The 68,629-nt window shown below is 38.1% G+C and overlaps 3 protein-coding genes across 3 annotated transcripts; all 3 read left to right on the forward strand.

Annotated features, from left to right (window-relative positions):
• The first annotated feature begins 39,010 nt into the window (after positions 1–39,010).
• Positions 39,011–39,865, forward strand: LOC116144811 (putative disease resistance protein RGA3). The gene has a single exon (XM_031430238.1). It carries the CDS (start codon positions 39,011–39,013, stop codon positions 39,863–39,865), a length of 855 nt encoding a protein of 284 aa, XP_031286098.1.
• A 424-nt stretch (positions 39,866–40,289) lies between these two features.
• LOC116144812 (putative disease resistance protein RGA3) lies at positions 40,290–41,884 on the forward strand. The gene is made up of 3 exons (XM_031430239.1): positions 40,290–40,514; positions 40,991–41,340; positions 41,458–41,884. Exons 1-3 carry the CDS (start codon positions 40,290–40,292, stop codon positions 41,882–41,884), a joined length of 1,002 nt encoding a protein of 333 aa, XP_031286099.1.
• An 11,118-nt stretch (positions 41,885–53,002) lies between these two features.
• LOC116144813 lies at positions 53,003–54,130 on the forward strand. The gene is made up of 2 exons (XM_031430240.1): positions 53,003–53,530; positions 53,648–54,130. Exons 1-2 carry the CDS (start codon positions 53,003–53,005, stop codon positions 54,128–54,130), a joined length of 1,011 nt encoding a protein of 336 aa, XP_031286100.1.
• The last annotated feature ends 14,499 nt before the right edge of the window (positions 54,131–68,629 follow it).

Consider the following 68,629-nt stretch of genomic DNA (forward strand, 5'->3'; position numbering starts at 1 on the left):
TCATTTGAAAACATTTGAGAGTATTGTTCTTGTTGTGTGTTCAAGCCTAGTTTAAGAGGCAATCCTTCACTTACTTTTATTCAAGCATCTTGTAGGTGAAATCCTGTAAATCTAGAGGGGAAATCTTGTCAAACTAGTGTATTTGGCATAGTCCGATTCTAGTGGAACTTCAAAGAGGTTGCCTTGAAGAAGTGGATGTAGGAGGCTTGTGGATAGAGCTCTAAACCACAATAAATCTCTAAACATTTCTTCTGTCTCAACCCATTTATCATTCCTTGCATATTTACTTGAAGCATCATTGTCATTTGCACTCGTTCATTGCTTACATTTATTACTTAACATTGCTTATCCTTATTGTTTAGCATCATTCTTATTTATTGTCTATCTTTGTTGGTGCTTGATGTTCATAACTTGTTTGGGTTGATGGAAGTTTTATAGATTCATATTCACCCTCCCTCTAGGAATAGTTTGCCATATAGGGTTTTACAATTGGTATAAGAGCTTGGGCTCTTGTGTAGAAAACCTAACGGTTTCAAGAGTTAATCAATCTAGATATGGCTAGTACATCAACATCTCTCTTTAATGAAGGTCATTGTACTACAAGACCCCCATTGTTTTGTGGTGTAAACTACGCACAATGGAGAATTAGAAAGAGACTTCATATTAAGTCCATTGATTACAATTTATGGAAAATAGTAGAACAAGGGAATTAAGTTCCCATGGACCCTAATACAGGTCATCCAAAAAGAGAAGAAAATAATACGACTAATGATGAAAAGAAATTAAGTTTAAATGATAAAACACTTAACATTATTTTTGTTCTCTTGATGCTACAGAGTTTGGAAGAGTTCTGATATGTGAAACAACCAAAGATGCATGGGAAATTCTTCAAACAACTCACGAAGGAACAAGTCAAATGAAGGAATCAAAGATTGAGATGCTATTCTGCAACTATGAGCATTTTGAGATGAATCCGGAGAAAGCATCACCAACATGTACAAAAGATTTTCCAACTTGATAAATGACCTCAAAGGTCTTGGAAAGAGTTTTAAAACTCTTGAGCTTGTAAAGAAAATCCTTCATTCATTGCCGGAGAGTTGGACAATGAAGGTGATCGCGATTGAAGAATCCAACGATCTCACCAAGATGAAAATGGATAAGCTCATTGGTAGCTTGTTAACTTTTAAGATGAAGAGAAAGCCAAAGGAGGATGAAAGCCAATAAAAGAGGGAGATTGCTCTCAAGACGATAAATGAAGAAGAGGAAGGTGATTCCTTTATAGAGAATATGAAATCAACTTCTTGGCAAGAAGATTCACTAAGTTTCTTGGAAAGAACAAACATTTCAAAGGAATAAATTTCCAAACGTTCAAACCAAGAAACACGAGGAACAAACAACAAATGAGAAGGAACTCACCCTCAAAAACATCGACGAGAGTGCGTGTAACTTCTCCAAAAGAGACATCTACTCCATCTCTTCGAACATATCCAAGGTGACCGTCTCATATAACATAGTCACCTTGGGAGAAATATGGGAGGGGATCCCTACAGCATTTAACTCCTCGCCATCATCGGATGACGAGGAAGGGGCCTTCGCGTTGCCCAATCTTGCTTTTTTATAAGGGATCGAGGCAAGAGCAGTTTCCTCAATATCTTCCTCTCCCCTTTTCAAAACTACAACGGTAGGTTTCTTCTTCGGCCTGCTGGATTATTGGCACTTGAGGATCGTTTTCCTTGGAATAGGCCCTTTAGGAGTTTGATCCGGTTTCCAGGGGTGCATCCCTGCATAAACGAACACGAAGTTAGCATGCATACCACCTCATATGAGACAAGAAGCCAAGCAAGCCTGCTTACTAGTCTTTTTTGGCCTTAGAGAATATGGTCTAAAACTTTGTAGACATAGGGGTAGAAGCCAGAATTGATCAGATTCTCAAGCATAATCGATTCCCCACGTGGCATTCGTCCTAAAAGAGCCCAGAGAATTACGGGATCCAATGCTTGAAATTTTTAGAGACCTTAGGCTAGACATGACTAGTTGTCCTAACAACCCATGAATGGAAGGGACATTCCCACTCCATCGGAAAAAGAAATAATCAGAGTCCCAACCATTGATCTTGCTAAGGATCCCCACCATCCCATAAAGACTAGGCTAGTTCGCCTTGGAAAGTTAGTAGGCCCCTCATTTGCTCTTCTTCAGACTATAGACATAGATGAACTCACTCACCATGAGCTCTCCCAAACTGGCCTTCTGGAAGGTGATGTACATGCTCACCAAATAAAGATAGGAGTTGGCCGTCATCTATAGTGAAGCGATCCTGATCCGTTGCAAAACCTGAGAGATAAAGCAGTGAGGTGGGACTGACATGCCACACCTCAAGAGGACATTCGACATCGCCACCCAGCCATCAGGTGGATTCTCAAGCGAATGACTATTTGTTACCTATAGCTCGATGGGCAGCCCATAATCCTCAAGGACATGGATTAGTTTGTCCTCGGGCAGGGGGAAGGAGAGTGGTCAGTCAGCACACACACCGTTGTTAGGACAATACCCTCATTAGAGTTGGTGTCTTCGACCCTCACCATCGTACCCCCGACGTCACTAGGGCGGTCCCCTTCAAATCCTCTGACCTTTAGAACGTCTCTCTCCTCTAACCAGTAACTTGGTTGCTACTGCTGGCCATCTAGTGAAACCGCCTTCAGGTGACCTAACACATTTTTGTCAAAAAGTATTGACAACAAAAATGGGAAAGAGAAAAGGAAGGGAACGACTTACTTTGGGAGATTTTCGTAGAAATATTGGTGGAACCTACGCAAATTTGTCGCGCTTTCAAACCCTGAGAGAAAAGATTAGTTTGAGAAGGAAGCTTTCAAAACTCAAAAGTAAGAAAGCCTGGGTGTGACATGCTTTTTATAGTACGCCCAAACAAGGAATAATCAAAACCTTCCATCCAATCCACATGGCATCATCTGGGATGAGAAAAACAACTGTCATTTCGGTAATCGAGGTGCCAACCTATCAGATGAAATGGAAAAAGCTTGACATTAGCGTCAACATGACCATTGATGAACAAATTTACTTCTTCGCAAGTGCAAGAATTGCTATTGTAGTATAGATGCAAATGCAAGGGTCGATCCCATAGAGATTTGTAAGCTAACCAATAACCCTAATAACAATGCCTTAATTTAAATAACAAACTAAAATTAAGGGATAAGATTGATGAAATTATAAATTAAAGTAAAATGACTAAAACTATCAACTAAAAGTTTTCATAACAAACTAAAATTAAGTGACATAGAATTGATTATCATAGTTCTTGGATAGAAAATTTTCATTACACCCTAGATTTATATTATATGAGGGTATAATGGGAATTCTATTTTAAGAAAATATAATGGGTTGGATTTAACTATCTTAGGGTACCAAGATTTCTATTATATGAGGTATCCGAAACTAGAGACAGGGAAATGAATCATAGCTTAAATGGTGATATAAGAAGAAATAGTTTCCTACTTATTGAATTTAATGGGCCAAGATTTCTATTATGTGAGGTTTATTAAATTTGATAAGAATTTGATTTGACCACTAGAAATTTATGCGAGAGATGTCCGATAACAATGCTAAACTTTCCCAAGACCTCCTCATCCATGAGGCACATTCAAAGACTAGCACCATCGTCACAACAGAGGCCATAGTGAAACGAACTAGTCCAGACGCCTCTTGATGGTTACGATGATCTCAAGAACATCATTATATGAAAAAACCAATGTTTTTCTCCACATGACCACTGGTGGACAACATCTTTAGAGCAGGGAACAGAAAGCACAGAATAAGAAAACCCAAAAAACTAAAATCGCTCACAAATCTCAGAGCAAGTGATTTGATAGCAGATGATGAAACTCTAACCCACCAACACTTGTATTTATAGGGAGAAAAAGCGCTACAGTGTTGCTTCGATATCCTCAAAACGCCTATAGCCCTTGACGCTTTGAAAAGTGAGATGGCAAGTCAATTGTATCCCGTTAAATATAGCACCTAACAATGCATGATATCCACCGAACAGCTAAAAAGATGAAGACAGATGAAAAAATTGCAAGCAACAAGACTAGACAGAACAACATTAATGAGATTTGACCGTAGAAGACTTAGTTTTTTAGGCTCGCCTCGACCTTAGAAAACTAGGGGGTAATTGTTGTATGGGAAAAATTCTCAGCCCAGACTGAGCAAAGAAGCCTAGACTAAGTAGAGGAGGCTAGGACGCCTTTTAGCTTGAAGCGAGCATCAAGCTCGAAAAGAAAGATTGTTCGGTGAAGAAACGCAAGCACTCAACATGAAAGTGTGGATGCAAGGTGTGACGAGATCAAAAAGGGGCCCACACAAGGAAAATATCTGTACCCTTGGATCAATTAGCTCAGCTCACCATGTACAAGTTGCATACTCTGGTTGAACAGCATGCAGCCATACAAGCTCCATGTGCTCTCCATGTAGCCCAATCAAGAGGATACCTATAAAGGAACCTACTGTTAGAGGGAACATCCATCATTAGCTATGGCATTGGGGCATGTGAGCTTCCAGCCACTGTGTGACATTGGACAATGTGGCTGACGCATTTGACATCACGACATTCTAAAACTCTCTCTCCATATAAAAGGGCAGTAGCCATTGGAGAAGAAGGGGGACACACATAGATACACAAGGAGGTGAACAACAACAAAAAGACACACAAACACATCAAACATAGAAAAAGAAGTAATAGAGCATCACTTGCTCTCTAATCCCAAACCTCAAGGCTAATTAGAAGGATTTTTCCAATCACCAAATAATTCATCCTTTGTATCCCCAACACCACACAAAGAAATAATATATCAATGAATGTAGACCTTATTCGCTTTCTCAACCAAACCACTTTAAAAACATCTAGTTTATCCATCGCCTATTGGGAGGCACATAACCACCTTCAGCACCGCTGCATGTGACACATGTCCCTTACGCTAATTCCCAAGAATAACGCACCTATCTCACTCGATTCTCCCAGGAGTCAACCGAGTATCTCTAGTTGGCGCGTGTTTATGTTCGGTGATTTAGTCAGTATGGAAATTTGTATCAACAGGAATGAAAGAGGAAGACAAGACACGAAAACCCTATTTAATAAAATAAATTACAACCATACATTCCAAATAAATAAAACATAAAACATATGCCATAGGTCTAAGGCTCATGTATCAGGCACCATATAATTTCAAATAAGAATATTGCAATCAATCAAAATAGGAAAAAGCAGATTTAAAACATATTTTAATTTGTTTTTGGTTAGTTACCAATTACCCCTTTTAATTTTGTAGGATTCCATGTTGGTCCTAAACTTTTAACATTTTTAGTTTAGTCCCTATTCTAGGAAAACGCAAACTTGGCAGATCATAATATCTTTTACCTTTCCAAAAACTTTGTGATATCTTACGAAAGTCTAAACATCATTAGAATACCAAAATTCTCAAGTTTCTAGCAATCTGCTCACTTTCGTGCAACAATTTGTTAGTTCGCCAACGATTCGTAAATTCGGGAGAAGTGACCACTCTCAACACTGTAAAACCATACAAGTAGCTCCCACTCAAAAACTCATTCGCAACAATGTATGAGCAACTTCCCAAAGAAATCCCAACGCGACAAGGGCTCGCAAAAGAAACGCGGGCTGCTAGCTCGTTGTTATGAGCAGCAACCTAATAGCTCACAAAAACGAGCTGCTACAACAAGGCTACACGTGCTAACGTGCAGCAAGGCTACGTGTGCTAACGCTAGCCACAACCTACACACAACCTAGCCACCTGCGCACAACTCAAGCAATAGTTGTGCACACAAGTGCATAGCTTTAGCAGTGGTTGTGTGCAAACACACACGGCCTTGGTAGTGGTTGTGCACATTCATGCACAACCGCTGGCATCTGTTGTGCACAAAAGCGCATAGCCTAGGCAGGTTGGGCAACTGCACGCAGTTGCCCGTCGCCTCAAACTAGTTGATCAGGCCTAGGCACGCCACAACGTATAACCAAAGGCTCCGGATAAGGCTGCGCGCAGCCCCAAGGGGAGCCATGCGCAACAATGTGCGACCTTCATAGGCTGTGCGCAGCCATGCAGAACCTGTTGTTGCGCATAGTAATGCACAGCCAGGGGACTGTCACGCTTATCAGTGCACTACAAGGAAGCCACCAACATTATATATATAACTTTTTCATATCTATGATATGAAATTCAATTCAGTTGGAAATTTGCCATTGTCAAATAACTAGTTATGACTAATAATGGGAAGTTTAATTTCTCTTAATTAAAAAGGTAATAAAAAAATAATTTGAGATATTAAATTTGAGATATTATCAATTTAGTTATAATGTTTTGCCAAAATGATAAAAGAGGGTGGGGGGGGGGGGGGGGGGGGGGGGGGGGTGGGGGGGGGGGGGGGGGGTGGGGTGTGCTGCGGGAGGGGGGGGGGGTTCGTTGCCGGGCTCTAAAGACTTAGAAAAGGTGAATATTTTATATTCAGATATTCATTGGTTGTTTGGATTTACCACTTAAGACTAAGAATCAGTTATATTCATCTCAATGGAAACATCTACATATTTTGGCTTTTTACTTATTTTGTCTTAAATGACTTCTCCAGAAATATCCCTATTATAATTTTTAAATTCCAGTCATACCCCTTAAAACTTTAATCTTTATTAACCTATTTTATTTATGTAGTCATTTTTCTTTTATTAACAAAAGTTTAGTTGACTGTATTTGATTTGAAAAATTTTACTAAAATGAAAAAAACACTCCAACAGAAATCTTACTAACCTCAACTACACTTATTTCAAATACTAGCATTTTCATTCTTCAGTTAAAAAAAATTTAGTTGATAAGAACTTATCAAAATATCCTTGCTTAGTTGATTGTTAGAGCATCTCCAAATGACTCTTTATATGATCCAAACTCTTTTATTATAAAGAGTTTGTTGATAAAAACAAGAGTTCAATAGACTCTTTATTCTTTAAATATGTTAGGGTCAAAAATCATCTTGAGCCTGATGAGGCTCAATAACGAAATAAACATGTCATGGCCCAAGGCCTCAGCCCAATCCCAATTGGGCCTACGCTTAAAACCACCTTGTAAACTACACACTCTATGAGTTGGACTATCTTATAAGTTAGGCTAAACTGGGTTTTAGCCCATTAGCTTGCAATAGTCCATAAATAGGAATTCAAAGTCTCATTCTATTTCCTCTTCTACTAAGATTCCAAATCTTACTCAAACTATTAAACTTAATCTGATAAAGTCAAGAAATCATATTTCTTTCCTGATATAGATTATCTCCCAAAATAGGACTCAGTGTCTTACTAGGATTCCAACCCCTTGGGTTCAATATAAAAACAAAGGTATGCCCTCTCATTAAAGGAGAATCTTCCATAGTCAATCTACACTACTCAAAACCATCTATTTGCTCTTAAAGTTCTTGCTCTCAAGAACCCAATGCCTCCTCCGTAGTCCTAGCCTTCGACAAGACTCATTGTAATTCATCATCTCCTTAATTCTTATCAAATAATTTTTTTCAGCCTTGCTAACTTGAGCATCTGAGTGCCTACGGCAAACACCACCCCGGTGTTTTTCGTAAGCTTCATGCTTGTCCTTTCATGTGTGCAAGCCTAGCGGATTGTCAGTTGCCTCAACCTCACGAGATCAGACCCTATTTTCATGACGGTAGATTTTTTGCATCTACAGTTTGGTGCTTACCGTGGGGCTTTGACAATTATCTGCCAACGGCAACTTGCAACATGAAAGGAGGCACAAAAATCCCTTCTACTGATGTCGTTGATCAGATCACTACTCCTCCAGTCATCCGAGTCAAGTCTTGGACAATCACTTTCAATCAGATTCATTCAACTCTACAATCTATTCAAAACCCATCAAGCCGAATGAAGGTGTTGCATATCTTGAAGCCCCCTTACAGAAACAATTTTTGCTTCTTTCCAAACACCAAAAAGAAAAAAAAAAAAAAACCGGTCAGAGAATGTCAAAATTGCCTTCAAAAAATCCAAAACCCGTATGCCAGAGAAGCCCATACTTTTCTCCTTCGAAAATCACCAAAACTGCCTCGGTGTCTTCCAAAAACAGTCTAGAACGTGTTCAGAGCACAAAAAGAATAGAGAAGGAAGTAAGAGAATTACCGTGAAATCGCTGGAAAAATCACCTACTCCCTCAATTATAAAAAAAATTAATTAATTAAAAAAAAAAAAAGCTTCTTTTTCAAAGAAAAAAGGGATGAAGGGAAGATAATGTCGGAGTTTCAGTGGAATGGATGCCAAAACATGTTTTATTATCTTTCAGTGCACATTATTTTTAAAAAAAAAAAAAAAGGCCATATATCGAACAATGGTGAGACTTTGAAAAAATGAGCTTTTTCCACCTCCTGCACAAGCAATCCATGTTTCATGTGTTTTGTTCACATGCTTTGATACTCCTTTGGTGAAAAAAAGCCGAATAGATCAAAGTTTTATTTGAAAATCTTTTTGCTTGCCGAATGGACATCCACAAAAGACACCTTCAAAGGCTGCATCCTCCAGATGAACCTAACAAGTGAGCAACAATAGCAGCAGCAAATGTTGGCTCAGCAAACCTCTCAAGTATGTATCATCAACAATTGGGCCCACAAAATAATATTTCAAGATTACAGTCGCAGCAGCAGCAACAGTTACTTGGAAATTAGTCTGGAAACTCAAGCATGCAAACTAGTCAAGACTCAGTCCATATGCTAAAACAATCCAAGGTTCCATTGCAGAAACAAAGCCAGCAAAGTGCACCTTCATTACTGAATCAAGGGCAACAGTCATAGTTTCAACAGCCACATCAGCAATTAAGGTTTATGTTGGATCTCTACAACAAAATTATGTGGGTACTTCTCAACAAGCAAACAGGAATAGTTTGTCATCACAAAGTGGAGTTAATATGCTGCCGTCAAATATTAATCCCCTCTAGTCAAATTCAAATACGATACAACACCAGCATACGAAATAGGAGCACCAACAAATGTTGCAGTCCCCACAACTCAAACAACAAATGCAACAACGCTAGAGGCAGAGTCAAGTGATGCAGATGCCAATGCAACAGTAGTGACAATTGCGTTAGCAGCACCTACCGGGGCATGCGTAAACGCATCGTTCACTTAAATGATCCTCCATTCAACACCACTCTGGCACATTTGGCATGCGCACCATTTTTTCCTAGTACGTTTTACGTAAAACTTCATTTTGCTCTGCTTTTGCCAATCACATAGTAGAAGCATTCACCGCCATTTGTCTTTTTCTTTCTCCATTTGGCTTATTATTCATTTGGTTTATTACACGTGCACACCATGCTGCCATGCGTATTACTTCACCTCTTAACTTACACTCAATTTGGTTTATCTTTTCTACATTCGACTTATTACTTGAACACATGCAGCCCATGCATTTTACATTTCCATTTAGCTCACTCTTCATTCGGTCCATAACACATGTACATCATGCATATTGACTCTCTATTCAACTCTTTGCTTAAAACATGCATGTCACTTCTCCAACTTCAATCAATTTACATCGACTCGGACGCAGGACCCAAATTACATCGACAGTCGGTCACGCCGATAGGGCCTTGGTACTCAGCATCTACAGTTTTTTCAACTACAATAATTTATATCGACTTGGCCACAAGGCCCAATACATTGATTTTCAACTATAAGTCGGTCATGCTGACTCGACCATAAGCTCCATACAAGCTCCACTTCGCATACACCTTCAATCGGCCCAGACCGATTTATGGATTTATACCTTCAATCGGCCTAAACCAATTTATGGATTTATACCTTCAATAAATTTACACTTTCAATCGGCCCACACCGATTTATAAATTTACACCTTCAATCAGTCCAGACCGATTTATAGATTTACACCTTCAATCAGCTCAGACCGATTTATAAATTTATACCTTCAATCGATCCGGACCGATTTGTTGATTTACATCTTCAATCGACCTAGACCGATTTGTATATTTACACCTTCAATCCGCCCATACCAATTTATAGTTTACACCTTCAATCGGCCTAGACCAATTTATAGATTTACACCTTCAATCGGCCCAGACCGATTTATAAATTTACACCTTCAATCGGCCCAAACCGATTTATTGATTTACACCTTTAATCGGCCCAGACCGATTTATAAATTCACACTTTCAATCGGCCCAGACCGATTTATAGATTTACACCTTCAATCGGCCCAGACGAATTTATTGATTCGGATTTATTGATTCACACCTTCAATCGGCCCAAGCCAATTTATTGATTCACACCTTCAATCGGCCCAAACCGATTTATTGATTCACACCTTCGATCGGCCCAGACCAATTTATTGATTTACACATTCAATCGGCCCAAACCAATTGAAGGACTTGCACCTCAAATCAACAAGTCATCGACCCAATCCACACAACGATCCATCCGACCTAACGAGCTGCTATCACTAATTCACTCAGTCTGCACTCATTCGATTAAATATACTCTGTAAGCTAAATACTCTTTAACTTAGAGAGTGGGGGGCTAACTGTTAGGGCCAAAAATCGTTGTTGAGCCTGACGAGGCCCAATAACGAAATAAACATGTCACGACCCAAGGCCTCAGCCCAATCCCTATTGGGTCTACACTTAAAACCACCTTGTAAACTACCCACTCTATGAGTGAGGCTATCTTATAAGTTAGGTTAAACTAGGTTTTAGCCCATTAGCCTGCTACAGTCCATAAATAGGAAATCAGAATCTCATTCTATTTCATCTTCTACTAAGATTCCAAATCTTACTCAAATTATTAAACTTAATCTAATAAAGTCAAGCAATCATATTTCTTTCCTGATAGGGATTATCTCCCAAAATAGGACTCAGTGTCTTACTAGGATTCCAACCCCCCTTGGGTTTACTATAAAAACAAAGGTATGCCCTCTCATTAAAGGAGAATCTTCCATAGTCAATCTACACTACTCAAAACCATCTATTTGCTCTTAAAGTTCTTGCTTTCAAGAACCCAACGCCTCCGCCGTAGTCTTAGCCTCCGACAAGACTCATGGTAATTCTTCATCTCTTTAATTCTTATCTAATAATTTCTTCAGCCTTACTGACTTGAGCGTCTGAGTGCCTATAACAAACACTACCCCGGTGTTTTTCATAAGCTTCATGCTTGTACTTTCATGTGTGCAGGCCTAGCGGATTGTCAGTAGCCTCAACCTTACGGGATCAGACTCTATTTTGATGACGGTATATTTTTTGCATCTACTAAATGTAAATTAAATAGTAAGTTTGACTCTCTAGATCTAGAGAGTTAAATTTCACTCTCTATCCCAATATTATTTAATAAATTACAAATTTTTATGCATTTTATTATTAATTCTCTCTCCTATTAAGTATCTTTCTTATTTATTAAGTTTAATTTAAAGAATCCATTAGATTTGAATACAAAATTTGTTCTTTATATTTAGAAATTAATGAACATATTCTTTATTGATGTGAAATATGTTTTTTAAAATAAAGAGTCACATTGGAGATTTCTTAGTTAACCACTTTAAAAATTATGAAATGATGAAAATACCACTTAAAAAAAATGAAAAACCAATTACTACTTCCACATTCCTAAAAGACAAAAATAACCTTATATATAAACCAAAAACTAAAGCTGAAGATTTTAGCAAAGAGCAGAGAAAAAAAGAGAAACAGAAGTTGATTTTTGTAAATGAGATTTTTCATTAATTCTGAAATGTATTTTATACATGCAAAAGTTGACACGTTGGCAAACCACGTGATGTGACAGGTCAACAAACGCAAAACATAATAGGAAGCACAAAAACACACGACGAAAACTATGGCTCTGTTTGGTTCACAATTTTGTGTTTTTGGGAAAAGTTTTTTGAAAAAAGTTAAAAAAAAAGTTGAATTGGGCGGGTATTACGATGTAGGATTTACAAATTAATAAAATACCCCCTATGTTTGTTTTTTTACAAAACACCCCTTATAATAAAACATTAAAAGTTAACAAAAACACCCCCAATCCACCCTCAAATACTGACAGCCGGCCACCACCGCCGGAGGGTGGTCGGAGTCGCCGTAACAAAAATATTAAAAATATTTAGGGGTATTTAATTGAATTAACAAATTTAGGAGGTTTAAAAAATGTTGAATAAAGTTGAATAATATTGTGAGTTTTTGAGTGTTTTACTATTTAACTTTTTTGGGAATACTAAAAGTAGTATTCCCAAAATCCAACCAAACGAAGCCTATATGCTTTGATCTGTAGCTTGTTCATTAGTACTTGAGATAAACCCTCTGCTTCGAGTCCAAGTTCTTCTGAAGCTTGAATTATCTAGACAACGGGTTCATACCCGTGGGTGGACCGTACCCGTCAAAATAATATAGCATATGGGTCTCTGATTTTGAACCAGCTTCTTGACCCGTACCCAGCTCGGTCCATTTTTAACGAGTGGGCCGGGTCAGGTATATCCACGGATACCCGTGAAACAAAAAATTAACCTCAATGGACAACCACCACCACAGGCACAGCCACTAGAAAACCGAGTTGTTCGAACTCAAAATTCCATGAACAAAAGCCCCATAAAAATCCAAATTTCTTCTCTTCATCTTGTTCTTCTTCTCCTATAACTCTGAGAAGATTGCCTTCAAGCCCACTTCAGTTTCAGCCCCTACAAGACTTTGTTCATATTGATTTCCATGAAAATCTTGAAAATTCAACGAATTTTATTGTGCCTCCCAATGAAAGCCACGAGATTGTGCAACAGAGAGGTGAAAAGACTGAAACTTTTAATAATTTAAGAGTGCCCAGAATTGAAGGTCAGCAGCTTGTGTGTTTGGAGCCTCGTAGGAGAGTCTTAATTCAGGACCCACCTTGGATTTCTCCTCTGCGTTTGGAGGGTCTAACAACAAATAGAGTAGAAAGAGAGTCACCGCCGCCCGTGACAATCCATCACCGCCTCAAAAAGTTTAAACAAAAAATGTCAATCTTATTTTACAACCCTCCACCGCTATCAACAACCATAGATATAAAAAAAAATACAATAAAACACACACATCCAGCATCCTCCACATTCAAAAATAACAAAAAGAAATCAAAATCCCTAGTCCACCATCACCGATAATAACTAATAGCATCATTCAAATCAAGATAACCCAAATAAATCAAGATCATCACAGTTGCCACTTATCGTCACCGTTAACCACCACAGAAACCCGACCACCGCCTTTCTCCATTAGAAACCCAATCTTGTCACCATTCCAATAAACGAAGAAAATATCATAAATAAGTGCATTTGATAGAGAAGAGACGGGAATCAAGAACTGAAGCAAAAAACTTCTTTTTCTTCATAGAGACAGATACGAAAGAAACTGTAGATATAGAGAATAAACAGATAGTGACAAAGAAGAAAGAAAGAGTGTAGAGAGAGGGTGAAAACTACAGGAACAAGGAGGGAGCCACATTGAAGGAAAAGAGTGTATAGATTAGAGAGACGGAGAAAAAAGAAAAGTTTTTTACTTAAATAGTTGTGGAGGAGTTGATTGTGGGGGTGTGATTGTAACAAATGAAAAGTGCAGAAATTGTGGGGTGTGATTGTGACAAATGAAAACGGCAAAGAATAGTAACGGATACCCATGGATCCACCCATACCCGTATAGGGTACGGATTCAATATTTTGGACCTATTTAGAATCAATCCTTTTGGGTTGTACCCGTTGGGCCTAACTCGTACCCACCCAACCCATCTGTTTTGCTAGGTCTACCTGTATTGAAGCACAACGCACCATTTAGCTTAAGAAACTGATGACTGTAGATGGAACAACTTGGTTTTGTTAATGAGAAACGAACTTTAACGACATGTTGTTGTAACGTCTGTGAATAATAACCCTTTGAAGCTAAAAACAGAATTTTGAACTTCAACAAACTTAGATGCTACAGTCTTCAGAAGCTTCACAGCTTGAATTCTTTTGTGTATTCCCAGTTTTAGCTACCTCTGTTTCTTCTCTTCTTATCACAACATTCCCCTGCAAGCTAGACAACGTAGTTAGTTGCAGCTTGTTTCGAAGAGTGAGAAACTAAGCAGCAGCCAAATCTTGATAAGGAGATCAACTATTTGATACTCAATGGCTATGTACTGAAAATCTAATTGTTTACATGTGACTAATTCTTGCACAAGATGCACATCTATTACAATGTATTTGATATGAGCATCAAAGACATGATTTGAAGCTAGAGAGTCAGCACTAAGGTTATAACCAAAAACAAGCCCATTTTTTAAGAGTAGTTTTTTTAGGGATGGGAACGAGGCTAGGTTTTTCATTCCCTGTCCCCGTCCTGCTCTGGAATACAGCCCACGGGGATTTCCCCCCACCTCATTCCCCGCACTTGGCATTTCACCTTAACTCATGCCACACAAATCTCCACCCTTCAAAATTCAATAAAGATAGGCTGACAAATCCTTCTCATTAACTTTCTCTCACAAACGCAATGTGACAGCTCGCAATTGGTCAAGCGAGACCCATTGTTGAACAGGTGGGACCAATTGCGAGCTATCATATCGCTTTTGTGAGAGAAAGTTAGTGAGAAGGGTTTGTGAGCGTAGTATTACCCTTCAAAATTTTCTCCTTCATTATTTCCTCAAAAGCCTCCCCTACCCTTGATTGTCTCCTCCGTCTAAACCCAACCCTTTTCACCATATCTAGTTCCTTTATTACCACCACCACCATTACCACCTCAACCAAACTATATCTATCCAGTGTTGTTAGGATCCCACATCAGGATCTCACACCCACTAAAGTGTGATACTTAAGCCTAGAGGCTCTCCTACCTATTAGGGCAGTCTTTTGGGTTGGGCTCTCCCTTAGGCTTGAGTTCTAATATTGGTATTTTCGTTGAGAGTTGGGCTATAGAGAGGGCTACCTATAGGGTAGATTAAGGTGAAGTGTGCTTTCTTTGGGAGGGAATGTTGCATTGAATAATTGATAGATGAGTGAAGCCACCCAAAGGGAGAAAGGGCTACCGTCGAGCCACCATGGACGTCGACTCTTGAAGGGGGGTGCAATGCTAGGATCCCACATCAGGATCTCACACCACCAAAGTGCGGTACTTAAACCTAAAGGCTTTCCCACCTATTAGGGCGGTCTTTTGGGTTGGGTTCTCCATTGGGCTTGAATTCTAACATTGGTGCTTTCATTGAAAACTCAAACCCAAAGGAGAGCCCAACCCAAAAGACCGGTTTGATAGGTGAGAGAGCCTCTAGACTTAAGTACCACACTTTGGTGGGTGTGGAATCCTGATGTGGAATCCTAACAAGTGTGCCTTCCGAAATCCTTTCCACACTCTCTCAACACCTCTAATATTCCGTCTGCCACTACTTCTCAAAGCCTCTCACCTTCGTTCTCCACCAAAGTAATCATAACCCACAAATCTCTGTCGCCATTTCTTTCGGAGAAGTCCCATCCCATAACAATTTCTTTTCTTTTGTATTTGTCGGATGAGTGGATGTTTTGATTTTTATTTCTTTGTATTTGTTGGATGAATGATATTGAGATTTTGATTTATATTTTCTGTTTGTTTTGATGGAGGATAGTTTGTGGATGATGGTGGATGGGTTAATTTATGATTAATTGTTGATGGTGAAGTGAAAGTGGGATGGGTTCTGCGTACGGTGGGATGAAGGAGAACTGGAGCAGTGGCGGTGAGAGGCGGCCGCGGGTATGGAGGTATAGGGTCGGATCATGGGTAAATTGCATCTTCTCCTGTATATGTTTCATGCTTTTGTTCTTTTCCCCAGCCAAAGTTTTCACAGTTTTCTGTACACAGGGAGATTGGCAAGACAATCTAAGTTGATAAGAAAATCTCAAAGTAGCGTATAACATACATGAGCTTCATTTGCTGGTGTGGAACCACGGAAGAGTACAGTTGTAACCTCCATAGCCTGCTCAGGCATGTCTCGACACAGCTTAAGTCCCACTTCTGCCATGGCAGACAAAAGAGCTACATGGTCCCCCTTCTATAAAGACAAGAATAATTACTTCTTAATTTGGAAAGAGAAATTGTTTGAAGAGATATCGACGAGAAAGACAATATCAATAAATAAATTGGTTAGAAATCGGAGTCAAAACAAGCTTGTTAAGAAATCTCTCTCCCCAAAAGTTAAAGCATTTAGGTAAAGGTCAGACAATAATGTATGGAGCAAACACAATCACAAATACAACTTATTATAATTTCATTAATACAATTCGGAGAGTCAAACAAAAGACCACTGGTCAACTTGGCTCTAATAGCAAGTTAATTAAGCAACCGCTTTATCGAAAAACATTAAGCTAGTACATAAGAATCTAACAATAGTATTTAAGCTCTAACAAAGGTATGCCAATTCAAACTCTAAAGAACTGAGATTTAAAATTCTACCCAAAAACACAGAGAGAGAGAGAGAGAGAGAGAGAGAAGAGAAAAAAGAAAAAAGTCATCTACAAAATCTTAAGCATAAAGTGGTGAAAAATATTGAAATTGAGACATCCTCGCCTATCAAATCAAGCTAATAACGTTATAATGAATACTTAACAAGCTAAGTATGTAAAATAATGAATGTCTAGCGACTTAGCTTGTAGCATTTAATCAAAATCATGAATGCTGAGAGAAAGTAAAAGATTACAGCTAAAGAATAAACGGACACGAGTCTTTCATGCCAGAGCAATTAACTCATAGACACTCACAAAATCAATACACCGAGTCATCAGATAATTTTCTAATTTCTACAATTCTTTGCAGTAGAATATTTATATTTGCCAAACTTATTACGTGTGTATAACAATTATGTGTGTATACTGGTTGTCGATCTTATGTTTTAGCTTGTTTCCTCTCTTGTGTGTTTGCACATCAGTTCTACGTGCACACTGGTTGTCAGACTTATGTCTTGGTTTGTTTCATTTTGAGTGTCTGCACAACAGTTTGTACTTACACTCTCGCTTCAAATATTACAACGCAGCACGAGTTGCATGTTTGAAAAAGTGAAAAATATATTGTTTATCTTTGTCACTATCTTTTTATGACCTTTTTAGATATGTCATATTATCCTTAAGTGGTACTAGGAAATAAAGTTTATTTTCTCAATTTGTTTTGTGGTCTAAACCAAAAGAATGAATATTTTCCTTATTTGGACACACATGGGTGTGCCCCTTGTGACACATACGTGTTGAGCAAGAAACACTACACTATATATCATCTTATCTTGCGTCTTTGAATCTAACCTTTTGATATTTTATTTTATTGTACTATGAAATTTCTTATAGTATTGTTTCTCTTAAGGTTCAAATGTTCATTTCTATTTTGCGTCAAAACCTCACCATATCATTCATTGACTTGATGGCTCTTGGAACGTGAATCATTTGCTAATGCTGGTGCATGACATCAATGCTTGAAGCTCAGTCATTCACAAGCTGTTCTAGGGTGTGTTCCCGACGTGAAGAATGTCCAAGGAGTTGTTACATGTTCAGGATTCAAAGTGTGGTGCTAATTGTAAAGTTGAACAGAGAGTTCTTTTTACTGTATCTTAGATCAACTTTGAACTATATCTTGTAATATGTTTTTAACTTAATAGATTGCTTCGATCTGGACAAGGTCCTATGGATGTAGGCTAAAAGTGGATTTTAGCCGAACCATGTATATGGTTGTGTTTTTTATTTTTCCACACTTGTGTTTGATGTGGTTAAATTAGAAATGTCTTAATCAACTTGGTAATACTTCTGCTGCACTTAAAATGGGTAACCATACACTAAAGTGAGTTAACCAACAACTTACTCTCCCAACAACAATTAACCCAAACAGCCGAACTTCTGCACAGGCCAGCAACATTTTTGCTAGTGCTTGTTTCACAGAGTTCGATAGTTTCTTTGTGAGCCCAAAGTCAAGCAAAATTGGAAATTTCCTGCATAAAAACAACCAAGAAATCTTTGGAATAGGTACTGGGAATTGATTGTTGCACAAGTGGTGTATTGTGTAATCAGAAAAAAAACCAACTTTCATTGTAGCACTAATATAATGACTAATTCCGAAGGTCAAACAAATTTTCAAGACAAGGGTAAAAATAAGAAACCAGTGAGAACAAGTACCCGGATGAGGGTCACCATTGAAAAATCCATCAACATAACTTTGGTGGCCATATGCACGTGTAATTTCTTCTACAATCTTCTGCTTGTCAACACCAAAAGCTTCCAAAGATTCAGAGTCATTTAAACGTATCCCATCCATATACTCTAGAATGAGGACAGCTTCAGTTGGCTGTCAATTTTTTTTGAAAAAAAAAAAATGCATATTTATGCATTTGAAAAACAAAAGGCAGTGTTCTTTACTCTAGGAAAGTCAACTTCCAAAGTAAATAGTAGATCAAACTAGCATTGGTACCAATTAGGTAAACCATCAATCCAAACTAAAGCACTTAAAAAATAAAAAATAAAAAGACTCCCTGCTTCCCATTGCATAACTACCCTGCTAAATGTTACATAATAGGAGGACATATATTCAACATATAAGATCGTGGGAAGTGCTTACATTGAACAATCTAATAGTTATAACCAAAAGATGTGCTCATTTGAAATTTGAAATGATAGTGAAAATCATGCCTGAATAACTTCCCGAATAAGAACTTCCACTGTACTGGCAGGCGTGTTATCTTCGCATCTGTTTTTGCAGCCAAGACTGCTATACACAGTTCTAGTAGTTTCTACAAACGCAAAACAAGCATCAATAAGAAAATTTATCCATACAATGGAAATGCAAAATCGGTGATTTTTTTTCCTGTCATTTCTCCATTATCTTATCAAAGCTCATGCGTGTATCACATTTCCTAGGGACAGAAAACAGCCAATTTTGGTTTTAAAAAAATGCGATGAATCCTCAGAAATTATCATACCAGCTTCAATATTGAAGTCAAGTTCTTTTAGCTAGAGCTTCTCTGCAGTCTAAAACAGGAGTGAAGTCATATAGCGGTTCTGCCCAAGCCATCCAGTCAATAATCAATTTCACATCCTTTAAACCCTATAAAAAAAACTGCAGGTTTTACTTTGCATCCTATATTTATAAACAAAAGCATGTAAAACCCCCAACATAATTGTCTTGATGCCCGGATGTTGAATTTTGACAACCACATGACGCCCATTAATCAGCTTGGCACGGTGGACTTGTGCAATCTGCATAGCGTAAAACATAAAAATCACATAATGTATTGACTAATTTAACAGCTCATACTGCCAATTATAGTTGGAGGATCTTACCGATGCTGTTAATGGGGCATTGGTTTACTATTGGTTTTGACAAAATCCATGAAGATATCACCCATTGGAATATCCAATTCTTTCTCCATAGTCTGACAAATCTGTACAAGCAAAACATACCACTTAGAAAAGATGTGGGAAAAAACCGCACATCTACTACAGGAGTCTTGGCCGCGGCCACATTTAGCCGCCGCGAAGCTCCCACGCGGCGACATGAGAACTCCAATGGTTGCCATGGCCACTGCACTGTCTGCAAACCAATTTTCTCTCATTTTTTTATTTCAGTTTTCTTAAGACGCGTTAAATTTGATGATTGTGGTTGGATTACGAATATGATCTTGTTTGATATAGGCTGAATGATAAGAATGTCTGTTATGAATTTTGTTTGTTGAATAAGAAAATTTGGCAACTTTTTTATTATTATTATTATTATTATTATTATAAATTTTGGGTGAATGTGAAAGATTTACCTATTATGTTGGAGGGATGTTAAAAGGGTAATACTGAATTTGTCATGCCCATAAAAGCCCAAGAATTTGCCACCATAGCTCCCATCTTCTTGGGGTTGTTTTTCAATTAAATTAGCTTGGAAGGTTATTTGAGGGAGGAAACGGAGAGTGGATTAGAGTGACCTAGTATGGTTTCATAATTCTATTCCCCGGCATGCTATGATTGTTTGGATGGCATTAAAATTGAGACTCCCCACTAAGGATAGTCTCATGAGGTATGATGTTACTTCTAATGCTAATTGTTGTTTTTGTAATATGGGGCAGGAATCCTTAGATCACCTTTTCTTTGCTTGTCCATTTATTCACTCGTATCGTGTAGTATTTTTGAGTTATCTCATTTTGGGTATTTAGTAAGACCTTGCCATGATTAGATCTTCTATCTTGCTAGAAGATGGAAGGGAAAAAAGCTTTGTTTGGGAGCTACGGTGTATTGGGTTTGGAGGGAGAGAAATAGTAGGATGTTTTGGGGCAGATGTAAGGATATCCCCCTATTTTCCATGAAATCTTACATGTTGGCATGTCTTATCCTTATAGGAAATATTCATATATTATTATTATTATTTTGCTCTTGGGTTTAATTATAATTATAATGTGTTATATGAGTTTTGACTTTTAAAACTGATATTTGTATGATGATTAAGCACATACGTAATATGCTCTTCACTTACATGTTACTTGAGATTATGCATGAGATTGTTATGGTGCTAAAACCACCCTACGAAGTACCCATCCCCCAGTTTTCAGGCTCTGCCCACGCGATGCAGGTTTCCGCTGGGTATTGAGATATTTGGTCTTCAGGCTCTACGCATGCATATTGAGATATTTAGTGCTCTGCCTGGGCGTTGAGCTTGTCCGCCAGGTATTGAGATGGTTTTCTTCAGGCTCTGCCCGCGCGATGATAGATCTTGCTGGGTATTGAGATGTTTTTCCCAGCTCTGCCTGTGTGTGGGATGCTCACCAGGTATCGAGATTTTTCCCCCAAGGTACTAGTTGCAGTGAGGGTTTTCTGTTATTAATATCATAATCAGTTTTAGAATGTTCAAAATCACATTCAGTTTTGAGTATCAGTTATGAGCGATAGTCTCAATATGAGTTTTCAAAATATTAAGAGAGCCTTCAGTATTAGCCCCGGTTTTCGAAATAAGATATTAGCTTATAGTTTTTAGTAACAGTAAAAGCTACAGTATCAGTTTACTTTTTCGAAACAGGATATCTGTTTAAAGTTTTCAGATACCAGCCTACAGTTTTCAGTATCAGTTAATAGTTTCAGTTTTCAGTATATGATGGATAGTTTACATTAGTTATATGAAACATTTGATGTTTGTAGCATGATTTATAGAAAACATTGTCTTTAGAAGCATGAGCATTTACAGCTATTCTTTAAGTTCTCATAAAAGAGTTTTCAATATTTAGTGATGAGCTAGGATTCAAAAATTGTTGTCAGTTTCATTGATCATATTATAATACTTAGAACGATTAGAAATGAGTTATGCATGCATACAGGATGATTAGCTACCACCATATCATGTTCATAGAATCATGTTGTTTTCAGGATTTCATAAGAACTATTGCATGCCATGACTATTGTTGAAGAATGTTTTGCAAACTCTCCCCAATCCCCCACTCACTGAGTATTTCAGCTCACCCCTTTTTAGACCTTTTTTCCCAGGTTCACAGGAAGAGTCGTGCTTAGGAGTGATTCCTCTCGAGGTTGGGCCCTTACGTCATTGACTCATCATGTGTGTAAAAATGTCATGCTTGTTAACGCTACCGAATTATGTTTTATCCTTATGTTTATCTCCTGTGTTGATTATAAAAGATATGAATATCTGATACCATCCGTTTTTGGATTTTATGAACGTACAAGTTAGCTTTCAGATTTTCAAATGTGTATATATATATATCTTATGTGTTTATGCTTTCAAAACGAGTCCAAGCAAATGTTTTTATGAAAACGTATTTAGAATACAGGTTTTTAGATTCCCACACGGCACGTCTCGACCGCCCGAGTCTCATAGGTGCGCCCGGAGCTTATGGGGTAGGGAGGGTCAAGGCGGGTCGTGTCAGTCTTGATGCCCGGATGTTGAATTTTGACAACCACATGACGCCCATTAATCAGCTTGGCACGTTGGACTTGTGCAATCTGCATAGTGTAAAACATAAAAATCCCATAATGTATTGACTAATTTAATAGCTCATACTGCCAATTATCGTTGGAGGATCTTACCGATGCTGTTAATGGGGCATTGGTTTACTATTGGTTTTGACAAAATCCATGAAGATATCACCCATTGGAATAACCAATTCTTTCTCCATAGTCTGACAAATCTGTACAAGCAAAACATGCCACTTAGAAAAGATGTGGGAAAAAACCGCACATCCACTACAGGAGTCTTGGCCGCGGCCACATTTAGCCGCCGCGAAGCTCCCACGCGGCGACATGAGAACTCCAATGGTTGCCATGGCCACTGCACTGTCTGCAAACAAATTTTCTATCATTTTTTTATTTCAGTTTTCTTAAGATGCTAAATTTGATGATTGTGGTTGGATTACGAATATGATCTTGTTTGATATAGGCTGAATGATAAGAATGTCTGTTATGAATTTTGTTTGTTGAATAAGAAAATTTGGCAACTTTTTTATTATTATTATTATTATTATTATTATAAATTTTGGGTGAATGTGAAAGATTTACCTATTATGTTGGAGGGATGTTAAAAGGGTAATACTGAATTTGTCATGCCCATAAAAGCCCAAGAATTTGCCACCATAGCTCCCATCTTCTTGGGGTTGTTTTTCAATTAAATTAGCTTGGAAGGTTATTAGAGAGGGGAAACGGAGAGTGGATTAGAGTGACCTAGTATGGTTTCATAATTCTATTCCCCGGCATGCTATGATTGTTTGGATGACATTACAAGCGAGACTCCCCACTAAGGATAATCTCATGAGGTATGGTGTTACTTCTAATGCTAATTGTTGTTTTTGTAATATAGGGTAGGAATCCTTAAATCACCTTTTCTTTGCTTGTCCATTTATTCACTCCGTATCGTGTAGTATTTTTGAGTTATCTCATTTTGGGTATTTAGTAAGACCTTGCCATGATTATATCTTATATCTTGCAAAACGATGGAAGGGAAAAAAACTTTGTTTAGGAGCTACAGTGTATTGGGTTTGGACGAAGAGAAATAGTACGATGTTTTGGGGGAGATGTACGGATATTCGTTCTATTATTGATTCTATCAAGTGCATTGTGAGAGAAAGAGCTACAGATCTTAAAAACTTCAAGGCCTCCTTAATTTAGTAATAGGAGATTACTGGACTCTTGGGGCCTTCCTAGGGGAGATTGTTTAAGTCTATTCCTTTGATCACACTCTTGTTGCTTGAGCTTTCCTGGATCAGCCGAAATTCTTGGATGCAGATGAGAAGTTTGGGTTGAGTTCTTTGTATTTTCCTTCTTTTTTTTTTTTTTTTTTTTTTTTTTGGCTAGCATTGTTCCTAACCTGTGGTATGTCCTGTGGTAGGATTGTTTTGTTTTTGTTTTGGATCTCAACTTTGTGTAGCTTGTTCCTTTTGGATGCTTTGTGCTCTCCTGTGGCATGTCTAGAGGTCATGTGGTTATCCTTTCTTTTGGTATTAGGTTGTGTTTGGTGTAGAGTTAGTTGGTCCCCTCTTGTTTCCAATCTTTTGTTTATAAAGATTACAAAATGTTGATGATCGATTTTGACACCAATGACTCACATGTGTAAAATGCTAAGCGGACTTAGAAGTTACAAGTGATATAGAAATGTGTAGCAAGAGAGTGAATAAAAGACGATTTTTAAAGTGGTTTGGATGCTCAAAAGCGATTCCTATGTCCATTGTGATTGTATTAATAGATGGTTACAATCAGGTCGCATGTAGCGAGCTAAGTTACAATCTAGAGAGGATATAGACACAGAGAAAGAGAGTATGTGTATGCTGTTTTAGACTAGGATAAGCCAATCACGTAAATGAGAGAGGAGTCCTCTATTTATAGTAGGAGAATTCAAGGTGATGATTACAAGTCTACAAGTGGGTAGGTGTCGTGCAAGTCCTTCCTTGCATCCCATTGGTTGTTTGCACGAGAGATATCCTCAAATTACGCAGGGCTTAGGCAGGTGGACGATCCCTAGCCACTCGCAAGCTTGGCATTCACCTACTACACTGACAAGAACCATACATCTTCCGTCATTGCACGACGTGGCAACGTCTAGATGGTACAAAGCCTCCCTGAATTCTGACTGGCTCTTGCTGATGATAGTCCATGTCAGCCCTAACTTTTTAGGCATAATAGAAGCCCCCTAGTTTTTAAGGTTTAAGGATTGAACCTGAGAACTTCATGATTATGCCACGACTTGACTTGTCCCGAATGACGTTTGGTCGAGCTTGACCGAGCTGTAAGGAGGTTGTAGCATATACCTCTAAGAATAGCACCAGCGACCTGAGGTGGCCTTCTCCCACTGGCTCAACGACTTGGGTCAAACCCCACTCAGTGCCACACTGACATGCTTTGAATCTCATCCGCAACTCGCGACCTGAGAATACTTAGCACATTTTTACCGAGAGCAAGGAATTACTTCATCTCGAAACCAATACATGGCAAAGAGTGTTTTACCCAAACGACATATTTAGATGTAATCCGTTATGCTTGACAACTAGTCTGGTCAATAAAACAATTCTTATTTTGATAGACGTGTCTATTGCGCAATAAGTGCCAGCCATGCGCATTAAATGCAGGCCATGCTGAAACAACATTCTCTTTCAGAGCATTAAATGCGGATGAGGGCGCATTTAATGTGGAGGAGATAATCAAGCTGTCGCTTGGTTGCTCTAATGGAGGGAAGCATCGATTGGCACTCTCAAAACATGGCGGTTACTTCTTCTCATAAATTAACAACACGTGGTCGTAATCAATGGTAAGAAATGTATCCCGCCCAAGCGTCACTTGCCTAGGGAAACCAATCATCGCTTTTCCCCCTATAAAACCCCAGGCTCGCCTCAAGTTTTGTCACAGAACTCATATTTTTAGAGAAAAAGCAAAACCCTCACGAAATCGATGTGCCCTTTTTCCAGTTGATGCGCACTCTCCATTATGACAGGAAGTTCATTCCCTGCAGCCAAAAGGTAAGGAGGATTTCTCCTTCATTTTCTTTTATTATTTTGCTGGTTGCTTGACTTTTGCGATAATGGCTGGTATGAACTGTCTGGTAAGCTTTTATGATGCATATTTCTGGACAGTAGTGAGAAGAGAGGTTTTGTCTTTATAAAGAGTGAGAACTCACGAATCCTTGGGGATTTATTTCCAAGGGTTTTTAAGGTTTTTCTAGGGTTTAAGGAAGGCACATTAGGGCTTCTTTTTCTCTTCTACATCATCGTACATAACACTGTACAAAGACTGAGTTATCTCTGCATGTCGCCCCTTTTTCAGACTTTAGGAGCAATGGATGCCTCAGCGACTAGAGCAGCCGAGGGGACGAGCTCGCAATGGCCACCCAAGATGAGATACAGAAGGTAGTGGACCAGTAGCGTGGATGTCTATCAGCGCATGACATATACAGCTCGAAATCCCCCAGAGGAAATGGCCGCGATCTCGGAGGCGATCTTTAAATGTGGGGCATTGATACCTTTTCACCCCTTCCTTTGATCAATCCTCGACCACTTCGAGGTCGCGCCATTGCAATTGGTGTCCAATGCATATATGATAGTTGTTGCTATGTCTAACGCATGTGGCGAGAATGGCTTTGGCAACCTGACAACGCTAGAGTTCGCATGCTCTTACTATCTAAAGAAGAGCAAGGATAAAGATTATTTTTTACCTATTGAAGCAATCTACGATTGAGGGAGGAATATTTGGTTACCCCAGTAGCGTCGGTCCCTATGAAACCAAATTTTTCTTTTTTAAGTATAATGGCGTCTGCTAGTTTTGGGAACCGAGTAGGTTTTCCTTTCTTTCAATTTGCGAACTGTTCCTTTTCCTTTAGTTTTTGTTTTCTAACGAACTTTTCCGTCCCATAGCAGGAAATAAGATGAGAAGATTAATGACTCTGACTGATTTCAATCCAATTGTGGCATTCGGTAATCTACTTGAGCAAAGTCGCGATGCGAGACTGCTCGTGACTACTACTAACTTGAGAAAATATAGTTTTTTTAACCTTGAAGCATCCCTGGAACCCTTAGTCCGTAAGCATCGTCACACTTAGAACCTCTTTCTTTTGCTTGTAGTGGCCTTTTTGCTAACATGCTTTCATGTAGTGACCATGCCACCCAGAATTCCAAGGCCAACGAGGACCAGGGGGTTTGCATTTCCCTGGGTTGCCCTGACTGAGCCAGCTAAGGCCATCCCTGGCGATACCCCCGCTGGAGGGATATAGATTGGTGCACGAACACCCTAAGAACGACAAGGGGAAGCTTCTCGGCCCACAGCTGCTCGCGTCCATAAGCAAAAAATCATAGGCCAAAAAACTAAGAAAAGGAAGCAGTTGTAGGCTAAAGAATCGAAGTCCGAGCCAGAGGGCTTAGGGGTGCAGCCTGGGAGATCGCAGCCTTACCAAGCTTTCCACTTGGGAGTGCCCTCGAGGCACGTGCCTGGCATTTTAGTAATCCTAGAGAGCTCGCGTAAAGGAGAGGGTGAGGTCACGGTTGCCCGAAGGAGTGCGGGCAAGCAACGGGCCGACGAGATACTAGTTCCTTTGGGGGCAAACATGCCTGTGCTGGACTCCATGAGGCAACTCCTGGAACACCTGCAGCCAGTGGTGTATACCCTGCTGAAGCGCCAACTGGCTGTAGCTTTTGAGGAGTTCATGGCTTCCTGACCCACGGACCTGATGGCTATAGCGCTTTAGCTGCAAAGCCAGGTAAAGTAGCTCGTTCTTGTCGAGGACTTCCCAATATAAGTTGATTTTGTTATCCTTTATGACTTTCGGAAAAATGTAGGTTAACTCTTGTTTCTTTCCTCATGTAATATCTGCTTGCCTAGCATATGGCCCAATAAAAGACCAATCTAGACTCTGTTGGGGGGTTCCACGAGCTGAGGGATGAGAATGCCAAGTTGAAAGAGGACTTCGCGGCTCTGGACATAGAGGCAAAGGCATATCACATCCAGGCGAATCAATACTTGATGGAAAGAAACTCTTCCCTCCACACAGTGGAGTTCTAGAAGGCTGAGCTCGAGAAGAGAGACCAGGAGAACAAAGAGCTCCAAATGACAATGGCCAGACTCACTAAAGAGTGTGGCGAGAAAGAGCAGGAGCTAAAGGTAAACTTTAAGCGAGCCATGAAGGTAGAGGAAGAGAGTGCTCGACTATAGGAAAATTCTGAGAAGCAAAAGAGAACATTGGAAATGGACCTCGAGTTTTTCTAAGGGCGAGTCGCTTCATTGAATGATCAAATGAAGCAACAGAACCTTGAACTCGAGAGGAAGGCCACTGACTGGGCGATTCAGGCCATCTACAGCTTGCAACCAAGGAATCCGGGGATGGACCTCTCCGACCTCCTAATCAAATATCAGGACATCTTTGCTTCCATGGCCCAAGTTGATGATGAGGCCGAAGAGGAAAAAGGACAAGAGCATTTTTCAGATGATGACCAGCCAGAGGAATACGTCCCTGAGGACCTAGTATCTGATCAGATGGTCGGCGACCAACTGGGGGATACAGAGGTCGCGCCCATAGGGCTTGGATGTGGAAACCAGTGATCGCTTCTTCTGCTTCTGCACAGCTTTTCTTTTGACTCTTTCTTTTTATTACTTATCCTTTTTGGCTGCCCACTGTACTTATTCAAATTACATGTATAAAAGAAGTATTTTTAGCTATTTGTGATAGCACTTCTAATTTTGAGTACTTCACAAGACTAATGTTACATATCCGAATAGGAAACTTGTAAAACATTGTAACGAACAAGATCATATAAGACATATTTGTTCAAGACAAAGAGGAATGATCTTATTTATAAAGGTTACAAGGAAAACTTTACAAGTAAAAGAAATGGAAAATTAAGAGCGAGTTTGGAATTATTGGTAATAGGGGTGAAGATGCTCAGCATTCCATGCTCACGGTACTTCGGAACCATCAAGCCTCTTAAGGTGATATCTTCCTATTCGTATTACCTTGGCGATGCGGTATAGACCTTCCCAATTAGGTCCCAGTACCCCCGCACTCGGTTCCCTTGTTCCAAGAAGGACTTCTTTCATAACTAGGTTACTAACCTGAAAGTCTCTTCTCTTGACCTTAGAGTCAAAGAACATTTTCACACGCTGCTGGTAGGATGTTATCCTTAACCGAGTCTTGTCATAGTTTTCTTCAACTAGGTCCAGACTTGCACGTAGAAGTGTTTCATTGTCTGTTTCATTAAATAGGTCTCTTCAAAGTGAACCAGTCCCTACTTCCACTGGGATCATAGCCTCACAGCCATATGCTAGTGAGAACAGCGTTTCTAAAGTAGAGGTTCTCGGAGTTGTTCTATATGCCCATAGAACTTCTGGGAGGTCATCGACCTAATTACCCTTGGCAACACCAAGCTTGGCCTTCAGAGTGTGCTTAATGGTTTTGTTGACAACTTTAGCCTGACCGTTGGCTTGCGGTCTTGCAATTGAAGTGAACTTTTTATGGATCCCCAGCTCATCGTAAAACTACTTGAATTCCTCATTGTCGAACTGCTTCCCATTATCAGAGATAAGTGTATGAGGAATTCCGTAGCGGCACACTATATTCTTGAAGACGAAATCTTTGAGCTTCTCGGTAGTGATCGCGACCAATGGTTCAGCCTCGACCTATTTGGTGAAGTAATCTACCACGACCACAGCATACTTGACACCCTTCTTTTCGGCTGGCATGGGCCCAATAAGATCAATTCCCCACATGGAGAATGGCCAAGGGCTGATCATTATTGTCAACTAATGGGAAGGAGCTCGCGGGATGCTCGCGAACCGCTGGCACTTGTCACACTTTTTCACAAAATTGAAAGTGTCCTCTAAAAAGTAGAGGCCAATAGTACCTTTAGCAGACAATTTTGTTAGCGAGGGATTGTACGACAGTATGATTACCACAGATCCTTTCATGTATCTCCCTCATAATATAGTATGTTTCTTTGTCGGTTACACATCGGAGGAGAGGAGCACTAAACCCTCGCTTGTACAATTGATCTCCGATGAGCATGTAACAAGTAGCTCTGGTGCGCAAGATTTTTGTCTCAGTCTTGTCACTGGGCAGAGTCTCATATCAGAGATACTAAATCATTGGAGTCATCCAAGAAATTGACTATGTTGTAGCTACGGTCTGCTCGAGTGAGCTGATACTAGGAATCTCTATGTACCAAACTGGAATCCTTTTTGACACATCTGAGTCTAACGACGAGGCTATTTTTGCCAAGGTGTCCGCCATAGAGTTACTGTCTTTGGGAATTTGCTTAATCATGAAGTGCTTGAAAGACTCGAGTGCGGCCTTAGCTTTCTTCAGATAGTTGATCATGTTCTCTTCCTCGGCCTGATATTCTCCCAAGATCTGATTAACAACCAGTTGGGAATCGATGTAAATAATAATCGCGTTTGATTCCATTTCTCTCGCTAATCACAGACCAGCGAGCAGCGCTTCATATTCGGCCTCATTGTTCATAGCTTGGAACCCAAATCGAAGAATTTCATGGATGCGAGTCCCTTCGAGACTGAGGAGGAGAAGACCTGCCCCAGCTCTTTTCCTGTTCAAGGAACCATCGACATAGAGGCTCCAAGTAGATAAGTTCTAAACAATTTCCTGGATGACTTCGTTGGCTTGCTGCTCAGATTCTTGATTCAGCTGATACAAGAATTCCGAAATGAAATTGACAACAGCTTGCCCTTTGATGGATACTTTCAATCTGTAATGCAAATCAAACTGACTCAGTTCCATTGTCCATTTAAGTAACTTACCCAAAGTTTCTGGCTTCTATAGAACTTGCCTGAGCGGGTAGTTGGTTAAAACATGGATTATGTAGGCATAGATGTAGGGTCACAACTTCTTGGAGGCGATCAACAGGGCATAAGCTTATCGCTCCATTTCAAGATACCGCATCTTGGCGTCCAGTAGTCATTTGCTCGCGTACTACACTGGACATTGAACTCTGCCCTCTTCTTGAATGAAAGCTACGCTGACCGCATGCTGAGAGATGGATAGGTACAGGAGTAAAATTTCCTTGGGAAGAGGCTTGGACAAGAGAGGTGGCTTTTCGAGATGTTCTTTTATGCTCTGAAAAGCCTGCTCACACTCTGGAGTCCACTCGATCTTTTTGTTGGCCTTACGTATATTAAAAAATGACAAGCAACGATCTGTTACTCTCGATATGAAGTGACTGAGCGCTGTTATTCTCTCATTCAAGCTTTGAACCTGTTTTCGATTGGTTAGGCTTTTCATATCAAGGAGAGCTTGGATCTTCTCAAGGTTGATTTTGATTCTCTTCTAGTTAACCATATACCTTAGAAACTTTCTTGAGGATACTCTGAAAGAACATTTAAAAGGATTGAGCTTTATCTTGTACCTTCAGAGTATATCGAACATCTCAGCGAGATGCGCTATGTGATCTGAGGCAACATGCGACTTGACCAACATGTCATCAACATAGGCTTCCATCGACTTTCTAATCTGCTCAAAAAACATACGATTAACTAGCTGCTGGTAAGTTACCCTAGTGTTTTTTAGGCCGAAAGGCATGACCTTGTAACAATACAGTCCCCGATCTGTAACAAATGAGATAAGCTCTTCGTCTGATGCGTATATTAGGATCTGATTATATCCCAAATAGGCGTCCATAAAACTCAGTAGCTCATACCTAGAGGTGGCATTGATGAGCTGGTCGATCCTTGGCAATGGAAAGTTGTCCTTCGGATAGGCTTTGTTGAGGTAGTTGAAGTCGACACAGGTTTGCCACTTGCCATAGGGCTTCTTTACCAAGAATTGATTTGCAACCCAGCTCGAGTAAAGCGCTTCTCGAATGGACCTGTTCAAAAAAATCTTATCTACCTAAGTTTTCAAGGCAACATAGAGTTTAGGGTCCATTGCTCTTCTCTTCTAGCGAACCGGCTTGACCGCACTGTCAATGTTTAGTACATGACATATGACATTCGGGCTGATCCCAATCATGTCAGTATGAGTCCATGCAAAAACATTGACATTCTCTCTGAGGAAGCTTGTTAGGTTTTTGGTGAGCTAAGGGTTGCGATTACTCCTTATTCTCAACACTCGGGTCAACTCATTTTGATCGACTGACACCTCAAACAAGTCCTCAACTAGCCCACTGTGAGGGCACTCTTGGATGCAATGATCCATGTTATCTTCTATTGGGTTGGGCTGTGGCTCAATCCTACTGATCGCCATTGCCTGCTTGGGGATGCCTATTGGCCTTCCTTTTCCCTTGCACACCATCTGCGCTCCTCCGATGTAGCAGTTGCGAGATTTGCGTTGAGATCCGTTTACTTCCCCGATCCCCGTCGGGGTGGAAAACTTCATTTTCAGACTGTAAATGGAGGTGACTGCCTTGAAATTTCTTTGTAGAGGTCATCCCAAAATGCCATTGAAGGCAGACAGATAGTCTACCACCAAAAGTTCTATTATTTTGGTCATTTCTTTCGTTTCACCCAACATGACCGAGAGTGAGATCGTTCCCTTAGGAATCAAATGATCCCCGGTAAAACCATAGAGAGGGATGGAGGCGGGTTTCAAGTCTGCCTTGTCCAGTTGCATTTTCTCAAAAGCTCACTAAAACAGGATATTCACAACGCTTCCATTGTCCACCAACATTCTGTGGACTTTGCACCGACCTATTTCATGCGCGATGACGAAGGCATCCTCATGAGGGTGATGCAATCGCACCGTGTCTTTCTCAAAGAAGGTGATCTCCTCTTCCCTGCGAACCTTAGCGGGTCACGGTGCCATGCTCATTACGCTTACGGGGTCATAACGGACTTCTCGAGCATACCTTTCCTAGGCACCTCAAAAATTCCCTACGAGGTGCGGTCCTCCAAAGATGATCCCTACACAGTAGAGACCCTTGTGACCACGCGATTCTTCCCTTGTTCCTCTTGATCCTTTTCCCGAACGGGAGCTGAACCATCAACATACTCTTTGAAATGCCCCTGCTTGATGAGATCTTCGATTGCTTGCTTGAGAGCCCAACACTCATCGATGTGATGCCCATTATCCTGATGATAGCGGCAGTATTTTTTGCTATTTCTTGCTGAGGGGGGATTCATAGGCTTTGGCTCTCCGAGCAGGCTGACCTTCTCTAACTTATCCAAAATGGTTGACACTAAGGCATTTAGAGGAGTGTATTGATTCTTGTCGCGATCGCGGCGAGGAACTGGGGCATAAGATTTCTTCGGCTCAAATCGCTGCTTCTTTCCTTTTCGCTGATCGTCATAGCCCATCTGCGATCGGCCCTTCTACTATTCTGCCCCCGATTGGAAGCACTACTCGAGGGACCAAGGTCGTGGCAATTAAGAGCAGTCACAAAATTTTCAATTCAAAGGTATTTCTTAGTGAGGTTGTAGAAACGAGTAAGGGAAACATAATCCTTGGATTGTAGTTCCTTCCATAAGTCAGTCTGCGGGTGAACCCCTGTGATAATAAGAGTCCGAACAGACTCCTCAGGAGTATGAGCCACCTTCTGGAGTTCCTTATGGAATCTATCTATGTAAGATTGGAGGGATTCGTCCCTCTCTTGCCGTATGTTGCTCAGGTAGCTCAATGGCATCAAGAACTTCCTATTCGCCTGGAAGTGTCTTGGGAATGATGAGCTCATTTGATACCATGAGCTGATTGATCCCGTAGGAAGCGACCTAAACTAGCGCTTGGCATGGGCCGTTAGCATTACTGCTCAACAGCGACATTTGACCAAGTCGGAGACTTGGTGGAGTTCCATGAGGTCATTGAACTCTTAAAGATGATCCTACGTATTTGAATTCCCATCGAATGTCTGCATGTTGGGCATTCTGAATCTCGACAAGAGAGGAGCAACTAAAATTACTGGAAAAAAAGGAGACATCTCTATGACCTTCCTACGCTCATTCTGCTGAGCCTTGAGTTGATCCAAAACTTGCTATAATTCCTCAATCTAAGGCAGCAAAGCTGCCTAGGGATCATTTTCTGCAACGTGGGTTCAACCCTCACGGTTGCAGTTAAGGAAAGATCGCAAATCGGGCTCTTCATCAACTCGATTGGAAGCTCTGGCAAACCTTGACACATGTTGGCTGGGGTCGTGTGAAGGCATTGAATGGCTCGAGAGTTTTCCTGAACTCTGTAGTAGTCCAAACCGACCCTCGGACGACAGGAGTTTCCCCCATGACGACAGTCGAGGTCATCATTTCAGCGATATTGGGAATATCCTTTTCTTGCACTTTTGTAGGAGTGCCCATGCGATGTGGCATGGGACCGCTCATGCTGTGACATGTCGCTGAGTAGCAATGCCACAGGTATTCTACCCATTGCACAACTGGTGTTCGCTAGTCCCTCAGAGCCCTTTGGTCAGTTGCTCGCCACTTGTTTTCCCCTACTTTTGGGCATTGCAGTGCGTGTGGTAAGGGCTTTTGTCCTTTTTCGCGCGATCTACAGGCATTTTTGGCGATGGCACCGCTTCATTGGACTCTGATGGCACGATCCGATCCAAATGGTCCAGCCTTTGGCTAACCATTTGGAGAGTATTATTGAACATGTCCAGGTAACTCATTACGGTGGGGTCGAGCCATGAGATTGAAGGAATATTCACCATGATACTCTGTTGGACTAGCGGCACTTCGAGAGAAATGTCATCTTGTACCTGGGGGATTTCCTCATTGTCAAAGTCGATTCGCTCAGTTTCGAAACCGCAAGCTATTTGCTGATGGGTAGGACCGATTAGTCAGAGGTTTCTGATGAAGAGCAGATACTAAATCAGGCCTTCCTTCTAGCGTCAAACTGTTAATGCTTGATTTTGACACCAACGACTCACACGTGCAAAATGCTAAGCAAGCTTAGAAGTTACACGTGATATGGAAATGTGTAGCAAATGAGTGAATAAAAGACGATTTTTAAAGTGGTTCGGACGCTCAAAAGCGATTCCTACGTCCACTATGATTGTATTAATAGATGGTTACAATCATGTCGTATGTAGCGAGCTAAGTTACAATCTAGAGAGGATATACATACATACATACATACATATATATATATATATATATTATAGCTATATTATATATATATATATAGATAGAGAGAGAGAGAGAGAGAGAGAGTGTGTGTGTGTGTGTGTGTGCTGTTTTAGACTAAGATAAGTCAATCCCCGTAAATAAGAAATGAGTCTTCTATTTATAATGGGAGAATTCAAGGTGATGATTACAAGTCTGCAAGTGGGTTGGTGTCATGCAAGTCCTTCCCTACATCTCATTGGTTGTATGCACGAGAGATATCCTCAAATTGCGCAAGGCTTGGGCAGGTGGACGATCCCTAGCCACTCGCAAGTCTGGCATTCACCTACTGCACTGACAAGAACCATACCTCTTCCGTCATTGCGCGACGTGGCAATGTCTAGATGGCACAAAGCCTCCCTGAATTCTAATTGGCTCCTGTTGACTAGAGTCCACGTCAGCCTTGACTTTTTAGGCATAAACAAAAACAAGAGAAGTGAGTGTTGTTGGGTAGCCTTGGTTGAGGTCTGCATTCCTTGTTTTCATTTTGCATTGCTGTTTTGTTTTGCTTTTGTGTTTATTTGCTTAGTTTAGCAAATAGTTAGTAGTCTTAGTGATTACTTGATTCTTTTATGTCTAACTTAGAGCTTGTCTTATGGTAGGATGGTCGTTTTATATGGTTTTTTGTAAATTCTTTTTCTTTTTTAATAAATATTTCCAAACCAACAATCTCCCCCACAAAAAAAAAAAAAAAGAGTAATACAAAGCGCCACAGTTATTTACCAATATACCCCTATCAAGGGTTTTTTTAAGTTTTTTTTAATTTTACAAGAGAATGTTTGAGTCGTATTATGATATGCTTAACGTAGTGTACACTAAAAAATAAGAGCCGTTTAATTTGTAGGAAAGTCATCTAATGATTGAATATTATTTCAACTAACAATCTAATAAAAACTTGCAACCCACAGCACAAGTTTAAGATAAGGACAAATACTTTTTAACATCTAAATCGTATAGGTTATGAATTTGGATACGAATCATACAAATACAGAGTTTGGGTATAATTCTATCAGCGAAGCTGTTGAATTAACCTCATAAAAGTTGTAAAAATTATTTATAAAAAATAATTATTAAATTAGATTGAAGACTATAAATAATTATTGTAATTTATTATAAAAATATTTTATGAATTATAATATGTCAATTTTGGTTATAATATTTGTAACAATGTAATCCAATTCACCACACATATGTAACATTTAAAAAAACATGACAATTTTAAAATTAAAGTTTATGAAATGCAATAAATTTGTTTAAAATTAATTGTAATCGTTAAAGTATCTCAAATTGGACCAAGTTAATTGATTTTCAAAAACTATATATGTAACTCCAATCCATGACATCCAAATAACCAATTGTATAATCATATGTATATTTTCTCTCTCACATTCATATGGGAGGGTTGAAACTAAAAAAATTGTATTATTTTTATTGACAAATGTTTGCTTATTTTATATATATATCATTAAATTCTAGGAATTAAAAACAACGAGAGATGGACATTTTCGTTAATTGGTGAGAAAAACTTCTATAAAATTTTTCCAGTTTATTGTTGCCAAAATATCTTGGAAATGATGTAAATGGCCATAATGTCCCCTGAATTTTTGTTTGACTGCCTAATAGTGGAGGTAACTTTTGGGCATTCTCACAATTTTACAGAATATTTTCGCAACCTAATTCCATGTATAAACTTTTCATTTATTTTAACTTTATTAAGTTTTTGACATGAAATGACCATAACGTCCCTTGACAGTTTGATTAGCAATCAATTGGTGAAGGTATTGAGGTAATAAACCAACTGTTAAGGAAAATGGTCTTAAGGTAACTGTAAATCTAGACATACTCTTTTATGATTTTGTTTTTACCATTGTTCCAAGTTTTAAAGTAAAAAGTAGTGCTACACACACAACCTTTCTATACCCTTTTTATACAAATTTTCTCTCATAAAATTATGTGGCAAAAGGTGATTGGGTGAAAGTTTATTTTAAATTTAAAATCATCCAAACATCTTTTATTTCATAACTTTGCAAGAGAAAGCTTGTATAAAAAAGGTTATAATATATGTTGATTAGTTATTAACCATAACAGTTTTTTTTTTTCAGTTTTTTTAATATATATTATTATTTTTAATCTCAATTGTTTTTTCGGCAAGTATTTACTATTTTATTTCTAATTAGGAAAAAAAAAATCAATTTAAATGAAATTTGATCTCATAGAAATGTAAATTACACGCGTGTAAAAATTAAGAACGAAATTTTGTCAAGAAGCTTATTAACCTCTTTAAAATATCTAATTACAAAATTTAAATTATCTTTAACGGTACTTTACAAAATGTTTTGAGGAAATAGATCAAAAATTTGAATTTTGTATTTTCAAAATTTGGGAACAGATTTGGTATCATTTATAAAAGCAGTATTCTGAAAATAAAAACAATGAAAACACGTTTTCTTTTTTTTTTTTGAAAAAAAAAATATATTTAATCTTCTTTTCATAATGATTTAATTCTTAAATTTACTTTAAAAAAAGTTATAAAATACGGTAGAACAGAAAATAAAACATTTCACAATATTCAAATTTTTAACTTTTTAAAAGGCAATCTCCTATTTATTGTGAAATTAATGGTTTTCTTGGCTATTAGCACGGAATAATTCAATCATAAAATTAAATGTAATGTTCACTCTTATGTTTTTTTTATCGCTACTCTTATGCCAAAGGTGGTCTTTTGATTTAGCTTTAGCTTTTTCTTTATTGGATTCTTCTTTGTTTATATTAACAAGAAACAAAATCAAAACGCATTGTCCATATTACTTAAATGCTCTATTTTAAAACCCAGACCGGCCCGACCAGTTTAACCAATCTAATCGAGACCTGGGGCCTTGGCCAAGCCGGTCACCATTTCCACTGTTCACCAATTTCAATCTCAAACAGTGGCGGACCTAGGATTTTTGCCCGGAGGGGCCCCGTCGCTCCGCCACAATAAAGAAAATGGTTGTTTATCTCTCACAATTTCTGCAATAATTTTCTTGGTCGTCAAATGAGCACAAAAACTAGTTAGTTGCCTCTGGATTTTGGGGGCCATCATTTGATGGTTTTTCGGAGCATTTCCTAGCACAACTTTCTTTATGTCGTCATTGTGATTGGATAGAAACTTCAATAGTTCCATAAAGTTACCTTGATTTTCAGATTCAACCGACTCGTCATGACCACGAAATGTTAATCCCTGATGTAAAAGAAATCAAATGCAATCAATTGATGCATTCAAGCGAATACGATAATCCAATTTGCCCTTTTTTGACGTACAAGCAAGATTTACATTGATGTGTTTCCTTTGGTTCATCAAATCAACACACTTGGCATGAATTGGTTAGAAATGAAGTTTAATTGTGTAAGATGGAGGCCATTCGTTTATCTAGAGCAGGCGCCCATTGTGTGGTTTAGAAATGAAGTTTTAAAAGTGATAATGACAATCTTCTTTCTCACATACAAACAAGAGCAAGGAAAACAAAGTCAAAGATAATAGAAAAGATTTCTTTAACCTATTATTTGTCTCACTAAAACTGGGTCTGCCACTGCTGAAACTTTTCACCCAAACCCAATACTCTAAAACTGTAGGCATCAATAAGATTCTTCAAAAGCAGTAATATCATTAAATAAGGAAATACTAACCTTCAGGCTTCAGGAGACGTGAATGAGAGAAGTTGAGAGGGTGATTTTTTTAATTTATGGGTTGAGCTTCAGCCGCATGTAAAAAGGGCGTTGGGAACTGGGGAAGAAAAAGTTGAATAAGGAAAATACAAAACCTAACTTTTTCATTTTTTAACCTTCTCTCTTTTTTTTTTAATCTTCCAAAAAAAACTTTGCAATTTTTTTTGAAAAGTTGAGGGCAGGCCTAGGCCTACCCTCAAGGGGCCTGGGTCTGCCCCTGATCTCAAACCCTAGGGAGGAGAGCAACGGTCAGCGAGCACACGGTGGCGAGGATGTTGAAGGTTTTGGAGAGGAAGTGTCGGCAAGTTGAAAAGTGGCGACGAAGGTGATTTCTGGTGAATAAATCGATCGAAAAAAAGGTAAAAGTTGCACGATCACAGTAGTAGGCTGTTGTCGGCAATTGGTAGAGTGAACAGGGGTGTGAGATGGGTTTTTGTCAGGAGGCTGAAGAGAGTGTTTTCATAGTGATGGGGAGTGTTGTCGACGCAGGAAAAATGCCCTATTTGGCCTAGGTTGTCAATGCTGACGGTGGTGTTTTTTGTCGCAAAATGTTTCTATTTCGACCAAGTCTTGGGCATATTTGCTGGGGAATCGCTCAAAGGATGAGTGGGATTTGCATTTGTTGTGTCACCGTCGCCAACCAATTGGCCACCGATTTGCATTTAGGGTATGTTTGCTGGATTTCAAACTTGTAGGGTGTAATTTTTTACCGGTGTGTTTTCTAGATTTCAAAATTTTTGGACACACTAACGCCACCGGTTTGATCCGTCGTTCGAACTCATTCAATTGGTCAACCTGAGACCTGACCATTTTGTCGGGTTTCACCCCGTGTCAGTTATTAAAACACTGCTTATATGGAACTTTGTAAAATGGGTGCAAAGATGTTATAAGATAAAAATATGTATGGATATCACTTGACTATCAAATCTTTCATAGTAAATAATGTTTTGATTAAAAATAAAGAATTATAAACCTTAAAAGAGATTAATGTTTGATTATTACCAAAGCAAAACATTGTGCTAATAGGTGCTTTTCTTTTCCTATCATTACGCCAAGTATTTATTACCTTTACTACTTTTAGCTTTGGATTTCCATCATGCAAGTCAAGTATCTTTTTCATATTTTAAGTTTGTGTGCTGATCAAGAATTAATGTTATTACTCTTGTCTATAAACAGCAGTAACATTGTCTTACAATTAATTTTTACAGCTACCTTTTGAAAACCAATTTGTAATAGAGCAAACGAAAACAAATGGCAGAAGGCATTCTATTTAGCATTGCGAGGAAAATCTTGGAAGGGTTGGGGTCCTCGACTGTCCGAGAAGGAAAATTGGCATGGGGTGTTAAAGGTGAGATTAAAAAACTTGAGAGCACTGTCAACACTATCAAACTTGTAATTCTCGATGCTGAGGAGCAGCACAGCAAAAACCGAGAGGTAACAGATTGGATCCAAAGGCTCAAGGATGCATTTTATGATGCAAATGACTTGTTAGATGATTTCTTCACTCAACTTCGACGGGGAGAGGTATTGAGTCGAAATAAATTGGCAAACAAGGTACGGATCTTTTTCTCCAAATCAAATCAAATTGCAAATAGTCTTAGAATGGCTCATAAGATTAAGACTATTAGGGAGAAACTAGATGAGATTAAAAATGATAGGCAGTTCCACCTTTCTGAGCGTCCTATTGAAAAAGGAGTCATAAATATAGAAAAGGAAACACACTCTTTCATATGTGTAGAAACAGTAATCGGAAGAGATGATGATAAAAGTAATGTTATAAGACTTCTATTGGACTCAAATGATGATAAGAATGTTTTAGTTGTTACCATAGTTGGACTTGGAGGAGTAGGAAAAACCACACTTGCTCAACTTGTTTATAATGATGAGAATATCATAAACCATTTTGAGTTAAGGATGTGGGTGTGTGTCTCTGATGATTTTACTATGAAGATAATTGTTGAAAAGATAATAAAATCTGCTACTCGTAAAGAACTTGGAAATTTTCATTTGAACGAATTGCAGCAATTCCTTCGAAAAGAAATTGATGGGAAAAGATATCTACTAGTTTTGGACGATGTATGGAATGAGAATCATAATAAATACTAGTTACTACATGTAGTGAAGTAGTTGCTAAGGTTACTAGCAAACTTGAATCTTATGTATATCCCTTGAGAGGACTAGATGAAAAAAAGTCTTGGTCTTTGTTTACCCAAAAAGCTTTTGAACCTGGGAAGGAACCAAAAGATTCAAAATTATAGAGTTTGGAAAAGAGATTGTGGCAAAGTGTGGTGGAGTTCCTGTTGTCCTAATGACAACAGGACAATTACTTTATGGTAATAATAAGGAAGATGATTCGTTGAATTTTAAGGACAAAGAAATGTCAAAAGTGATTAAAGAAGAAAGTGATATTTTACCATTACTCAAGCTCAGCTATGATCATCTCCCTTCAAACTTGAAACAATGCTTTGCTTATTGTGCATTGTTTCCTAAGGATTATAAGATTAAGAAGCAATAATTAATTCACCTTTGGATGGCGCAAGGGATTCTTCAGACATCAAACAATGAATGTCCAGAAGATGTTGGTAATAAGTATTTTATGGCTTTACTTGGGAAATCATTTTTCCAAGATCCACAACATGATAGATGGGGCAATGTAACCGCATGTAAGATGCATGATCTTATGCATGACCTTGCACAATCAGTTGCAGGAACTGAATGCATCATGCAAACTTTTGATAAGGTTGAATGTGTGGATGTAAGATGTCGTCATTTATCACTTGACTGTGGTGAAGTAAAACGATCATGGACATTTCCAGTTGTATTATATAGTGTCAAAAATATAAGAACTTTACTTTTATTTTATTGATTAAACTGGGGTTTCAACTTGAATGGTGGTGATGAAATTTTAACAAGTTATAAGTACTTACGAGCATTAGATTTTGGAGAGTTAAGGTTTCAGAAATTATTGAGTTCAAACGGTGAACTTTTGAGTTTAATTGGTGAACTGAAGTATTTACGGTATCTCAATTTTTCTTGTGTGGATATTAAAATACTCTCTAATTCACTGTTGAGACTATTAAATTTGGAAACATTAGATCTTTCTTTCTGTAACGAACTTAAGGAATTACCAAGAGATATTAAAAAATGGTGAACCTTAGACATCTTATAAATAAAAAATGTGATTCTTTAGTTGGAATGCCATATGGACTAGAGCATTTGACTAATCTTCAGACTTTACCACTATTTGTAATAAGTGAGAGAATTATGGAAGCCGACAGAAAAAGCAAACATAGTGGGACAAAGGAATTAAATGGGTTGAAGAACTTGAGAGGAAAACTCAAAATTAAGAATTTAAAATTTGAGGAAAGTAGCAAGTTGGCCAACTTAGAAGGGAAGCAATTTCTTCGGTCTCTAACGTTGGATTGGGGGAGAAGTGATGATGGAAAGGTTCAAGGAATTGATGAAGTGGGGAGAAGTGATGTTGGAAAGGTTCAAGGAACTGATGAAGTGGTGCTAGAAGGTCTAAAGCCACACCCAAATTTTAAGGAAATTAGTGTAAGATCATTTGTGGGTGTTAAATTGTGTGATTGGCTTTCCTCCCTCACAGATTTAACTTCAATTAGTATAAAAAAATGTAGAAGATGCCAACATATCCCACCATTGGATTAATTTCCTTATCTGAAGAGTTTGTTTCTTAGTCATCTAGATGATTTGGAGTACATTTCAGAGGAAGCAAGTAATAGTTCTTCCTCATTATCAACAACATTCTTCCCATCCCTTGAGCAAATCACCCTTTATGATTGTCCTAAATTAAGGGGATGGTGGAGGAAACTTGATTATGAAGATACAGAGTTGCCTTCATTTCCTTGTCTTTCCAAATTAGATATCCAAAATTGCCCCAATTTGATATTGATGCCGATATATCCATCTCTGGAAGAATTAAAATTGCTCAAGACCAGCTCGAAACCGCTGGAGTGGACGATGACGATGACGTTGATGAATAAAGGGGAACCATCAACTTCCTCTTGCTTTTCTGCCCCTCTCCCCAATTTAAAGTCAATGCTTATGATTAAAATTTCTGATCTAGAATCTCTTCCAATGGATGGGATGAAACTTCTCTGGTGAATTTGAAAATTTTGTCATGTCCAAAATTTACTCAAGTGGATCAAGCACTAAAATTTCTTCCCTCTCTCCGAAATTTGGAAATTACATCCCATGAAGAAGGTGAGCCGGAATAGGAAGGTATTCGTGGTATGGGTCTTTGTTACATACCTGATTGGATTTGAATTCAGAGGAGAGTTCTTCGTATACAGGTTAATACTTTCTCTTCAAATTTATCAATCGACCTTTCTTAGTGTGTTTAACTTACTTCTTATTTCTTGTTTTTGAGTAAATAATTGTTACTAATTAATTCTTTTCTTTCAAATGTCTTCTGTTTCAGTTTGTTGTTATTCTATTTGCCATTCTTTTGTTGCTTCGACAAATACGTAGATGCAAGAATTATCAACTATCTGGGTAATATTTCTTATTCTTCCGTTTACTAAGATGAAGAAAAAATTCAAAGAAATGTATATATATGTTAATTATAATGTTTTGTGGTTATCATTTAGATGAAGTCAAGAGTTGTGTACCTTGCAATAGCCAGAGCATTGAATGGAAGGTGGATTTTTAATTAGCCACTAACTGTTTCATGATTTTAACTCTGTAATTACATATACGTACGTAATTGATTCAAATGAATTTTAGTTTGTTCAGATTCTTTGACTTGGAATATGAAATCTCAAGGAATTAATGATTTGAGAGTTGCTTTTGTTTTCATGGTAAAGGTTTGATATAGTACTCTCAAAACCTCTCTCGCTTAATATTTTTGTATTTTCTTGTGGGTTAATAGCTGAAATTCTCTTTCAGTATCTCTAATGTATAGTTAACTCCTTGAAGTATACCTAATTTACAATAACTTCTTTAAGGTAATAGTTAGTGATTGTTAACAGAATTTACCCTTGACAACAGTGAGATTAGACACGCTAACGAAATCATTAACGGCAAAGGGTTTAAGGGCGATTAGATATACCTTAAAGGGTGTTTTAGTATATGGGGAATACCTCAGGGGGTGGGTTAAACATCTAATGTCCTTTTTTCTCTTTTCTCTTTTCATTTTATCAACTTTTTTCTTTTTGGATATCTTCTTGCCAGCATAGATGCTAGCTGTTAATGCTTCTGAAGATGAAACCACCGCTACTTAAGCATTTTATAAATTGTAAGTATCAAGCTATAATGATGTTCTTTAATTGTGCTTTCTTTTAAATTCTCATTATCGCTAGTAATATCTGATATCAAAATTAACATACAGTTGGGGGAAATTGATAGTAGGCTTAACTCCTTGAAGCCCTGCCCTTCATAAGTTGAACCTATAAGAGCAGCAATTGAAGTCTCCGATTGATGATTTGAGCTTTGGAATGTATCACTTATGCTATTTTGGTATGTTATTTTAATATTGGTATATTGTTAAGCAATTATTTTATCTTGTACGCCACCGCAATCTTCTTAAAATTCAAATATACACTTCCACTGTTAGTAATGCACTAAAAGATAAAAAAGAAAACATTACATTTATGATACAAGAAATTTGACTTTAATTTTGTCTATTACATTAGGACATTACGGCCATCAATAATACTAATACATGTCCAGATTATAAAATAAGGACTTCTGCAGCTAAATCATTTTAATATATATATATATATATATATATATATGTATATCTCTGTGTGTGTGTGTGTGTGTGTGTGTGTATGTACATAAATTTTTATAATTTTAGTTGATATGTGTGAATGTAAAATGCAAGTGATCAAAAACTACATTGCTATAAATACGAGGGATGAACTCCAAGAAGCTCGTTCGAACTCTTTAATTGAGATTTTCTCATTACCTTCCACCAGTTGAGGTTGCCTTTGGACTATCAACATTGCTTCACATTGTTGTTTATAGTTATACTCACTTTAATTGAGTAATTCTGTTGATTTATCATCTTATCTATCATTTCTTTTAGCACGAACAAGGTTTAGGTTGGTTTTCATGAATAACAAAACGGTTTGTTACTAGAGGGATTTGTTCATTTATAAAATCCTTATGTATTTTGTGAAAAATATAGAAAATGTTTAAACAGTGTTTGTTTAAATTATGTGTATTCAGAAAATAAACACGTGTTCAATATATTTGTTTGAAAATAATATTTGAAAAAAAAAAACATGTTTAATATGTTTTTTAAAAAACTTAGTATTTTAAAATAGAGTTACTTTAAGCAAATATAAGAACTGATTAGATGCCAGCATCGGTATCTTAACATATTCAAAATATCCTTTAATTGAATGTTATTTTGCTTGAATTGAAGAGTTTAAATAATTAAAAGTGGTAATCAAATTGATTTTGTGACTTCTCAAGAAAATAATTAAGGAGGGTTAAAAGTTGGAGAGAAAGCATTTGTAAGAAATAATAATTTTTATTTGTTTTGCTTGGTTTTTGTCTATGTAAGTATTTTTTGTCAACTTATGAATTCTATGTAACTACATTAAGTTCCCGATGTCAAGACATCCTATTGTTTATGCACAACCCTTTTTGTAGCCTTTTGTGGTCATGATACTCAATCTTAGTGTTGAGGCATTCTTCCAATCATATTTCCTTTTGTACAAGTAGCATTTTTGTTGGAACGTGGATTTCTTTGATGATGCTTGATGCGATTTCGAGCTGTTGGAGCTGAAGTGTATCTTTGGTGTTGAACCTTGAGTGGAGCTCAAGGTTGTCTAGGTGGTTTCCTGGTGAGAAGCTAGTTGTGGTAGAATGAAGTTCAACCAAAGGGTAAAGTTTAAAGTGTTGTCATAACAATGAATGTTTTACAACTCATGTTTAACTTTGCTTTGCAATTGAATTATACTTCATCTGAAGGAGGTCCCATGGATGTAAGCAATTAGCCAAACCATATAAAAATGATTTGTGCACTTTACATTATGTCAAAGATGTTTAGTTTATGTTATGATGAATGAACATGTTTAACCCATTCCACATGAGTTTAATGAACTTAGTAAAGTCATAAAACTTCCTGTATAAGTTTACAAATAAAAGTAAAAGTCAAAAGCTAAGTTTAACAATTATTATTTTTTATTTATTTATTATTTTTTTTTTTTGGTGAAAACGTAATACATAAATGCTAACCCAACATCTTCTTCATGCTTCCGCAAATTGAAAAATGAAAAACGTGATAATGAAAAAGTTGTTGAATGGCCTCAGATGATTTGGATATTATTTAAATAAAGATTAAAGTAATAATGGGAAATAATTTTTAGCCCCCTCTATTATTAATGAGTTCATAGAAGTATTTGTATCGTCTTTTTAAATTCTAAAAATTAAGAACTAAAATTTTATCATCCTACACAAAACCAAATCATCAAGAGTGTATTATTCAAAACATGCAAAAATATAGAATAGAGATATAATAATTACATAAGAGTTGGAAACTTGATTGTATTTGAGCAATAATAAATATGGTCTGATCTATTAAAAAAATCAATTAAATAAATTTGTTGAATATGTGTCTCAAGATTCTGCAGAAGTGTTGCTAACTTGGAAGTGCCGATTAGGTTGATGAGGTGGTAGTTGGGGAATAGGTGTTTCAGTTGCTGTTGAGTAAGTCAAGTTTTGAAGATGTCAAACTAGTTGTTGCTAGAAGTTAGGCATTAAGTTTGTTAGCTGCTCTTCATGTAAACATGCAGCATTTGTTTAGGCTTTTTTTCATGTTTTTTCTATTGCATTTATTTGTATAAATTACACTTTTCATTCAATGAAATTGTATACGAATAGCAGTCTATTTTTCTTCCTAAACACAAACCAAAACACCTCATCATGGCTATAGAAGCTTACTCTTCAACAGCACCACCCTTGTTTAATGGAGAGAGTTACGAGACTTGGGTTGTCGAATGACAACTCATCTGCAAGCTAATGATCTATAGGAGGTAGTGGAAGAAGACTACGAGATTGCACCATTGCAAAATAATCCTAAAATGGCTCAGTTGAGGAATCACAAGGAAAAGAAGACAAGGAAGTACCAGGCAAAGGCTTGCTTACATGCTGCTATGTCAGATGCGATATTCACCGGAATTATCAACTTAGAGTCAACAAAAGATATGTGGGATTTCTTCAAAGAAGAATATAAAGGGAATGACAAGATCGGAAACATGCAAGTGCTGAATCTAAGGAGGGAATTCCAAATGCAGAGATTGAAAGAATCAAAGACAATCTAGGAGTACTCTGATAGGCTTCTCAGCATTGTCAACAAGGTAAGACTTCTTGATTAAAAAATGTCTGATAGCAGAATTGTAGAAAAGATTTTGGTGACTCTTCCTAAGAGGTTTGAATAAAAAATATCTGCTCTAGAAGAGTCTAAGGATCTGTCAAGTATTTCCTTGGTAGAATTGTTGAATGCATTGCAGGCACAAGAGCAGAGGAGGCTGATTAGAGAAGAGGGATTTGTGAAGGGTACCTGCCAAGTTGCAGATTCAAGATGATGGCAAAGGAAAGGAAAATAATGGAAGAAAAAATCAAATAGGCCATAAAGGGGATGATGGAAATAGCAATGGAGGAAAACATCCTCCATGTTAGCATTGTGGTAGAACCAGTCATCCTCAATATAGGCATTAGAGGAGGCCTGATGTAAGGTGCAGGAAGTGCAACCAGATTGGCCATATCGAAAAGATTTGCAAGAACAAATGCAACCAGCATGAGAATGAGGCTCAGGTTTTAGACCAAAGGGAGGAGGAGCAGTTGTTTGTTACTAACTGTTTTTCAAGCAATAGCTCGAGTGATTACTGGTCGATAGATAGTGGTTGCACAAACCAAATGACAAATGATGAGGAGCTCTTCAGAGAGCTTGACAAATCTGCAATTTCCAAAGTGAGAATTAGAAATGGTGAACATATTGTTGTCAAGGGCAGAGGGACAGTGGCCTTTGAAAGCCTATCAGGTACTAAACTCATCACTAATGTTCTTTATGTGCTTGATATTGAGCAAAATTTGTTAAGTGTTGGTCAGTTGTTGGAAAAAGGTTTCAGAGTGCTCTTTGAGGACAAGAAATGTAGGATCAAAGATGCAAATGGCCAGGAGGTGTTCACAATCAATATGAGAGGCAAGAGCTTCTCTCTAGATCTAATGAAGGAGGAACATGTAGCTTTTCCAAGCTGTATGAGCAATACAGAGATCTAGCCCAAAAGGCTACTAAATCTAGAAAAGGATACTGTTTGTTTCTTTTTGTGCAAGGGTCATCAAATTGCCGCTAGCTAGAAGAAATCAACTATTGGAGCGTCACATCTTAGTTTATCTCTAGAAACATGTAATAACATAACTAGATCTCATAATTCATCTGGTGAGAATTCAGGGTTATGGAAATGTGTTAAGCTGAAAGATGCTTCTATTGAGGTAGCTATGGCATCTACTAATGGTGTTAGCCTTGGCGGAGGTATGAACTATGCTGAAGTCCTTCTTTATCAATTCAGAATACTTGGGCCTGATGGTGGTCTAGGAGAGGGACTGTCTAAAGGATTAAAACATTCATCAGCAGGGCCATTGTCAAAACTTTTTAAATTATCACCTCTCATTGTTGAAAATCTACAAGAGGGTGGAAGTTCTAGAGATGGTCTTCTGCAATTAGGATTTCCAGATGATGTGGATGTATCTGTAAAATTTAGAGACTGGTTATTTGCCCTTGAAGGTGCAAAGGAGATGGCTGAAAGGCAGTGGTTTTACAATCAGGAAGATATGAACAGAGAAGAGAGGTATTGGCACACAACTTTCCAGAGTTTAAGAGTGTCTTATCTGCAAATGGGTTCAAAGAAAGTGTCGAGAGATTTGGAGGAATAAATGTGGAAGTTCACTTGGTGATATTGGAGAACAATACTGAGAATGAGATGGTCAACTGGATAGTGTAAAACTTGAAATTTTCTAAGAAACCAATAGGGTGATCCAATAGGGTGATCTGAGCTTTTCATGAATGGAATCTGCAACATCTGATACAAGGAGGAGTGTTGAATATGTGTCTCAAGATGTTGCAGAAGTGTTGTTGACTTGGAAGTGCTGATTAGATTGATGAGGTGGCAGCTAGAGAATAGGTGTTTCAGTTGCTGTTGAATAAGTTAAGTTTTGAAGCTGTCAAACTAGCTGTTGCTAGAAATTAGGCATTAAGTTTGTTAGCTGCTCTTCATGTAAACGTGCAGCATGCATCTGTTTAGGCTTTTTTCATGTTTTTTTCTTCCTATTTTTGCTATTATTATGCTATTGCTGTTGTGTAAAACAACAACAAAATCAAAACATAGAAGAAAGGAAAAGAGAGAGTTGGCATTAGAGATTATAAAAGCGCATCTTAATCATGTAAATTGATTTAATAAATAAGTTTTAAAAGGGATAAAAATACCTTTTCTTTATGTTGGGAAAGGGGAAGGAGAAATTATTTTCTAAGAGAGATAAAAGAAATAGTTGTATTTAAAGCTATAAAACTATTTGGGTGAGTATTGAGTGAGAGGGGTAAAGAGGTACCTTTATAGTATTCTTGTTATGTGAGAATTAGGAATTCTCTTTTTAATAAGGATAACAAGAAAAATAAATTCCTTTTTAATTAGGATTAATGAAACAAAGAAATACTTGTGTAATAAGGATTGTTGGTGGTATTTTTGTATTTTTCTGAAAAATTAACAAAACAAAAATAAAATACAGCGAAATGGATTACAAACTGATAAAGGTCCACTCTTATCTTGAGTCTAATTGTGCATCATTGCCTCCCTTTTCTTGGACTTTCACCACACTTTCTGAGTAATGACGAGCCAACCTCCAACCTAATTACAAGAATCCACTCTAAAGAGGCCATTGTAGCCTTAAAGGGTTCCGTTGTAGTCTTGTCAACTTCGATTCATGTTATAGCCTTGTCATCACTAAAATCAAACAAAGAAGACGGAGGGCAAATTTTGTAGAGAATAGGTGTGAGAGCCAAACATCCAACTAGTTAGTGAAAGCATACATGTTTGAGAAATGTTCCAAGTGATCATAATAACAAAATTGAAGCCAAAATTTAATTGAATATACGGAAAATTTATGGAAAGTAATGTTTTGGTCTAATGTAGATTATGTCAGACAGCTTACGGTAAATTTGCAGGGTTTGCGGGGCTTTGCCTTTTGATTTCAATTTGAGCATTACAAAGATGTGTTCAAACTTGGAAAAGCTATGCAAAGGATTTATGAATGCAAAAGCATAAAACATCTACCGGAAGTACGAAAAGGCAACGAAGGAAAACTTGAGGAAGTGACGTAATCCCCATGTTTATGTAGGAAGTGGTGTTGATCTATTTTGGATGATTTGTATGGTGATTCTATGTTCATTTCGTGGCTGTAGTGTTTGGGAATGGTGGATATAGTGCTTGAGTGGTTTCATTTGCTGGAGAAAGGAAGAAGCACGACTAAGGATGCTAAAACATGTCTAAGGATTTGTGAATGCAAATTTCATGATGCCTTGAGTGAGAAAACTCTAGCCTTTAAGGATTGGAGATAAGTGATAAATATTTAATAATTAATAAATTTGAGATAAATAGAAATTAGGATTTATATTAAAATATAAGTCTGTTAAGAAATAAGATGGAAAATCATAGAGACTTAAGTGAGTCCAATTACATTTAGGAAAATTATTTATTTAAATAATAAATAATTACTCAGTGAAACATCTAATATTTCAATAAGATAAAGAATATTGAAATAGTAAAAAATAAAAAGGCTTGGAAGGTTGAAGTAGTAAACTTTTAATAAAGAAACATTTTTATAAAATAAAATACCTCTCCAAAAATTGGGAAATTTAAAAATTGAGCTTTTTACTATTTTTATAAGATTTTAGAAAATATAAAATCAGTAAACACGATTTTGCACTTAAAAGTCAACAAGTTGTCAAAATGGGGATATTTTCGTAATCTTGGATTTTTTTTTTTTTTTTTTTTGTAAAAAATCTGGAAAAACTTGTAATTTCATTTCTAATTACGCATAATGTAATTTAGGAAGTTTTTATAATTTAGAAAGTCATTTTGAAAATAAGTTATACTTGTGCCTTGTTACCGTTTTCGTAGCTTATTAAGATTAAAGTACCAAATTAGAATCCCCAAGCGGGCCTAATTCAAAAAAGTACCTCGGCCTTAGAACGCCTAACTGGACCCTCTATCCTACCACACTATAACCTACCAAAATGCACCATTAAACTGCTTAGTCCAGTCGGTCTCTCAAAGAGGGTTAAGAGAACATACCTTGAGGTCCTTGACACGGGGGCCAATTTACCTTTTTTCGGAGTGTGAGATGGCCATTGCGAGCTGCCTTGACAAAATTGGGCATCAACAACCCTAAATTCATTTTTTTTTTTTTTTAAAGAGCCAAAAATTCTCTGTCTTAAACTTGTGCTATTTTCCCCACATAATTATTCCCAAACTCAATTTTAGGTATTTACATTTGTTATGCCCAAAAAACCAGGGCTGACGTGAGCTTAAAGCAGCAAAGAACAACTAGAATTCAGGAAGATTTTCTACCGTTTGGATGCAGCCATGTCCCGCAAGGACAAAAGGGGTAAGGTAATCGTCAGTGAGGCAGGTAAACGTCAGGCTTATGAGTGGCTAGGAATTGTCCACTTGTTGAAGCCCCACGCGATTTAAGGATATCTCTCATGCAGACAACCAATAGGAAACGGGTTAGGAATTGTATCACACCTACCCGCACGCAGAATCATGATTACCAGCTTGAATCCTCTAACTATAAATAGATGGCTCTCCTCTATTTTACAGGATTGGTTCATTCGCCGCTCAAAACATATACTCACTCCCCCTTTCTACATTTATTTTCTCTATTGTAATCCAACTCGCCGAGTGCGACCTGATTGTAATCACCCATTAATATAAGTACAGTGGCCCTAGGATTTGCCTTAGAGCATTCGAACAACTTTAAAAAGTGCTACCGTTCAATATCTCTAAGTCCGCATAGCACTTCACACGCATGAATAGTTGGTGTCAAAATCAAGCATCAACAGTTTGGCGCTAGAATGAGGGCTTGATTTAGTATCCGTTCTTCATCAGAAACCTCTGACTAATCCTGTCCACCAACAAACGGCTCACAATTTCGAAACTGAGCAAACCAATCTCGACAATGAGGAAATCCCCCAGGTACAAATGACACTTCTCTTAAAGTGCCACCGGTTTAGCAGAGTATCAAGGCAGATATTCCTTCAAGCTCACAACTCGACCCGGTCGTAATGAATTACCTGGAGAGGTTCAACAATACTCTCCAAATGGTTAGCCAAAGGCTAGACTGTTTGGATCGAGTCACACCGTCGGAGTCTAACGAGGCGGTGCCGCTGCCAAAGAAGCCTGCAGGTCATGCGAAAGCACGGAAAAAGACTAAGGCCTATACCCTTGCACACTGTAACGGATAAGAGTAAGGGGAAACAAGTGGCGAGCAGTGGACCAAAGGGCTTCGAGGGACTAGCGAACACCGGTCGCTTAGCGGATAGAATACCCGTGTCATTGCCACTTAGTGACATATCGCAACATGAGTCGTCCCATGCCACGTCGTATGGGCACACCCATAAAAGTGCAAGGCGAGGAGATTCCCAGCCTCATCAAAATAATGGTCCCGACCATCGCCGTCGAGGTAATCCCCATTGTTTGTGGGTCGTTTCTAACCACCGCAGAGGTTGGGAAAACTGCCCGAGCCATTCGTTACCCTTACACTGCTCTAGCTAACGTGTGCCAAGGTATGCCAAAGCCTCCGGTCGAGTAGAGGAAGGGCCCGACCTGCGGTCTTTCCTCAATTGCAATTGTGAGGTCGAACCCATGTTACGGAAAGTAACCCCTCTATAACTCCGCTATCTCAGATTGAGGGGTTGCAGCGACAATTGGATCAACTCAAGGCTCAGCAAAACGAACCGACGCTGAGGTGTCTCCCTTTTCTCTAGCAATACTAGCTGCTCCTCTCCCATAGAGATTCAGGATGCCCGACATGCAGGCATTCGACTGAAATTCTGATCCGCAGGACCACCTCTGCAAGTTCAATGACCTTATGGAACTCTACCAAGTCTCTGACTTGGCCAAATGCCGCTGCTTAGCAATGACACTAACCACCCATGCCAAGCGTTGGTTCAGGTCGCTCCCCACAGGATCAATAAGCTCATGGCAACAAATGAGCTCATTATTCTTGAGGCACTTCCAAGCAAACAGGAAGTTCTCAATGCCATTGAGCTATTTGAGCAATACACAGTAGGAGAGGAATGAGTCCCTCCAATCTTATATAGATAGATTTCACGAGGAACTCCACAAAGTGGCTCACATTTTTGAAGAGTCCATTAGGACTCTCATTATCGTATGGGTCGCCCACAGACTGACTTATGGAAAGAGCTACAATCTGAGGACGATCTTTCCCTCACTCGCTTATACGACCTCATTGAGAAGTATCTCCAAATAGAAAATTATGTGGCTACTCTCAATCGCCACAACCCCGGTTCTTCAACCAGTGTTCTTGATCGGGGGGAGAACAGTAGAAGGGCTGATTGCAGTTGGGCTAATGATGATTAGCAGAAAAGAAATAAGCAGCGATTTGAGCCCAAAAAGTCTTATGCCCCAATTCCTCATAGCAATCGCGACAAAAATCAATGCTTTCCTTTGAATGCCTCAGTATCAGCCATTCTAGATAAGTCGGAGGAGGTCAGCCTGCTCGAAGAACCGGAGCCCATGAAGAATCCCCCCTCAGCTAGGAACAACAAAAAGTATTGTCGCTCTCATCAGGACAATGGGCATCACACTGATGAGTGTCGGGCTCTCAAGCAAGCAATTGAAGACCTCATCAAATAGGGGCACTTCAAGGCATATGTTGACTATCCGACTCCCATTCAGGAAAAGGATCAAGAGGAACAAGGGAAGAAACGTCGTGGTCGCAAGGGGAGCTACTATGTAAGGATCATTTTCTAGGGACCACATCTCGCGGGGAACTCTCGAGGTGCCCAAGAAAGGTATGCTCGAGAAGCTCACCATGACCCCTTGAGTGTAATTAAGCCCAGCACTACGACTCGCTAAGATCCGCAAGGAAGAAGAAATTATCTTCTCTGAAAAAGACGCAGTATGATTGCATCACCCCCACGACAATGCACTCGTCATCGCGCTTGAAATAGGCTGGTGTGAAGTCCACAGAATGTTGGTGGACAATGGAAGCGCCGTGAATATCCTATTGCAGCAAGCCTTCAAAAGAATGCAATTGGACGAGGCAGACCTGAAGCCTACCTCTTTCCCCTTCTACGATTTTACTAGGGATCATCTAATTCCTAAGGGAACGATTGCACTTCCTATCACGTTGGGTGAAACCAATGAAATGACCAAGATGAGGGAGTTCTTGGTGGTAGACTATCCATCCGCCTTCAATGGCATCCTAGGACGACCTCTGCTATGGAATTTCAAGGCTGTCACCTCTATCTACCATCTGAAGATGAAGTTCTCCACCTCATCGGGGATCGAGGAAGTACAAGGATCCCAACGCGAATCTCGCGATTACTACATAAGGGCAGTCCAAATGGCGTGCAAGGGAAAGGGAAAGCCAATGGGCGTCCCCGAGCAAGTCATGGCGATTAGTAGAATCGAGCCACAACCTAGACCAACAAAGGAGAACATGGATCCTTGCATCCAGGAGTGCCCTCATAGCGGGCTAGTTGAGGACCTATCTGAGGTATCAGTCGATGAAAACGAGCCAACCAGAGTATTAACAATCAGGAGTAATCTCAACCCCTAACTCGCTGAAAGCCTAACGAGCTTTCTCATAAAGAATGTCAATGTTTTTGCATAGGCTCACGTTGATATAGTCGGGATCAGCCTGAACATAATATTTCATGCACTAAACATTGACACTACGATCAAGCTGGTTCACCAAAAGAGAAGAGCAATGGACCCTGAATGCTATGCTGCCTTGAAAATTGAGGTGGATAAGCTCATCTTGAATGGGTCTATTCGAGATGCACTTTACCCGAGCTGGGTTGCCAATCTAGTCTTGGTAAAGAAGCCCAACGGTAAATGGCGAACCTACGTCGACTTCACCGACCCCAACAAAGCCTATCCGAAAGATAACTTTCCCTTGCCAAGGATCGACCAGCTCGTTGATGCCACCTCTAGGCATGAGCTGCTGAGCTTTATGGACACCTACTCAAGGTACAATCAGATCCCGATGTATGCACCAAACGAAGAGCATACCTCGTTCGTTACATATCGAGGACTGTATTGTTACAAGGTTATGCCCTTCGGCTTAAAGAATGCTAGGGCAACTTACCAGTAGTTGGTCAACCGTTTGTTTTCTGAACAAATCGACAAAATGATGGAAGTCTATGTTGATGACATGCTAGTTAAGTCGCATATCGGTTTAGATCAAATAGTGCATCTCGCTAAAATGTTTGACGTGCTCCGGAAGTACAAGATGAAGCTCAACCCTCTCAAGTGCTGATTTGGGGTATTTTAAGCAAAGTTCCTGGGTATATGGTTAACCAGCAGAGAATAGAAATCAGCCACGAAAAGATCCAAGCTCTCCTCGATATGAAAAGCTCTACCAGCAAAAAACAGGTTCAGAGTCTGAATGGCAAGATAGCGGCTCTAAGTTATTTCACATCAAGAGCAACAGATCGTTGCTTGCCATTTTTTAATGTACTTAGGGCTAACAAGAAATTCGAATGGACTCTAGAGTGCAAACAGACCTTTTAGAGTATAAAAGAACACCTCGGAAGACCACCTCTCCTGTCCAAGCCTCTTCCCAAGGAAATTCTACTCCTATAGTTGTCCGTCTCCCAGCATGCAATCAGTGCAACTCTCATTCGGGAAGAAGGCAGAGTTCAATGGCTAGTATATTACGCGAGCAAGTGACTGCTGGACGCCGAGATGTGGTATCCAGAAATGGAGCGATTAGTTTATGCCCTGCTGATCACCTTTAGAAGTTGCGACCCTACTTCCATGCCCACACAATTCATGTTTTGACCAACCACCCGCTCAAGCAAGTTCTTTAAAAGCCGAAGGCTTCGAGTAAGTTACTTAAATGGGCAATGGAACTGAGTCAATTCGATCTACATTACAGATCGAAAGCAACCATCAAAGGACAGGTTGTTGCTGATGTCATTTCAAAATTCTCGTACCAGCTCGATTGAAGATCTGAGCAATCTACCAGCGAAGTCGTCTAGGAGACCATTGAAAACCTGTCGACTTAGAGCCTCTATGTCGATGGTTCCTCGAATAAGAAAAGGGCTAGAGCAGGTCTTCTCCTCCTTAGTCCCGAAGGGCACGCATTCATGGAATTTTGGGTTCCAGGCTACTAACAATGAGGCTGAATATGAAGCGTTGCTCACTAGTCTACGACTAGCAAGAGAAATGGGATTCGACACGATCAGCATTCACAGCAACTCCTAACTAGTTGTAAATCAGATCTTGGGAGAATACCAAGCTAAGGAAGAAAACATGATCAACTACCTGAAGAAAGCAAAGGCCGCACTCGAGCCTTTCAAACACTTGACGATCACACAAATCTCGAGAGATAGTAACTCTGTTGTGGATGCCTTGCAAAGATAGCCTCATCACTAGACTCAGGTGTGTCGGATAATATTCTAGTTCGATACATAGAGATTCCTAGCATCAGATCACTTGAACAAATAGTAGCCACAACAGAATCAATCTCCTAGATGATCCCAATCATTCAGTATCTCCGAGATGGGACCCTACCCAGCGACAAGACTGAGGCAAAAATCCTATGCACCAGAGCTGCTTGTTACACACTCATCGAGAATCAGTTGTACGAACAAGGGTTTAGCGCCCCTCTCTTCCGATGTGTAACCGACGAGGAAGTAGATTATATTATGAGGGAGATACATGAAAAGATCTGTGGTAATCACAGTGCCACTCAATCCCTCACCAATAAGATTGTCCGCTAATGATACTATTGGCCCTTACTTCAAGAAGACACTTTCAACTTTGTAAAAAAGTGTGACAAGTGCTAGCGGTTCGAGAACATCCCGCGAGCTCCTTCCCACCAGCTGACGATAATGACCAGCCCTTGGTCATTCTCTATGTGGAGAATGACCTTAGTGGGCCTATGCCCGCCGGGAAAGGGGGCGCCAAGTATGTCATGGTCGCGGTAGATTATTTCACAAAATGGGCCGAAGCCGAGCCCTTGGTCGCAATCACCACTAAGAAGCTCAAGGACTTCATCTTTAAGAAGATAGTGTGCCACTACGAGATTCCACATACCCTCATTTCTAATAACGGAAAGCAGTTCGACAACGAGGAATTCAAGCAATTTTGTGATGAGCTAGGGATCTAGAAAAAGTTTGCCTCCGTCGCAAGACCGCAAGCCAATGGTCAAGTTTAAGTTATCAACAAAACCATCAAGCACACTTTGAAGGCAAAGCTTGGCGCTGCCAAAGGTAATTGGGTCGATGACCTCCCTGAAGTTCTGTGGGCATACTGTAATGCCTAACATGGAGGTACATGATTTAAATTATGTTTTATAGCCTTTAGTTAATTTTTATTAAAGTTATTTTAAGAGAATATGAAGAAAATGCCTTAAACTTGCATTAAGGGTAAAATGGTCTTTTCACTCAAAATTAGTTGAAAAAGTGGGTAGTGAAAAGAGGTAGAATTTCATAAGGAATACAATAAAAACGAGGGCATTATGGTAATTGACTAAGGGACAAGGATGGAATTTCTACAAAAATGCAAGGGCAAAATGGGGAAGTGAGTTTATAAAATAAGATGATAAGGGTTTGTGACCCTTATTTCCTTCATTCCACCGCCACACCACTCCCCCATTTTCTCTCAAATTTTCATTCAATCCTCTAAGGATTTTGAGTGGTTTTTCATAGGGTTTTGATTTTAGGCTTCAAAAGGTAAGAATTCATGCTCTTTATCTATGATTTATTTGTGTAAAAGTTGAGTTCTTATGAAGTTTATGCTTAAGGTTAGAAGAAGTTTTGAATCCAACAAGAGTAGAGAGCTTAGTAGAGAAGACTCAAGCATAAAGTAAGTAAATTCCACTCAAAATCCAACTCAAGTTAAAGTTTAAGAATTCAAGTGAGTAGAGATTTCTTTTAAGTATGCATATGTTATGATTATTGAGAAATTGAGATGAGATTGATGATGAATTATGCTTGTTGTTGGATATATTTGAATATGAGAAGTGTATGTGATGGTTTGATGATGGGTTGAAATTGGAAGAATTGGAGGAATTTTTGGGAGTGTGTTTGCCGTATAGGTATGGTGATGCTACAAGAGAGATTTTCTCTCATTTTTCGATGGTTGAGAAACAAATTGAATGATAATTAAATTAGGGTTTGTTTATGCACAAGTATTGTTTGATGAAATGCCTAAGAGAAGTATGAGTTGAGTAGAAACCTTAATTTTATGCAACATTGCATATATATGTGCATTTCATAAGTGCATTTAAGTAAGAATTTCAAGCATGAGCCATCCATATGCATATAATTATGTATGTATAGAAATTTAAGAAAGAATAGAGAATAAAGACATAAAGAATAAAGAATAAAGCAAGAAAGAATAAAACACTCTAAGAATAAAGAGAAAGGAAGAATAAGCATTAAAGAATTAAGAAGTGGTAAAGAAGAGAAAAGAATAGGTTGTTGTGATGGGCAACCATGAGTGCTAAGAAGAAATTCCCACATACACGCCACCTTAATTGAGTGGCATAAGAAGAAGAAGAATTGTACGACCTGTAAGAGTGTATGTGGATGAGGGTTGTACCAAGAAGAATTTCCTACATGCACGCCACCTTAATTGAGTGGCCTAAGTAGAAAGAAGAATTTGTACGGTCCACAAGAGTGCATGTAGATGAGGACTGTACTCACTCACACGGCCAAGGTTCCAAATCCATACATCAACCGAGACCGATCGGCAAAAAATAAGAAAAGAAAGAATAAGAGAGAAAAAGAAAGAATAAGAGAGAATAAGAATAAGAAAGAATGAGAATAAGAAAAGAAAGAATGAGAAGGCTTAAACAAGCCAAGAAAAGAAAAGAAAAGAGAAACAAGAGAAGAAAAAAAAAAAAACAAGAAAGAAAAGAATAGAAAGAAAAGAAATAGAACAAGAAAATGGAAATAAGAAAGAAAAAGCATTTTATACATTATTGCATATGCATTTTATTCATGCATATTGCCATGAATTTCATCATGGTTAGGAATAATAGAAAGAATAAGAAAGAAGGAGTAGAGAGAAATAGAAAAAAAGAAAAGAATAGTGAGAGTAAGAAACAGAGGAAGAAACAGTGAAAGAAAAGAGAAGGAATTAAGTAAGGAAAGAATCAAAGAAGAATAAAAGTTACGGGATTTACTTACTGAGCATTTTTATGCTCACCCCGTTGTTTTTCCATGTTTTTGCAGGAAATAGGTGAGCAGCGGTCGGAAGGACATCGACAAGCGGAGAGAATTGGCATTACTGCCCACCGTTGCTAAGTTTTTGTACTTGTTATTTTGATATATGTAAAGAATTATTTTTTGTATGTAAAGAAAAAAATTTGGCCCCAACTATTTTCATATGCTAATTATGTATGTTTTCATAGTATATGTTATAAAATATACTATTAGAAAGAAGTCATTACACATGTAAAACGACTCCGAGAACCTCCACTTTGGAAATGCCCTTCTTGCTAGCATGTGGCTACGAGGCGATGATCCCGGTGAAAGTAGGGACCGGTTCACTTCAAAAAGACTTGTTCAACAAAACAGACAATGAAGCGCTTCTACGCACAAGCCTAGACCTAGTCGAAGAACATCGCGACAATGGTCGGTTGAGAATAGCATCTTACCAGCAACGTGCGAAAAGGTTCTTCGACTCCAAGGTCAGAAGAAGAGACTTCCAAGTCAGTGACCTGGTTCTAAAAGAAGTCATTCTCAGCACAAGGGAACCAAGCACGGGGGTATTAGGACCCAACTAGGAAGGTTCATACCACATTGCCAAAGTGCTACGACCAAGAATGTATCACCTCAAGAGGCTTAACGGTTCTGAGGTACCACAAGCTTGGAATGCTGAGCATCTTCTCCCCTATCATCAGTAATTCTAGGCTCGCTCTTAGTTTTCCATCTCTTTTACTTGTAAAGTTTTCCTTGTAACCTTTATGGATAAGATCGTTCGTCTCCACCTTGAATGAATGTCTTACATGATCTTGTTCGTTGTGATTCTACAAGTTTCTTGATAAGATGTGATATTAGTTTTGTAAAGTATTCGAGATTGTAAATGTCTAAAAATACTCTTTTCATATATGTGATTTGAACAAGTACAGTAAGCAGCCAAAAAGAAAGAGTCAAAAGAAAAAGCAAAAAAAGTGATCACTAGCCTCCACCCCTAGGCTCTGTAAGAGCGACCTCTTCGTCCCTTGGTTGGTCGTTGACTGTCAGGTCAATCGCTAGATCCTCAGGAAGGTATTTCTCTCGCTGATCATCCTCCAGAGGAGGCTTTTGTTCCTCCTTCTCTCCAGCCTCATTATCAGCTTGGGCCATGGAAGCAAGGATGTCTTGATATTCAAGCGGGAGGTCGGAGAGATCCATTCCCAGGTTCCTTGGTTGCAAGCTGTAAATGGCCTGAATTGCCCAGTTAGCGGCCTTCCTTTAGAGTTCAAGGCTCTACTGCTTCATCTGATCAGTCAATGAAGCGACCCGTCCTCGGGAAAGCTCGAGATCCATTTCTAGTGCTCTCTTCTGCTTCTCAGAATTCTCCCACAACCGAGCTCTCTCTTCCTCCGCCTTCCCGAGACGCTCCGAGTTTGGCTTCGGCCCCTTCTCTTTCTTGCCATTCTCTTTGGTGAGTCTATGGAGCTCTTCGTTCTCCTCGCCTCTCCTTTCGTGCTTAGCCTTCTGGAAATCCACAGTGCAAAGGGCAGAGTTTTTCTCCACCAGGTATTGATTCACCTAGATGTTGAACAACTTTGCCTCTGCATCTCGAGCTTCGAGGTCCTTCTTCAGTTTGGCATTCTCCTCTTTAAGGTTGTGGATCCCTCTAGCATAGTCTAGATTGATCTTCTATTGGGCCATATGCAAGGCGAGCAGGATCTGCATAAGAAAGGAAGCAAGAGTTAACCCCCATTTTTTCAAAAATTATTAAGGCTAGAAAATCAACTAATATTGAAGTCCTCGATGAGGACGAGCTGCCCTACCTAGCTTTGTAGCTGAAGAGCAGTGGTGATCAAGTCCGTGGGTCGGGAAGCCACAAACTCCTCAAAGGCCAAAGCTAGTTGGCACTCCAGCGAGTATACACTATCGGATGCAAGTGCTCCGAGAGTTGCCTCATGGAATCTAACATTGGTGTGTCTGCCCCAGAAGGAACTGGCAGCTCATCGACCAGCTGTTTGCCCGCTCTCCTACGGGTAACCACAGTCTCCCTCCTCTACATTAAATGCGCCCCCATCCGCATTTAATGCCCTAAAGGAGAATGTCATTTCAGCATAGCTTGCATTAAATGCGCATGATAGGCACTTATTGTATAATGGACATGTCTATCAGGATAAAGGTTATTCTATTGGTTAGGTGAACCGCTAAGCGCAACGGATAACATCTGAAAAGGTCGTTCGAATAAACACTCTTTGTCACACATCGACTTTAAAACGATACGACTCTTTGCCCTTGGTAAAAGATGCGCTGAGTCTTTTCAGGTCGCGAGTTATGGTCGAGACTCAGGGCATGTTGGTATGGTACTGATTAGGGTTTGACTCAGGTCGCTGAACCTGTCAGAAAAAAGCCACATCGGGTCGCTAATGTAGTTCTCAGGGATCCATACAACTCGATTGACTCAATCAAGCGTCATCCAGGACAAGCTGAGTCATGGCATAATCATGAAGTTCTCAAGGTTCAATCCTTAAACCTTAAAACTGAGGGGCTTATGTTATGCCTAAAAAACCAAGGCTGACGTGAGCTTAAATCATCAAAGACCAATCAGAATTCAGGAAGGTTTTCTACCATCTGGATACAGCCACATCCTGCAAGGACGAAAGGGGTAAGGCCATCATTAGTGAGGCAAGTGAACTTCAGGCTTATGAGTGGCTAGGAATTGTTTACCTGTTGAAGCCCCATGCGATTTAAGGATATCTCTCGTGCATACAACCAATAGGAAGCAGGTCAGGAATTGTACCACACCTGCCCACAAGCAAAATCATGATTACCAGCTTGAATCCTCCAACTGTAAATAGAGGGCTCTCCTCTATTTTATGAGATTGGTTCATCCGCAGCTCAAAACATATACTCACTCTCCCTTTCTACATTTATTTTCTCTATTGTAATCTAACTCACCGAGTGCGATCTGATTATAATCACCCATTAATATAATTACAATGGACATAGGATTCGCCTTAGAGCATCCGAACCACTTTAAAAAGTGCTACCCATTCAATATCTCTTTTTATACTTTCATACCATGTGTAATTTCTAAGTCCGCATAGCACTTCACATGCGTAAATAGTTGGTGTCAAAATCAAGCATCAACAACATTAAAAGTTTCAAAAATTTTAAAACAAAAACAATCATTACAAATCAATGTTTTAAAACCCAACTTGGACAATAACCTGGTCAGGCAACCGGGTCCCATGTCGAGGGGTTGAACTAGTCAGATCGATGACATCATCATGCTTCAGTGGGATGACATCATCATGCTTCAGCGGGATGACATCATGCCCATAACATCATAAATATTAATAATTTCCAATTTTTCAAATTTCCATAAACCCAATTAAAAGTTTTACCCATATACACAGCTACGAGAAAAACACCAGAAAACTAACCTTCTTGAAGTTGAGTTCTCAGCAAGTCACCATGGAGGAAACTCAGCAAAGAACCCTTTGTTCTCTATAATTGGCTGCAAGTAAAGAGCTTGGAATTCATTTAATGAAAACAAAAAGTACTTCTTCCACAACAAACGGCAGTTTTGAGCTCTTTAAATGCTCTGATTCATGACACCAACCACATTCTCATGCACTCAGTTACAATTTAAACCCATATACGCAACTACAAGTTTTTGAACAGAGACACAAAGAAGGAAACAACAATCTCAAATTTCTTCTTTCAATTCATACAATCAAAAAAACCAAATGTCCCCAGTAACAAAATCTGAAAAGGAAGTGTAAATCATATGCAAACCTTGATGCCCATTAGTTCTGCATCATCTTTTGCAACCTTTGAAGCTTGTCTTTCTGCAATTAATCTTCTTCTCAAACAGTCCAAAGTCCTCAGATTATCATTTGCGTCCACCTTTACGTCACTCAGGAAAAAAAAAAATCAGCATTACAATGTGAATAATTCTGCATTCTTTTTATAGATGCTCAAACAGAGAGAATCAAGAAGACCCCACCTCAATTTCCCATCTTCCTTACTGGTAGTAGCAATCATTTTTCTTCTTCTTTGGCCTGTAACTGAAGTGATCAACTTTACGATTTTTTTACACTAAAATAGCAAAGTTCACTGCTTTCATCCCCAATTACTCTCTCTGAGTCTCAGATCAGAACTTGACCATTTTAAAAAATAATAATAATAAACAAGTGAAGCAAGAAAATGTTCAAAAAAAAAAAAAAGAACCCATTTTTTCTTGATAATTTGCTGAGTAGAGAGCTTTAAACTCATTCAATGAAAAACACAAAGTACTTCCACAACAAACGTGAAAGACAAGACCTGGACAGATAGGTTTCATTGTTATGACAGAGGAAACTCAATCAGATCCCAATAGAGAAAAAGACTCAAACTTTAAATTAATACCAGAGGGAAAACACAAGAAAGAAGCATAGAAGAGTAGAAGCTTATCGGGTTGTACTAAATTAGGATTTAGGAATCCAAAAAAACTTAAACCGAGTTTTGCATTTTCAGTGACCCGCTTGGGCCCCGAGCCAATCGGACCGGCGTTCGCTACTGTTCCAATGGTCTGATCGCGGATCACTCTAGGTTAACTTCATAGGTCGGGTTTATCTTCGGTCTAAATTGGTGGAGGCTTTGGTTCTGGTCAACTGGTCAAACTGGTCGAGCCGGGCCGAATTTCATAACATTCTTACAAATTATCAACTTATGTATATAAGATAACTAAACAACACAAACAATTATCGAGATTAAAATCATTACCAACAATTTGAAAGAACAACAATAAATTAATATTGACTACAAACAATTTTTTTTTTTGTTTCCTTGTGAATTGAATGTTATTTTCAACACATTTACTCAAAGTTTTGCTTCTCATAGATTTATTCAAATAGAAAAGTATTATATTATTTCATTCTTTACTTTCAAGTTCTTGATGTGGTATTATTTCCTTTTTTTAAGGTTTCATGATTTTTTTTAAATTTTTACTAGTTGTTTGGCAAACAATGACGGAGTTGCGGAGACCGGCAAAAATCCTGGGTCTGCCAATAGGGATAGGGATGCCATTTTCTTTCAGGGAAGGGGATAGGGATGGCTATCCCCGACCAGCCCCACCTCGTTTGCAATCCCTAATATACTTCCATCTTGCACTTACCACGGGCTATCTTATCTTGCACTTAGCTCCTTGTAGAAAGTGCAAAGACATCCCATCCCTTGCATCTTGCACTTGATGCACGCGAATAAATTTACAATGAACAAAAAAAACTGAAAAAAAAAAAAGGCTCATTAACAACCAACTAGAAGACACCGAACATTGAGAATCAAGCATAAATTTATGTTTATATTAGCGAAGTTATACATAAACAACTGGCCAAACACTCTAATGGAGATCAAGGTGCTGACCAAGTTGATGTTCCCAAATATTCCCAAGATCCTTTGCAAGGAATTGACAGTCCAATGACTAGGGCAAAGACAAAGACGATGAAAGAGGCTTTGCAAGGCTTGATCATGGAAGTGCAATGCAAAGAGGTTTTACTAGAAGACTCTAAGACTAAATTCGAAGATTTCAAAGTTTCACCAAGGATGATCTATTATCTTTTTACGCAAGAGGTAGATTCGGAAGATCAAGTTGGATGCAAGGATTAATTTAGGACTTAATTTTCGTTTTTTTTAATCTTTGGCTTTTTTTATGTTTTAATTATCATTAGATTCTTTAGTCTTTTATTTATTTAAGGTTTATTTAGACCCAATTCGCTTGTACTTAAGCCCAACCCATTTTTCAATTAGCTATGGTTTTTTCTAGGGTTTTCTGCTTATAAAAAAGGGTAGCCATGTTATTTTTAGGGACAAATTATTATCAATTGAAGTTTATTTTAGAGAGCTATTTGCTTTGCCTTCTTGTGTTCTTGATTGAATGCTAGAATCTCGACTTATCAAAGGGAGTGATCAACCTTTGTGGCGTCTCAAGATTAGGATTTTAAGGACTTAGTTTCCTTAGGGTTCTAATTCGATCATCCTCAACACGTTCCTAGCAAAACAACTTGTTCCTATTCTATCACATTCAATAAGAAAAAATTAAAACAAAAAATGCATTACTGAAGCTTAAAAAATGGTCAATAACATTTTCGATGATCTAAAACAAAATTTGATTCATAAAACTTAAAATGATTGTACAACCCAAAATATTTGTTTTGTTGTTTGAATGTTCGGAAGTTGCTGTGATAGATAGAAGATCATTAGAGAATGTTTCAGATTTTGGTTTATATCAATAAGGATATTTTTGTCTTTTAGTAATGTAAAAGGCTATAGAGTGTAGCACCTTTTTTTTTTTTTTTTTTTTTTTTAATGGGTTAGTTTTCTACTCACACTTAAAATAGGAGTTACATAATATAATCCATAATTTTTCTTACCTTTAACATAAATTTAAATTTTTTTATTGGCGTTATTTTAAATCAACAATTATATTAATATTTTAAAATGAAACTTTTAATTAATTATAGTCCTACTTCAGAGAGAAATGCTCAGTAAGGTTGTGAATTTGATGGTAGAGTTGAGCGGCTTATGGGTGAAAATTGGACAATACTTATCGGCACATGCTGATGTGCTTCCGGTGGAGTACATATCTCTTCTCAAAACGCTACAAGACTAGCTTCCTCCTCGTCCTCTATTAGAGGTGATTCGTCTTCTATCTTTCAACTTTGTATATTAAAAGATAATGAAAATCTAGGAGTCGTTTGTTTTCTCACTGAACAATTATAGATTTTAATGGATCTTAAAATTTATTTATTTTTATATTGATCATGTATGAAAACTAATTTTTAACATATATTTTACAAAATTATCCTTGTACTTATTAGAGAAATTTTAGGTCATATCATTAGTATTATTAATTTTAGGTTAATATTATTTATCAGGGATCAGTATTTAAACACCCCTAGGTTTGCCTTAGCTCAATAAACCCCATTGTCGTTTTGGCAACTACTCTAAACCCCTTACTGCCAGATCCCCTAACGTATCTTCCGTTAGTTTTAATAGAGTCAAGGGTAAAAAATATTAAAAGCACCTAAAGTTTTATAATTTTTAAGGGCTATTGCAGTTATGCCCCCTATAACTTGTAAAGCTAACCTATATATCAAAAACTCTCCAAACTACTAAACAAAATTATAAATTACTGTAATTATATTTTGAACTTGACTAATTTATCCTAAATTTTATTAACAACTCATTTTTAAATAAAAAAGGTAAAATAACTAAGAAAAATTTTAAAATATCTTAGATAACACAAATCCTTAACATGAAATCACAAATCCTAAATAAAAATGATTAAAAGAAACTTTAAATATTTTGAAAAATTTAGAATACTACTAAAATAAGAAGCTAAAATCCAAAAAATATTTGCCAAGTTCAATATTTTTTTTAAGTTTTCCTTTTTTTTTTTTTTCAGATTAGTATTAATTTTTTGCCTTTTTAAAAAGTAAGGTTTTCAAGTTTTGGATAATTTCATTTTTAATTTTTTCAGATATATATATTTTTAATTATTCCAGAATTTTTTCCATTTTCCCATATGCTTTTTCCATTTTTTGGACCTTTTAATTTTTTTTTATAAAAATTGTAATATTTTAATAATTTAATAATTTTTAAGCCTAGTATGGGTGTTGAGGCTACTAGAGATGGAGTAAAAGTACGAGGTGAGTTGGAATTGATGGACATAACATGTGAGGGCATTAAGGTCATTTATCATCATTTGGTTAAAACTAACTAAATAAATTTTGGTGTGTTTGGTTCAAAGAATGTTATATTAATAGAAAGTTAGATTATTTTGAAGATTAATGGGAATCTTTAGGAAAATGTATTTGGTTTGTTGGAATAAATTGATAAGTATGATATACAAAATATTAAATTACCCTCATTTTTAAATATTAATATAATATTATTTTTTTGAATAATTTCCTCTAACCCCTTACATTTCAGATTTAGCTAAAACACCCCAATAACAAAAAAAAAAAAAGATTAAAGCTTAACAAAAACACCTGCACCCACCCGAAGCCATTGCCGGCGGCCTGCCACCACCGCAGGCGGCAACGACAGTGGAGATCTAACTGTGAAAGGCCAAATATTTGGCCGTAAAACAACAACTGTTTCACGATCACATCTTTGGCCATGAAAGGTCAGATCTAGTTGTCGATCCATGGCCGAAAACAGACTTAGCGGCGCATAGTCAACTAGATAAGGTCGGCCGTGAGCCTTCCATCACCACTGGTGGTGGTTTTCGGCGGTTGATGATGGTGGCTAGATCCGAGCACCACCCTTTGGTAATTTTTTTTAAATTCCAAACGTATTTATATCCTAAAAACTTTGTATATAAGGATAAAATAGTCAATTGATATTTTTGTAAATTATTTTTAAAATAAGGGCATTATTGTCCAAAAATTTTATTAATAATGGGTAAAATTGTAACAAAAATAAGATTACTAAGTAATATATAAATACCTAAGAAAATGAAGATAATTAGATTATCTCCTATATTACAAATAATAACTACCACTGATAATGAAAGATTATCCAAATCTTATATTACTTGACAATTAAATGTCGTAATCAATTAATATAAGATTACATCACCTCAGTAATCTCTTATTATCTATAACAAACACAGCCTAAAGGGTATGATGATATGGCAGGGGGTTTTGACTGCAGGGCGTTATAGTTAAGGCAAACCTCAAGGGTTTAAACTTGATCCCTTATTAATCATGAATTATAAGCTAGAAAATAGAAATGAGTTCGCCAACAAGGTCCGTTACAATATAAAAATAGCAGAAAACCGGCTGGGGTCCTTATGCCGTCAGGGATTCAAGGCTTGTTTAAGCAGGATTACCCCCCGAGGTTCGGCTAAGTGCAGTAAACCCCTTGTAATACTGGAAATTACTCAAACCTCCCTTTAGTATTGATAATTACTTTCAACCCCCTGTCATCAATGTATTTTGATTACTTTTAATCGTAGAAAGGGTAAAATGTAAATGATCGTAATGCCCTCATCTATTGTGCACATTATTATAAACCACGCCCCACTTTCACCTCATCTCTAGCAGCCCTTCACACCTATGTTAGGCTTAAAAATATTAAATTATGTAAAATATTACAAAATTTTGTAATAAAATAGAAAAGAAACTAATAAATAAAATACTGAAAATTAATATAAATTTTAAAAAATAATTATTTTTTATAGATTTTATCTTCTCTCTATTTTTTTTTTGCAGGTTGTTTTAATAGTGTTTTAAAGTGCTATTATGTTTTCAAAATCTTTAAACCTTTTTTTTTAATCCTTTTTCTATTAGAATTTTTAATTTAAGGTTATGCATTTGTGTTATTTAAGAATTTTTAAAACTTTTATTAGTTATTTTACCTTTTTTTTTTAATTTAAAGTGATGTTAATAAATTTTATGGTAAATTAGTCAACTTCAAAATACAATTAGCATAATTCATGATTGTGTTTGGTCAAATTTAGTCAATTATCATATTTATTAGAGTTTCGTCAAATTCAGTCAATTCTCAGTAAACCTTAATAATAAATCGAGGCGTATTTTACTCATTTTCCCTTTGATTATGTTAAAACTATCTATAGAAACTTTAGAGGCTTGACGGCATGGGGTTCAGAGTAATTACAAGTATCACATGGGGTTTATATATTTTGCCAAACCTCGAGGGGTTTAAATTAATCCCTTGTTTTAACAAATGAAAGGTACTACTAAGTATTAACTGCAAGCAAAATCGGTCGTCAAATTTTCTTATTTATCAAAAAAAATTCCTTAATGCGACAATATTTCATCCAAATACTCTCAAAATTCATCAATTATGCTCACCATTCAGCCTATATTAAACAAGATCATTCTCGTATTCAAACCAAAATTCTCAAATTTAATGGGCTTTAAGAAAATTAAAAATAAAATGAAAAGAGGAAAATTTGGTGTGCGGCGGCCATGGCTCCCTCTTGAAGCGTCATGTCGCCGCGTAGGAGCTTCTCAACGGTTAAATGTGGCCGCCGCCAAGACTCACGTAGGGTATGTGCGTATTCTTCTGACATCTTCGGAATATCTAAGTGTAGTAAGTTTTGGTTGCACAGGTTTGTCAGACCATAGAGAAAGAGTTGCGTAAATCCATGGATGATATCTTCATGGATTTTGTCAAAACTCCATTGGCAACAGCATCAGTAAGATCCTCCAACTATAATTGGTAGTATGAGCCATTGAATTTGACACAACCCGTCCCGAATTTCCTCGTCCCGTAGGATCCGGGCGCTCCCACAAGACTCGGATACCCGAGACGTGCCATGTAAAAAAAAACTGCGAAACCTGTTTAAAGACATACATCATCTTTCGTTTTACAAAAGAAAATAGTTAGGGAAACTTTTGGTATCAGGTTTTCCACTTATACTACACATTCCAAAATATGAAACAAAAGGA

The sequence above is a fragment of the Pistacia vera genome, unplaced genomic scaffold (genome assembly GCF_008641045.1).
Source record: "Pistacia vera cultivar Batoury unplaced genomic scaffold, PisVer_v2 Contig457, whole genome shotgun sequence".
In the NCBI taxonomy this organism is placed as follows: domain Eukaryota; kingdom Viridiplantae; phylum Streptophyta; class Magnoliopsida; order Sapindales; family Anacardiaceae; genus Pistacia; species Pistacia vera.

Bases quoted from the DNA above. Each gene is read 5' to 3' on its own strand.
- LOC116144811 (XM_031430238.1), top strand. From the start codon at position 39,011: ATGGCAGAAGGCATTCTATTTAGCATTGCGAGGAAAATCTTGGAAGGG.
- LOC116144812 (XM_031430239.1), top strand. From the start codon at position 40,290: ATGGCGCAAGGGATTCTTCAGACATCAAACAATGAATGTCCAGAAGAT. The intron at 40,515-40,990 runs GTAAGATGTCGT...ACTAATCTTCAG, and splicing joins ATAAGGTTGAATGTGTGGAT to ACTTTACCACTATTTGTAAT. The intron at 41,341-41,457 runs GTGTGATTGGCT...TTTGTTTCTTAG, and splicing joins TCATTTGTGGGTGTTAAATT to TCATCTAGATGATTTGGAGT.
- LOC116144813 (XM_031430240.1), top strand. From the start codon at position 53,003: ATGTTGGTGGACAATGGAAGCGCCGTGAATATCCTATTGCAGCAAGCC. The intron at 53,531-53,647 runs GTATCAGTCGAT...GTTTTTGCATAG, and splicing joins TAGTTGAGGACCTATCTGAG to GCTCACGTTGATATAGTCGG.